Genomic DNA, 69,248 nt, shown 5'->3' with positions numbered 1-69,248 from the left:
TAATCACTGTATTAGTAAATTATTGATTTAACCTTAATTCAACTAGTAGTATTATATTACTAGTAGAGAGAGCTGGAGAATCGCTCTATAGTATATTATACAATGCAAATAGGTGAGTGAAGAAGTTAGTATGAAGGCTAGCTAGTTCGTTGGAGTATGTATGTATTTTATTGGACACATTATAGTGCGCCACCTTTTTTTTTTTGTTAGGGGCCACTCAAGATGCACGCGAACTATCTATCACGCGTACAAATTAAAGGCGACAGAGGTGATATCAGTCTCAACCTAGGAAGCACAGATTCTCCATCTATATGGTCTCTTTTCTTCTCTTTCTTTCTTTCTTTTTTTCTCCAGGTATATGGCCACTTCTTTGTACTGTCAAACCATAAAATGCCACGATCGGAGTAGCCAGACTAGGAGCTACTACTTCATACTCATGAAGTTTAGGATAATACTTAAGTCAAACCTTGGGAATATAAATCATAAATAATTTTTAAGTTGTTGAATTTAAAAATGTAAAAAATATATGCATAGATTTGTCTTGAAAAATACTTTTATAAAAATATACATATCACTTTTCAATAATTATTTTTATAAAAATAAGAAGTTAAAATTGTGTTTTGGAGACCGTGTCGCTGTCCTAAACGACTTTTTTACGAGTATAGGGGAGTATAAGTGAGAGATCGCTAGCCCTACCTAATAATTTCACTCCGATGAGACCGGAGGTATATGACACGTGTTAATTAAGGACATATGGATCAACATTCATGGATTGTTTGGTCGGAGAAAAAGTGAAATATTCATGTGTGTTTTTTTTTCTAATAATTTCGCTCCGACAAGGAAGGAGGCATGGACACGTCCAAGAATCGATCGAGCATGGATTCTTTGGTCGGAAAATAAAGTAAAATATATTCGTCCATCAAATCAAATATCGATAGCTTCGAATAGGTTTTGTGGTCCTTCAACGTTTGCATGCATGAGAGGGCTGCATTAATTTCGAATGGTTTTTGTGAGACACTAAGGAAGAACGTTTTAACAATACCTGTTAGAGTTTGTGTTAAATATATACGTTATCGGTTACAGTTTAAAATTTGGAATTGTACTAAGTGTTAGAAATAGAGTAAGGTACTACCACAGAACAGCACATCAGTGCCCCCATCATCAGTGCCGGTTCAAGAAAACCCGACACTGATGATAGTTTGTCCAAAAGTAAGCTTGCACTATGCATATCTTTCACTGGGCATTGATGAGGAGACATCAGTGCGGTCTTATAACCAACTGATACGGATTGTTTTGCAATAATTAGTGTTGGGTCTTACCAGTTGAAGCGAGATGACTACACTTTTGGTGGGAAAAGACATCAGTGCCAGGTATTCTTAATACATCAGTGTCGAACTTTCATCAGTGTCGGGTTTTTAGAATACCCGACACGGGTGACCTTAATCATACTAATACTTATTTTAGATACATGAACTTAACTTTTTCATACGAACTTGGATTGTGACAAAGTTTACATAGAAATTGTAGCTCTCGACGAGATCTACGGTTTTGTAGTTGAAAATTTTTTTATTTGAATTTTTCAAATAGTCAAATACATGATTCAAATCTCGGTTAGGATGGCTCAAAGGAAAAATATCCATTTGCTGATAGGATTGATGTGTATGTAAGTTGGTAAAAATAGGTGCATGTGAGGAGAGATTGTGGGTTCAAATCTCCATCGTGACAAAATTACATTTGATTTGAAAAAAAATATAAAATAGTGGTTGCATTTTCCTATATACACACCTAAGGATGGTAGGAGTATAAATTTTTATGTAGGCCAAATTTTAAATTTGGATCCGTATCATCAATGCCGGTTGTAGCCATGAACCGGCACTGATCAGTCCTCATCAATGCCGGCAGGGGCGGATCTATCCATTAGGCAGGGTGAGTCGACCGTCCCAGCTACGACCCGTGTCGCCCTACACCCCTAAGACCCTCCCTACTCTCTTATAATAGTCATAGGCCATTAAATTTAGGTATAACAAGGTGTGAACGTCCAACAGATTAGTCTCTTTCTTCACAACGCATGCACGTCGCAAAGAATGATCGAGACAGTTATGCGATTGAACTATAAATATGATATGTGTTGTGTTTGATTGCTCTTATCGAGTAAACATCTTCTTTCTCTGCCCCATCTATATTTAAAGCTGTATCCATCACTGAACGCCGGTCCTTAACCCGGCACTGATGACCCCCCTTCCCCCTCCCTCATCAGTGTCAAAAGTTTAGTGCCGGTTTGATTTTTTGCACTGATGAGGGGTTACGACCTGACACTGAAGCTATTATCTGTAGTAGTGAGGGTCAGACTCTATTCTAAACTCTCTCCTAATAAAGGGGGCGGACATATTGTAATCGCATAATGACTTAGCATAGGCGAGAGATAGTAGCTACATACGACATCTAGCTGAGGACCGTTGTAACTCTGATATATTGTAATTATACTAGATCGGGAACGAGCGACTGTAATCAGTTCTCCGGAAATATAGGCTTCGGCTAAACTCCATTATCATATATTATCTCAGTGGCTCCAACAATTTTGGATCTCCTATAACGCTTTTCCGCATTTGGTTACTGATGGTAATTTCGGACTGGTTTTATAACAAGTAGTATCAGAGTCAGATTTGGAACCCGAAACTATTTCCATGGGTCACATGGTGGAGAGACACGGTAAACAACTCTTCGGGGTTACATGGGTTAATGTGACGGGGAAGATTGATGGGTCTGATGTGACGAGGGAGATTGTTGGGTTTAGTGTCATATCGGCACGACTTAAAAGATAGGTGTAGTCCTCACTCATCAGATTATTTTTTTGGGTTGCGTAGGTTTTTTTCTGAACGACTGGTTGCGTAGGTTCAAGATATAAAATTATGATTCTGGTTAGACCTGTGGTAGAGAAGACTCCATACAACTTGAATGACCCACGATTGATGAGCCGCACTAAGCACTCTAACCATAATGTTAATAACAATATACCATAGCATTTTGAACTGATTCACGGTTTGTCAAGTAGCATTGTACTGGCTGCTCTTGCCATCTGTGCTACGTACTGTCAAAAATATGGCAGTTTAGTGTTAATGGTGTTAAAAGGAAACATTAATATATTCCTTCCTAGCGTTTTGAACTAGAAGAAATATTGAGCATGCCAACCAGAGTCCAAAGCAGACTGTCGAGTAGCACGACTTGGATATGCCTAGTATTTGAGAACCACCCATTATGGGCCTCCATACTAGTAAAGAAAATCGTTTAGGATAATGTTTAAGTTAAACCTTGAAAATATAGATCATGAATAACTCTCAAGTTATTAAGTTTAAAAATGTTAAAATTATATAAATAGATTTGTCTTAAAAATACTTTCATATATATATATATATATATATATATATATATATATATATATATATATATATATATATATATATATATATATATATATATATATATATATATATATATATATATATATATATATATATATCACTTTGTTTACACCCAAATTTGGCACCTATGGACGAAATAGAGGAAAATTGCCAAAGTTTGGAAAGTGACGGGTTTTCTTCACAGGGCCGGTCAGACCACAGGTGTGTGGGCAGTCTGACCGGCTTGTAGGGCCGGTCTGACCGCAGGTATGTGGACAGTCAGACCGTCAGGGTCCGAGTCCGAGTCTGTTTTCGTCGGGTCTCAGGTTTCCTTGCTCAGGAAGGCAGGTTTCGTGTTTCCTTTGGTTTCTATCCCGAGTTAGACGTGGAGAAGGGCCTATATAGGGCAAGACCAACCCATATTTAATGGATAAGGCCGGTTCATTGTAAAACCCCTGAATACAACCTACTTGTATCGTTTTTTTACCGTGTTTTCTATTTTACCCTAGTTTAGTCCATCTTTGTCGGTTTGCGCCGTAAACTGTCCGCCGCCGCTGCGAGAATGCGACACCTCTTTGTAGGTTTGTCCTGAAAATCTTCCGTTTTGCCCACGAGACGGGTAGTTATCCTCATATCGATCTAAATCGGCTCCGCTAGCCGGTTTAGCTAGTTTTATACAAAACCCATTTTGATTTGGCATTTTGGCTAGATCGAGGTGGTTGGCGACTTCATATCACTGCAAGGCGTTTAGGTGTTGCGATTGTGCTTGTCGACTTGTCACAAAAAGTTGCCAACACGATTTTTGGCGACTCCACTGGGAACGATCTAATCGGCCATATCCTCGTTTAATCTAGTAATTACTGTTCATTAAATCAGGAGTTTCGGCTAAATAGCCGAAATCAATCTACACTGTAATTGCTATCGCTACGCACTGGTTTCATCGCCGGATTAATCTGTTCGGCGGCGAAGTTAATTATCTGGTCGTCACTGAATCCATCTGAATACTTGCCGTTCAGCACGCCGCGTATACCGAGGATCATCGTCAGGAGGCAGAGGCCGGCTCGACGGCCTCGTTTCTTTTTGTTTCATACGGCAAACAGAGAAAAGATCAGGCTACTAGAGCCGATCTACCGGCAGACAAGCAGCAGGAGCTTTGTTTCTTTTTATTACTGTGCACGTGCTAAAACAAAGATCAGGCTATCCAAGCCGATCTACTTCTGTTCACATAAAAAAAAAACAACAAAGCCGATTCCTACTGTATCGGTTATTTCTGTGAAGCTTCAATTTCTCCAATTTTTTGCTAGGAACAGTAACATAAGAAGAAACATTAAGACCGTATATTAATCTATTCGGTCAACGATTTTGGCTATAAGCTATATGGCCGGATTTAATCAAGAAATTTCTTCATCAACTATAACAAGCGGGAACGGATTCAACAATATTACTGCACAATATATTAGGACCGATCAAGGCGTCGTGAGAGTAAACATCCCGCTACCTCAAGTTGTAGTTTCACCAAAGGTAACCTCCGATTCGCCCAACCCATACTTTACTAATCAAAAGGTTAATGATCGTTGTGTAGATGCATATACTATTTCTAGTTTTACTCCTATACAATATGCTTATAGTGCTATGGGGGGATCAACGGGTGTTTATACAGGCGATTACACAGGAATCGGCTATATGCAAAACCTAGCTAACGGTATGACTGGTCGTGACACTAGTCTAACCGCACCCTAGGCCGGTCAAACCGTGCCTACTATTTTGGCCAGATCGGGCCTCTTGTGGCCGGTCTGACCGCACCACTTACCACCGGTCAGACCGGGTCATCGGTCGGTAAGACCGGGTGCTTGGCCGGTCAAACCGGGCTATCTATAGCCGGTCAGACCGGTTCCCTGAGAATTTCTCTAGGTTTCCATACCACGACTAGCAGTACTGATTTTAAATATTATTCATCACCTGTTAATACTGTTAGTCATGCTATTCCACATGTCCCTAATGCCTACAATAGGGATATCCTCCCGATACTAGGTATGGCTAATATAATTATATTGCGCCGCAACAACCACCTCTTAGGCCACCAAATACACCACCAGATCCACATAGACCTAAAAATATGGAGGAGTTAATTAGTACCATTATTAGGAATACATTTGGGATTGAAGCGGAGGATCGTGCTAGGGAGTACCAAAAGCCGTATCCAGATTTTTATGACATGATCCCACATCCTCGTGGTTATAGAATTCCTGAATTTACCAAGTTTAGTGGTGTGGATAGTAGGACCACATGGGAGCATGTAGATCAATTCTTAGCGCAATGTGGTGAGACTAGTAATATGGATACATGTAAATTGCGCTTGTTTCCTTTATCTTTGTCTAGTGCTGCTTTTACATGGTTTACTTCTTTACCGGCAAATTATATTTTTACCTGGGCTCATTTAGAACAAAAATTTCATGATTATTTCCACACTAGTGAAACTGAGCTTAGATTGGATGATTTAACATCGGTTAGGCATAAATACAATGAATCTGTTGCTGATTATATTGAAAGGCTTAGAGATGTTAAAAACCGATGTTTCAATTTGAAAATAACTGACAAATATTTGGCCGACATTGCATATGATGGATTACTTGATTCTATTAAAGAGAGGTTGAATGGCCAAATATTTCTTAATGTTGATCATGTGTTGCATGAAGCTCTAGCTCAGGAAAGCCGAGTGGATGACAATAGCTTACATGCCAATTTAGATGATAGTGCAATATCATGTATAGCCGAACCAAGCGATGGTTCGGGTTGTGCTAATAATTTGTGCAATGATGTCGTGACAAGTATAGCCGAATCAAATGTTGGTTCGGATTATCTTACTAGCTTGGATGATAATACAACAACCATTATAGCCGAACCAAGTGTTGGTTAGGATTGTGTTACTAGTTTAAACGATGATAGAATAGCTGAATCAAGTAGTGGTTCGGATTGTGTTGCTAGTTTAGACAATGACATCATTGAAAATATAGCCGAACTAAGTGACGGTTTGGATTATATCACAAGTGAAAGTGAAATAGCATTGTCACCTAAGACCGAATCAAAAATCGGTCATGTGGATGTTGGAAAAAATAATGATAATGTCTTGCGGGATAGTATGTGAGATAGAATCTAAAATAGTTATGCATACATATCAAAGGCTGTATCCTGAACATGTAGATTCGGTCCCATACCCGCAAGGTTTTGAGGTGCCCAACTTCACAAAATTCACAGGTGAGGATGCTAGAACAACAATGGAGCATATCGGCCAATTTATTGATCAATGAGGTAAGGCCGGTAGTAATGATTTGCATCTATATGGTTTAGTTCGCTTGCTCCTAATTCAATTTCTACATGGTCACAAATGGAGCATGAGTTTCATGGTTATTTCAAAGATGCAAGCTTGATGGAGCAAAGACCGATTGATACTTCATCGGTCACTTGTGAAACTATTTCGGTTACATCTATCCCTAAGACCGGAATTGTTAGTGATCTTGTCCCTGTTAGTTCTATTGATGTTGGCAAAAAGAAAGGGAAAAGTGTTATTATTGGGGATCCTCCGCCCAAGAATAGGATCAAAAATGCGAAGGCCGAAGATCATAAAGTTGCAAAGAATGAGTCATCTAGTTCCCAAAAGACCAAAAAGCCGAAGCTCACTTTTGAGATGCTTATGGCTAAGTACAAGAAAGGATTAGCCGGTCAACGATTTGATAATCAAACTAGTGATTCAAAAAGACCAAGATCATCTCGTAGGGAGAGATTTGATCAAACACCAAAGAAATCGGAGCCATCAACTATACCAACTCCATACAAACCTCCGGTTGTGATGCCATGGTATTCACATCCAATGTCGCCATTTGGTTATCCTTTTATGTATTACATGCCATGGATGCCTCAACCACCTATGCCGTGTCATCAAGCATGGAAGCAATCACCTAGGATAGTACCAAGTCATTCTAACTTAAGACAAGACCGTTTCCCACAAAAGAATCGGTCTGGTGGATCAAAGGTGAAAAAGGTGAAGAAGGTGTGGGTGAGGAAAGAAGCCAAAGCTCCGGAGGTCGTTACTATCAATGAGGAATCTCAAGATGTTCATGTACCTACTGGAGATGTGTTGAAAACTATACAAGCGGAGAAGACTGAGGCCGATGCTGTTGCTGTCGACATCGGCTGTCTGACCGAGATAGCTGTCCGGTCTAACCGCCAGACTACGGCCGGTCTGACCGACCCTCCTGGCCGGTCTGACCGACGGCTTGCGGCCGGTCAGACCAGGTCTAGAGACCGGTCGGACCGGGGGGCATTAGAGAAGAGTGGGAAAATTGAGAACAACATAGGAGCTTCCACTTCGACCAAAAATATCAAGAATCATTGCTTAGCTCCTGGAAAACAACCATAGCCGAAGTGGATACCTTCTGGCTTATCTCGCTCTCAAAATAGGAGGCTACAACATCTTCGGGCCATAGGTAAAAAAGAAAAGAAGGCCGAAGATGTGGAGAACAAAACATCTAATAATTTAGAGCCTCAAACAACACCTAAGCGAGTGTGGAGACCTAAAGTAGTAAAAGTTAAGAGATCGGTGATTTCCCATAGAAGTAACAAATCCAATTTGATGAGAGAAGAATCATCGGTCATTAGAGATAAGTCTCCTCCACATGATGCTATGGGGATTAGTGCGGTATCCATCTTGCCTTCGAAATCATGCAATCTAGAAAGCCGATTTTGCTTGGGGGGCAAGACATTAATATGCTCATAAAGGAATCAAGAGAGATGAACAGCGATGGATACGACATCAGATCTTTGAGCCGCCGTTCGTTGGATGCTAAGGCAAGGTATGAGTTTATTGTGTTTACTGTTATATGCCTATGCCATGTTAAGAACATTGCTTGCTATCTAGCACATGTGTGTTTTTGCTTATCAAATTGATATTATACATACATGTTGCAAATGCCAGTTCTAAGTAGTGGAATTGGTAAGTTGGCATATATTTTATTTGAAGTATGATTTGGCTCATGAGTCTTTAATATTTCTTAAAAGCCAAATCATACATGTTTTTATGGATCACCATATAATATATAGATTTCATGTTTATCGCGTCATGAAAATTTTTCTTATTAGTAATTCGGCTAATGTCAATGGTCAATGTGATGATTTGTTCTAGAGTTGTTTTATTTAGGAACATTGGCATTGTTAATATTTTGCATACATGCTCAAGCCGATTACTTACATTTGTAGTTTATTGGAATCTATGTATGTGACACATATGACTTTGGTGATTCATTATTGATCATACTTCAATTGGCTAAGTGTTTTAATGCCATGATGATTATTGTTTCAAAAGCCACTTGAATTAGTATTCATCTAAACATGTTAGTTGGATATTATAATTATTTATATGTCTAGAGAAGGAATTTTGGTCCAATAATTTGATACACCAAGCATCTGGCTATAATTAATGTGAAGGAAAAATTATATACTAAAGGCCGATGTTTAACTTCAAATGTTTGGACGAAATTGGCGAAGTCACAGACCAGGGGCGGTCTGACCGGCATTGCACGGCCGGTCTGACCAGTGGTGGACTTGTGGTCTGACCGGCTCTGCTTGGCCGGTCTGACCAGGTAGACAGGGCGGTCTGACCGGCATTGCATGGCCGGTCTGACCGATCCCGGGCAGAGAGTTGGGTGCACGTTACAATTGATTAAAATGCCGAATTAATTGTGAATTCGGATATTTGTGCCCATGAGTTAGAAATAGCTTGGAGAATTCCTTTGATTAGATATTTGAAAGATACTACACTTAAGATTGATCGGAAGATTCGGCGGCAAGCGCTCAAATATTATATCGCCGAAAAATAGATGGAGTATTACTTAGATATCTAAAGTTGCTAGGAGAGTAGTGCATGAAGGGATTTGTGAGATTCATCAATCGGCCCGTAAGATAAATTAGTTGCTTAGGAGAGTGGGGTTTCATTGACCGAAAATAATTGATGATTGTTTCAAATGCTATAGAGGGAGTGAAGCTTGTTAACGGACCGGCAATGTTCAATTAGCACCTACCGCTGTGTTGGATCCTATCATTAAACTATAGCCGTTCTGAGGTTGGGCTTTGGATTTCATTGGTCAAATTTATCCTTCGTCATCAAAAGGGCATTGGTCCGTGCTAGTTGCAATGGATTACTTAACTAAGTGGGCCGAAGCCGTGCCGCTCGAGAATATTACTTGTACGGAGATAATTGACTTTATTTTTAAGCATATTGTTCATAGATTCGGTTTTCCTCAGACGTTAAAGGAGCTTCTTTTATGTCTAAGGAAGTGAGAAGTTTTGCCGAATCTTATGATATTAAGTTGTTGAGTTCTTCTCCTTACTACGCTCAGGCTAATGGATAAGCCGAGTCGAGTAATAAAACATTGTTGAAATTGCCGTTTTGCCAATTGAGGTAAATCTTGGCTCTCTTCGGTATTTCAAGCAAGACGACTTGTCAGTTGAAGATTACAAGACCTTGATGGGAAGCAATTTTGAAGACGTCATCGACAAGTGTTTGAAGAATTTGAAGGAGATGAAGACACTTCAAGACGGTGTTTCCAGAGAGCAATTAATGGGAAATACTTGAAGAAATACTTCCCGAGCATTTGGCAAGATGCTTAGGAAGTCCTATGACCAATAATTGGATTATCGCGCTGAGATAACATGTTCTATGCTTTTACGTTCACGTATGTTCACTAAAAAGGCAGGGGGGCATGTGTTTACACCCAAATTTGGCACCTATGGACGAAATAAGGGAAAATTGCCAAAGTTTGGAAAGTGACGGGTTTCCTTCACATGGCCGGTCAGACCACAGGTGTGTGGGCGGTCTGACCGGCTAGTAGGGCCGGTCTGACTGCAGGTATGTGGGCGGTCAGACTGTCAGGGTCCGAGTTCAAGTCTGTTTTCGTCGGGTCTCAGATTTCCTTGCTCGGGAAGGTAGGTTTCGTGTTTCCTTTGGTTTCTATCCCGAGTTGGACGCGGAGAAGGGCCTGTAGAGGGCAAGACCAACCCCTATTTAAGGGACAAGGCTAGTTCATTGTAAAACCCCTGAATACAATCTACTTGAATCGTTCTTTTACCGTGTTTTCTATTTTACCCTAGTTTAGTCCATCTTTGTCGGTTTGCGTCGTAAACCGTCCGCCGCTGCTGCGAGAGTGCGACACCTCTTTGTAGGTTTGTCCTGAAAACCTTCCGTTTTGCCCACGAGACGGGTAGTTATCCTCGTATCGATCTAAATCGGCCTAGAGGCTGATTTTGATCTCCAAATCGGCTCCGCTAGCCCATTTAGCTATTTTTCTACAAAACCCATCTTGATTTGGCCTTTTGGCTAGATCGAGGTGGTTGGCAACTTCATATCACCGTATGACATTTAGGTGTTGTGATCGTGCTTATCGACTTGTCACAAAAAGTTGCCAACACACTTTTCAATATATATTTTTATAGAAACAAGAAGTCAAAGTTGTGTTTTGGAGATCATTCGCTGTACAAAATGATTTTCTTTACGAGTACATCGGAGGGAATACTAAAATTGTCCCTAAATATATAAACACTAAACACTTCTGGAAAAAGTACGAATTACCCCCTGAACTATCGCGGTCGACCGAATTACCTCCCCTAGACCACAAAACCTGACATTCTTCACCCCCAACTATGCAAACCAGACGAATTACCCCCCTCGACCAAATCCGTGGTGGTTTTGGTCTACGTGGCGTACACGTGGCAGTCCAGTCAACATTCTATTTATTAAAAAGTATGGGACCCACTTATCATACTCCTCTTCCATTCTTCCTCTCTCTCACTCTTCCTCTCTCTCTTCTCTCTCTCTCACTCTCGATGATCCCGTCGAGGTTGTCGTTGATATCAATGGCGGTGGTGGCGCCGCCGTTGCGTTAGCAGCACGAGGACAACACAACGATCTCCCTGATGATGACCACCGCCTGGAGCCTCCTCTGCAGGTCGTCGTGCTTGGCGACGTTGGCGAGCAGCGCCACCGACGCGGTCGATGAGCCGATGGCCATGATGGCCTTCTCGTCGAGCGGCATGACGAGCACCAGCGACGCCTGGACGTCGTTGAGCAGGACCGACGACGCTGACGAGTCACTCACTGCGGCGAACGATGCGACCGCCGCGGCGAGTGCGCTGGCGGCGCCAGATGACGCGAGGCACCACCGGTCCCTATCGGACTCCCGCGCGAGGCGGCCGACCTCGCGCACCGCCGCGCCGCACCTCGCCGCGTCGCCCGCCCGCGCGGCGGCCTCGACCTCGCCCAAGCTCAACACCTCGCCCGCCTGTGCCAGCGTGACAGGCACCCGCGGCGTGGGGATCCGCTCGACGCCACGGCAGTGGTTGGCGACGCACCACGCCTGGATGATGCAGCGGAGGGCGTGGTTGGGGATGAGGTCGTCGACGCGGAGGTCACCTTTGGTAACCGGGCACATCGACGACGCCGTCGCTGCCGTCTTCCCCGCTCCGGCGGCGAGCAGCCACGCCTCAATGCCGGCCTGGGCTTCATGCGCATGCGCGTTGGGAGAGAGATAGAGAGAGAGCCCTCATGCGCGTGCGGGCACGCCGTCGGGCGTTGGGACAGAGAGTCTCGCCGACCTGGGCTTCATGTGCGTGCGCGTCGTCGGGCCGCTGGCGCCGTAGCCCGACGCGTCCGGCAACCACGGCGATGAGACCGCCGTGGCCGCGTCAGATCTCTGTGCCTGGCTCGACCAGTTCGCTGACGGTGCCGCTATGCCAGCTCTCCTGACGGCGCCAGAGAGAGAGAGAGAGAGAGGGGGGGAGGGGGAAGCCACGCCGAGGGGGCGGCTGCTCGTCGTGGCCGCAGCCGCCGCCGCCTCCTCCTTATCCCCTGCTGCCACTACTTCCGCGTCACCCCACGCCGCCGCTGCTGCCGCCGCTCTGTGTTCCCCGCCCGCAGCCGCAGAGAGGAAGAGTGAGACAGAGAGTGAGAAGGAGAGGAAGAATGGAAGAGGAATATGATAGGTGGGTCCCACATTTTTTAATAAATAGAATGCTGACTGGACTGCCACGTGTATGCTATATAGACTAAAACTACCGCGATTTGGTCGAGGGGGGTAATTTATCCGGTTTGCATAGTTGGGGGTGAAGAATGTCCGATTTTGTGGTTCAGGGGGGTAATTCGGTCGACCGCGATAGTTCGGGGGGGTAATTCGTACTTTTTCCTGTATAATACTCCTCAAGTTGTTAAGTTTAAAAATGTAAAAATTATATCAATAGATTTATCTTAAAAATACTTTCTTAAAAGTATACATATGTCACTTTTCAATATATATTTTTGTAGAAACAAGAAGTCAAAGTTGTATTTTGAAGACCGTGTCGCTGTATAAAACGACTTTCTTGATGAGTACGAAGGGAGTACTAAAATTGTCCCTAAATATATAAACACTAAACACTTCTGGACTTTAACGGGGATTAATTAACAAGAGAGGTGAAACCAAATTAGAAATAATAATTTGTCCACGATATGATATTTTCAATTGTTGACAAAATGCTACTTCCACTTTTTATTAATAAAACTCAATATTATTTTTACAATTTTGTACGACTAGGATTCATTACACATTGTTTGCTAATACTATTTTTTATTTAACAGTGTTGTCAAATATAAGAACGAATTATTGGTCTGACAGTGCATCGCCACCATCTTACGATTGTCGATTCTCCCGGTTAATTAATTTATACGAACTTGGAGCTATCTGAGCTAGATACTGATGAACGGTGGTGATTTGGCTGTGTACATCCGTTTAGATGTAGAGGCCGGTTTAATCCATTATCTTAAAAAAAAAACTGATGAACGGTGACATCATGATCCACAAATACCCTGAGGAACAAAATCGAATTCTTCCAAAGATGGTAACACCAGAGCAAAACACATTTAGGGTGTGTTCGCCAGAACCGGTTACCAGCTGGTACAGTAAATACGGAAAACGGAGCGATCCATTAACGCGTGATTAATTAATTATTAGTTATTTTTTTTCAAAAATAGATTAATTTGATTTTTTAAAGCAACTTTCATATAGAAACTTTTTGCAAAAAATGTACCATTTAGCAGTTTAGTAAGTGTTGTTGACGAGACACGTATGGCTCAAACATTTAGTAGCTAGCTAGCTAGATTAATTAAGAAGAATAAACAATTCATACTAAATTCATCATGGCAAAATGATGACGCCAATGAACCAGATTTCTCTATCATGGATATCAGTATCAAGTTTGATCAGTTTAGCACAATAATGCACCTCTGATTATTAGCGGCATGCAATATATGCTTTTTTAATAATTCTAACAATGTCTGCGATTAAAAATTTGTTGCCAGCTTTGTGACGCATATATACCAGGGCAGCAAAATCCTTCTTTCGGGATCGGTAAATAAAAAATGGCAAAAATTTTTGACGTGGAATGTATATATAAACCTATCTTTGTAAGACTACACTCTAGTTTGGTGGTACGTAATTTGCTGAAAAACATTATGACCATTATTTTATTCAATTGGATGGATAAAATTTATAGGAATGAACATTTTTACCCTGTGACAAGTTGATGTTAGAATATGTGTCGAATATACTAGTCCTATTTGATTACGATTGAACTTGGAGTTGTAATAGTTGGTAGGGATGGAGTTAGAGTCAGACTCTATAACCCGGCATCTCTTTTAAATAGAGAGGGGGGCACCACAATGTAACCATAGTGACTACAATGCAACGTAGACACGCATAGAGATGATGGCGGCGAAGCCATAGTCTCGTAGCGGCTAGGAGCTATATTGGTTGCGGAGGAGCACTCATAATCAGAGCCCCGGGGTTGTAGGATTCGGCTGAACCTCGTTAACAAATATCGTGTGTTCATGTGTCGTTATTTGACGTGTCTTGGGTAATCAATGGCTTAAGCGATCAAGAAGGATAGTCGTCGTTCCGCTGTATTAACTAACTTTTATAACAAGTGGTACAAGAGCAGAAGGTTTTAGTATTGGATCAAGAAGACATGTGGAGGAGGAAACATGAGGTGGTGATAGCGCATCGACAGGAGATCGTCAGTAGTGGCGATGAGATCGATGGCGACAACGAGGACGTTGCGGAGGCGACGATCTCGCTCACGATCAGACCGGTGATGGCGGAACGTGACCGGAAGACGAGGCCGGGCATGGCCGAAGGCGTTCAGAGAGATAGGAGGGGTAGCGCCACGGACTGCACGCCCGACGCACGCGGCGATCATGGATCCGTGGCGGCAGGGAGGCTAGTGTCGGAAGGGCAAAGCCGGCGAGCGTTCGAACAAATATTATTACACTATAAGTTTTGTGTGTTCTCATTTATAGAGATACTTGCCTTGGTAAAGGGAAAATATATGGATGACCAAAGAAGTTGATTGGGGACCAAAGCAAGACTTTCCCCAAGTCTACTCCAACATTACCACATCATTTTTGATCCATAGAAGGCAAGAGATGAAGTTCTGTACGTTTTGGATTCGTATTCGTTCAGACCTCCTAACAGCATCAACTTCAAACAAATATAGCCACTGATCCAGAAGGACTCTCGGGGCCCATGAGTACTTGTTGGAAAGCTTATGGAGTCTACTTTGATATGGTTCTAGTCCTACATCAAAATTCTTTCCAAGGAGTTAGGAAACTACAAAACAAGCTATATACCTTATCCAGTCGGAGTCTGATTTGGGCTTTGGGCTTTGTAATTGTTTCGTGGGCTAAACCCTATCCCTAATCATATTTATTCAGTAGTCGTCATAGTTCAGAGTGAGGTTTTGCTTAGATTATCTTATCTAATGTAGTTTCGCTACTAGTTCGGTTTGTGGAACCCAAAATTCAAGTGCTAAATCATTCATATGTAATTGAGTTGTAATCTACCTTGTTTTTGGTTCTGTTCTTCAATTCACATGTTTGGATTAGCCTTGTCAGTGAGGTCAATCGGACCGCGCACTGTTGATAAAAGGAGACATGGTGCTGTGGTTGCAGGTTCGAATCGTGTTTATTGGAAACTGGATTGTGTGTGTCAAGTTTCCACCAAATCGAGAGTTGTCAGTACCTATCGGAATATGATTTTAGGTTTATTTTTAATGTAGTATTTACAGTGCTATATAATATATAAAATAATATTTACAACTTGTTTCAATTGTAACTTTGATTGTAATTTCTATCTTTATTAAGTGCAAATATTTGAAATTTGTTTGTTTTCCTTCATAATGTAATATATTTTTTTGGTGAAGTCATATATATGCTTTTTCTGATTAAGTGACATCCCACAAACTTTCTTCGGCATATATGTAGAATGAAGGAGCCTTTAAAACAAATAGTTTTTATTGGATACAAACTTTGTAATTCTTTATAAGCTCCTTTTTTTCTTCCTGTAACTTTGTACATATTCTGTTTTAATAAAAATACACTGCTAGGCAAAGCCCTGGTAGTTTTTCGGTAAAAAAAAAAATGACATCCCACAAATGTTCCATGAAAAAGATAGACAAATAAATGAAAATTTTGATTGGCCCATTAAGGAATTGACGTGGGCTCCGTCATGACCCTTACAACAGGCAGGCCCATTAAAGGCCGAAACAACTCAGCAAACCTATATGAGTGGCATACATCTGTTGTTGGAATAAGTTCACATGAGTCCCTCAATTTGTCACCGAGTTCAAGATTCGTCCCTTGAGCGCAAAACCAGGTACAACGCATCCCCCAACTTACAAAACCACGCAAATAAGGTCCGAGAGAAAGAAATAGAAACTAATCCTATCCTACCCTAACAAAACGGATACAATACGATCTTATCCACATACTCTAATAGTCCTTGGCGGGCCTCGCCTCGGGGCTCCCCGTCTCCCCAGCATGATGTACGTCAGGCACCCTGCCAGCGCCGTGATCGACGACCCACAGTCCGACGATGGCCCGGAGCTCCGGCCGCCGCTCCCTCCTCTCCCGTCTCCCGTCTGTCGCGGCGCACAGCTCCTCTGTTATCAGCTACCACACGCCACTCCTCAACCGCCTCTCCGCCCAATGGCTGTCGCCCCCTGCGCTTCTCCCGCCGACCGGCCTCCCCGCTCGATTGTTGTCGTGCCCTGCCCTTCTCCCCGCCGACCGGCAGCCGCCACCCTTCTCCCTCTCGGCGTGCCTGGAGAGAGGAGAGGGGAGAGAAAGGAAGAGAGGGGAGATGGGGGAGAGGGGAGGAAGAAGAGGATGGGTGAGAATGACATGTGGGGCCCCATCATTTTTTATTAATTTGTGTGTGAAACTGACATGTGGGTTCCATGGGGTTTATTATTTTTTCCCGGATCAAATTGCCACGTAAGCGTCACGTCAATGCCACGTCAAATGAAGACTGAGTCAAATTAACCACGTAGGCGCCACGTCAGCCAAAACCGCCGTCCAAACCGCTGAGAGACCTCATCTGCACTGGTTTTGACAATTGAGGGACCCATTGTATCTGGTTTTCTGGTTGAAGGACGAAAATCAGATTCGTAACAAATTAAGGGACCTCAGATGAACTTATTCATATGTTGTTTTACTACTTAATCTAACGGTGCAAATATTTGGGTGATTTTACGTTGAAAATCTGTCGACACATATGTAGCCCCTCCCAATTGTTAAGTTACAAATTTGATATATTTTAGCAGAAACGAAATATGCAGAATGCGAGTTTTCCATTTTTGAGATATTTTAATTTGTATCTGCATTTTCATTTGAGTACCTGTAATATTCACATTTATATTTTAGTCCCTAATCAGGTCAGTAGTCGGTTCCCGTTGAAAAAAGTAAGACAGAAAGGTGCTGAAAAAAGAAAAAGAAAATCAGTGATCCTTTTGATATGTTTTGAAAGTGTAGAATTATGTTTTGAATTGTGGCTTTGTTCGTTACTGGAGGTTCCCATTCAGAACAGTGCGCATGGAAAACGGAACGGTCCATTAGCGCGTGATTAATTAAGTATTAGCTAATTTCTTTTTCAAAAATAGATCAATATGATTTTCTTAAGCAACTTTCGTATATAAACTTTTTTGCAAAAAAAACACACCGTTTAGCAGTTTGGGAAGCGTGCACATGGAAAATGAGGCAGATGGAGCTGGGAACTTGATTCGAACACACTAGCGAAGGGTGGCCCGATCTTCACGACAGTAGGTAGAAACCAATGATAACTTGCTGTAGAAACAGTGGGTAACTAGCTTTATACCTGCCAAGGTTGGATGCGACCAAGCGACGGGGAGAGAGACACCGAAACCGTGAGGACTTCGACTCGATCTCCGAACGACCGCAAAACCACAATCCGGTACTAATCCTCACAATACGGTGCAGCTGAACTGGAAGCCGTAGAGCACGAACTAGGGGACCTCAAAGAGATCTTCCTCACAAGTCCAAGAAGAACTCGCAAGAACAAAGGGGTGTAAGATACTCAAGCAGCTCGGCTGCAAAAACCATTCAGGTTATCAAATCATCAAAAGCTGTTTTCTGGAAGCACATAGGAGATATTTCTACTAGGAACAACCCTCCTAGATAGGTATGAAACGTCCTGAAAGTTTGAAGGACATAGGCTAGCCCAAAGGTCTCAACAAGCGAATTCCCGAGAATACTCGCGCGTCTGTTTGGATAGTGAGCAGCCTTCAGTAAAAATGTCATTACTCCTTATTGGGAAGTCCAAATGACATGGGGTAGGTTGCGTTGGAAAGCTAACTTAATAAGATTTCACACCATGTGCATAATGCACTGCGAAATATTGTAGATTGATACAGTTTTGCATGGAAAGTTGGAAGTCTTGGCAAACTGTTGGCCTTCAAAGCAGTGTCCACTAATATGGCCATAACTCTTTAGTGGGAAATCCAATGGACGAGCGGTTTGTTGGGTGTGAAAATAGACTCAATAAGCTTTCCAGAAAGTGCTCATTCACCTTCATAGCTTTTGAGAATCAAAAGTTATGACGATTTCTTGAACTAGTCCGTTTTGAAGCTGAACTGGTCCGTTTTTACTGGTCCTTTTTCACCGTCCGATTCAGCTTCCTCTTGTTGCATATTCATAAGCACAACCAAAGTAGAACGTTTAGGTAGTATAACATTCTCATCTATAGATGCATCTAATCAGTCCTTCCATTACTTGATCACGTGTAGCAGTAGTTGAACTTGGTATAGTCATAACTGGGATGTCCTCAACAGAACTACTCCCTCCGTCCCAAAAATACTCCCTCCGTCCCAAAAATACTCAACCTAGTATTAGATAAAGTTTTCTAGTACAACGAATCTGGACATACTCTTATCTATGTTCATTAAACTTTTTTGGACGAAGGGAGTAGAACTATAGAAACACAGCCTTAGTGTGGTTAGGTGTTTGCTTAATCCGTTTCCGAGTCGTTTGCGTCCCTAATTATAAATATATGTCAATTGAGATGTTAGGTGAATAATGATACAAATCTATATACCTCAATAAAAGATAACAGTGATAGTTATGCTACCTGCATTCGCATGTTTTATAAATTAGTTCCCAGTATGTCCTCCATTATGCAATAGTCTAATATATGTTTAAATATGAAAAACATATATTCAAATAAATGTGTACTTTAACATAGCAAAACATGGATATTTTGCTAGTGGACAGTAAAACCTACTATTTTTCCCCCTTTCTGCGCGAGCACCCTACACCTTGCGACTACCAATCTGTAGTTTTGCATAGGGGATGGCATTGTTCATGCATAACAATATATATAGATAACACAAGCATGCCACTGTTATATCTTGTACAGCGGCAGCAAACTTGTTAGCCTGGTTAGGTCCAGGCAACAAGAATAAAAGGACATGTCAGGAAATAGAACGAGCTTAAAAAGAAATGCTTGGAACTGCAAATGTGTTACACCCAAAAGCTACGATAAGCTACAAAGTGGGTATGGCAAAATTGTTCATTCTGCACACCTTTGGTCCCTGGTGTGCAAAAATTTCCCCCAAACGCAGCACAACTTAAGCCCTTGAAACCTTTTTCTTAACAGCCTTTGATTTCCTGCTTTTCTTCTGCTTCTTGTATTCCTTGTACAAGTTGATGGATGACAACGTGTGGTTCAGCTCAGCTCTCAATCTCTCATTCTCTGAGATACCTCTTAGTACCGCAAAATGATTTTTTAACTTCTCTTTGAGTTCATCTCCACCCGCAACGCAATCTGATCCCTCGAGCGCTGCAGGGCTTAGGGCAACAAACTCCTTACCACGCCTCTTCTTTCTGCAGTTTAGTGGCAACAATTTATTCGCTGGTTTAGACAATTTCCGTTCCATTGACAAGTCTCTATATGCTTCTAGAGGGCTTGCATTTGAAATTGGAACAGGATTCTGTGTAGGATTCAAATTGGCCATGCTCAAGATATTTGAGGCCATTGAGGAAACAGAGGAATCGTAATGCTTCTGCAGAAGGCTAAGCTCCCATAGGACTGAGGCAAGTGCCCCACTCAGATAAGGATCTTTAGCTTCTGGGTCATATTTCTGCACAAATGAAAGGTAGCATTATTAGGTAAACACAAGCTGTAATTGATGTTGATGAATTGCACAACACAAGGGTAGACAAATACCGCAACTAAGCAAGACAGGGAGCCACCACCAGAATCATTTTCCAACATGTTTCTGCACTTGCTATTCTTTTGAAGAAGATGCTTCAGTGTGATTAATGCTGAAATATTGTTCAAATATGTCAGCAATTATGTCAAAGGAAATGAAACAGATGTTTGTACTTAATACATATTATGTACTGTCCAGGAAGGAAAAACAAACGTACCCCAATGGATCTAATATTTGGACTACAATCAAGGTAGAAAGACTGGGAAAGTGCAAGGCAAAACAAACACAAACCTGCCATGGCTTCTGCAGAACCAAAGGACAAAGCAAAGGTTGCTAGGCGTTTAATGAAAGCAGCTGCTCTTATCATATCCTGCTGTTTGCCTTCCCAGAGAAGTGTCTTCAGAGCATCAGCTAATACCTCACCACGATCTCTGGATAGAGACAGAAATCAGGTTGTGTTCTTAAGTTACTTGAAAACTTTGCAACAGCTATCTTAGACATAACCACCATTCGATTTACCAAAAAATGACAACACGAAAACATTCTGAAAGTGTATTGTTGATGGAAGACACAAAGTGGACCGCCATAAGCCATGAATTAAACATGTTGGTCACTGCTGCCTCCACATTAATAAAATGGTGCTTACCATATGCAAGACTGTATAATGTTCTTCTATTATACATTATAATCGGCATTGGAGTACATGATAAAATGCATTGTCAGTAATCAGCATGGTTATGTGGTATAGCTGTACATAACTACTTCCTCCGTTTCACAATGTAAGTCATTCTAGCATTGAACATCAATATGAATGTGGGAAATGCTAGAATGACTTACATTGTGAAACGGAGGGAGTAGTTATTTATGAGTAATAATAAGCATTTCAATGGTGAAACACTGACCAACAATAAGTAATGTAAGCAAAAAATAACGGAAGAAAAATTTGCTATGATGCTACCTATCCATGAATCTGTGTTTTAGAAAGGACAAGAGTATATATATTTCTTCCCCATCACCAGCACCAAAATAAATAGAATTCAAACCTGTCAGGCCGATACTCCAGAATGAGGTTAAAAAGCTGCACAAAGAAGTCTTGCAGGTCTACATTCAGAGCTTCAAGGTTGCTCCTCCAGACTTTAAATGCAACTATGCAGCACTGCAGACGTTCTGATACAGACAGTGTATTGTCATGTACTGTGCCAGAGTGATGGTCGGTATACCCAGAAAGCTTCTTGAGGCACGCGACAAGTTCACCCATGAAATCCAAATCAATTAAGTGTGAGAATTTTCCTAAACCCTCCAAACATGGAGCAAGTAGTGGGTGTGAGCCATCTGGGGAGACATTAATGACCTTGCCCCTGATGATGATATAATGACTGTCAGCATAGTAACTTTATTCCAAAGTAAGTGAAAGTTTATCATATTGGATAAACTCGAATGGTACAATGCCAGTAATGAAATTGTTATGGCAAAAACTAGTGTGACAACATTAAAGTGCACATACCTGGAATTTGAAATACTCATGCTATGCTTCAAAATCCGAAAGTAAGTCTCAAAAAGAGCAGAGAGTGCTTCTTTCTGTATCCTTCTCCTTTCCTTTGGATCAAGAGTAAAGGAAACAGATCTAAGTTCAGCATCAACCTGCAAAAATAGTAATAATAATAAATAAGTGAATTTCTTATACAGTTTGAGCTATACCTATCAAATTATGCAACAAATGTTACCTCTTCTCTAGCCTTTGAGATCAATTCCTGTTTGGCTTTCTTATTATCACTCACTGGCAATTGCTTTGGGACTTCCTGGTTTTGTCGTCGTTTGTTCTTCTTTGGTTTTCCCTTTTCTTCCTCTGTGTCATCTTTTCCAAGATCATCATCAAATCTCAAAGATAGGAAGACCTTACAGAAAAAAGTGGCCACGATTAGCACATGGAGTTGATTTTCAGCTATGTTGGATGAAATGGGGCAGTGGTCAGCAGCTAGGAATGAGCTGCTGCCCATAGGGCCCAAGCTGGTGAAGTAAGTCCATTAACATATTAATTGCATGGTGAAGATGCGACAAGACAAATAATAACCACATATCACATGTAATAAATACAAATATTGGCACATACCTCAATGCTATCAGGATGAAGCTGGCAATCGTTTAGCTTCACATGATCAGCAATCAATCTCACAGCTTCAACAGTTGCCTCACCACGATGCTTTCCTTCATCTACAAATAGAGACCTTATCGTTTCACAACACATTTTCCTACAAAGAATTGGGGGAAATGCAAGAATGTGAGGACAACATTAAATGGAACAGTTGGCTAAAAAGGTAACCCAGTGTTTCCCATCATTTTAAGTAGACAATTTAGACCATCAGATGATCAAAAATTAAATAAATAAAAAACAGATGATCCACAAATCAAACTACACAAGACATTATTCAAGGAAATCAGTTGCACAGCTAAATCAACATCTAACAGGAAACAATGATTTTGATATAAATTAATACAGGTTACGTAGTCAACCTCACTGCATCATCTGGAGAACTTAAATTTCTTGCCACGCTGGCAAGTATACTTTCACGGAAGTTGAAATGTGGAGCAGTATCTAGTAAAGTACACATGCAACGAACAGCCAGAGCGGAAAAATTTGGTTGCTTCTCCAAGGAGATTAACTTTTGCAGGTATGCCTGAAAAAGCATAGAAGAGCAAAGGAAAATCAAACCCAAGAAATATAACTTCTGAAACTAACTTCCGAATGCAAGGAAAATGTAACTGCATTCGGCTATAGTGCATGGCATGATATATGCACGTTATACACATTATGTGTACCTTTTCAACAAGACAATAATCCTCTTACATGGGGAGTTGGGAGGCAAACAAAAAATATGGGGAACAGGCAAAGGTTGAGAATTTTTGTAGCTCAATGTTTTTGTACCATATTCATCCCCATGCAAATCAATTTCAAACAACAAAATAAATGATGGAACCATTCAAACATAATTCATATGAGAGAATTACAGAATAAAGGATAATGTCTGTCACTAATTAAAAAGCAAGGAGGTGGAATGAAACCTTGTAGGAGCGAAGAAGTGTGTATTCATAATATCTCATCTTTTTTACATCTTTTGAAACCTCTACCGTAAGCTCTTTTTCTGTCAACTGCCTAATGCGGTAACTGCAGCAAACAGAGAATGAGGCATGAGAAAGACACCTTAATATGTAATCAAAATACAAAATGAAAATCAACCATCACATACCTAGGAATAATGTCCCTGAACACAGCAAGCAAGGACATCAGACTAAGTTTAACAACCTTCTGGTCTTTGTCATTGCATATGTTTAACATATCATTTAGAGATCTAATATGTGATTCAGGATCTTCAAGCATAGACATCCCTATTTCAGCCAGCTGGGCCTTCTTTTTCTCAAATAATTCCTCAGCTGAAAGTTCCTCCTTCACCTCCTCCTGTCAATCGGAGCAAGTACAAGACATATGTGAAAAAAAAAGCATTAACTAACAAATAGCAACATGGTGATTTTAAGATCTTGAAGGGTTGAAATTGTGGGCCCATCATTTGTTTTAATATTGACCCAACATTTTACAAACATGCTTTTTTCTCCATGGTTATTCTTGCACTGCATTCTATAGGCTGTATGATTAATAGTTTAATACCCAGAACTCATATACATACTGTGATGTTCACAGTTCCGTACCATCTGACCTAGCGTTTTCTCGAAAAATCTTAGCGTTTCATGTCAACAACGAATAAGCCAGAGAGCACTAAACTAATACAGGTATGACAGTCAAATTATATATGTGGATGTATGTTGATCAACAATGATGCATAGGATACTTCCATACTGACAAAGTTGCAATCAAGCAAGGCCAAATCATATATTTTTTGTGCTACCGTTATGAAGAAGGCATATATATAGTACATAGCATATGGTTTTTCCAACAACCAAAGCAAGGAGGTCGAGACAGCTTGTCTTCCTAACAGGCATTAAAATTATGTATCATAAGCAAAAGGCTTGTTGAAAAATGAATCTCTGTGATGCAAAAAAAGAACAAGGTAATACCAGCACTTTTGATTGTAATTTTCCATTTGAAGCTTCAGTTTGAGCTTGCACATTTTGCAATTTACCATCTCCCTTTTTGCTTTTGGATTTTTCCTTCCGTTCTCCCTTTTGAATAGTTTGTTTGGAATTTCCTACTTTGTCTTCAGATTTAGATTCAACATTATTAGAACTGTCATCAAATCTCGCTTTCTTGGCTGCACGGCAATACAAATATGTTAACTAAGTAGAATAGCACCAAGTAGCATAGGCATATGACAAAGGCATCTTTAAGCTTCAAAAGGCATCATTCAGTAACACATAGAAACTGATGCATATAGCTTCTTCTGTGCTTAATCAAAATTAATATCCACAGAACAATATTTGTGCCTTTTCTCTCACTATTTGGAGAAGGTCTTGCCGTGATCTTTCAGTTACACTGAACATCTAATTTATTTAAGGAAGCAAAGATCATTATAGCCAGTTCCATACAAACTAGTATGCGTTAGTCCTTTAAAACAATGGATACATGACCATACATGCATAACAGCATAAGCGCCAAAATTTAGCTCTTTCATAGAAAAAGAATGGTGGATTCTATGTACTTGCCAGCTGAAATCCAATGTCCAATTCATTCAACCTGGTACACAGGACTGCATGATTTGCGAATGAAAAGGCCGAAAGACCTAGGCTCAATGTACCGAGTGAATTTGTTCAGTACCCTTGGACATGTCAACTAGTTTTTATAGCTAGATCGGTCAGTCTTTCTTCCACTTGTATAGTTTATTCCAATCATTTACATTCCCAGGGGACCATTCCAAATACAAACATTTGTGATTAGGCATTGGCAATGCATAGACAAATTTCGCTTTGCAGTTCAACATTTTCTCCTCAGTACTGCAACTGTGACAACGAGAGTAGTGGATTTGGAAGTAACGAGTTTGCCACACCCTTTTACTATTCAATAATATCGAAATGTCCTACCCAATTACTCAATCCGTCCCAAAATAAACAAACCTAGTACAGGATGCCCTGTCCAAATTCGTAGTACTAGGATGTGTTACATCGATTGTTTATTTTGGGATGGAGGGAGTATGTATCTATAGGAAGAGATGTGCAATTCTTACATTGCATAAGGACTATGAATTAGAGTGAGAATTGAATTCTTGCATTCGAATAAGGACTTGAATTATAGTGAGAATTGAATCGATTTAGTAGTGTGTCGCGGCAGCAGAACAACAAATAAGATTAAAATAAAAGTATAGTACCGTTGTTGTAGACCAGCTCCCCTTGCAGGGTCTTGACGGGGAGGGCGTCGACGCGGTCGACCTCGAAGTCGTCGTCGTCGTGGTTCTTGGGCCTGAGGGCCTCGACCGCCTTCCTCCTGCGCTCGCGCTCCTCGTAGAGGCGCTCGACCTCGTCCTCGTCGTGGTGGGCGACCCTGGTGACGTAGCTGTCGATGGACTTCCTGTCGAGCGTGGCGAGCGCGCGGGCGTGGCCCTCGTTGCCCCTGAAGAACTCGACGTCCTCGTCAGAGACCACCACGTCGTCGTCGTCCACCTCCGGCGGCAGCTGCGGGGGCAGGATCACCTTGTCCTTCTTCTTCTTGCTGCTGCTCTTCCCCATCGCTGCCGGTCCTTGGCGAGGCCGCGCGGCTCGGTGAGAGGGAGAGGGAGAGGGAGAGGAGGGTTTTAGCTAGGGTTTCGTCCGCGGCGGCGAGAGGCGGCGCGCGGAGAGGTGAGAGAGGAAATGAGGAGGAGGATGGCACGGCAGCCTGCGGGGCCAGCGTGGAGGAGGCCTTTTTGGCGCCGATGACCGGCCCAGTCGGGTGGGCTGCCGCTGACGAGTGGGCCGTAGGGGCGGCCTCGCTGGATTGCGCCGACCCAGGAATTTTTTATGGAAAAAAGTTCATTTTAACAAAATAACTATAGGTTGTCTTTCTAACTAAATGTCCAACACAGTTCCAATTTCCAAAATATAAAGCAACATATGAACTCAAGCAAAATTATTTGTTGGATTAGTAGATAGACGAGCACCTAAGAACAATTCACGGATACATTAGTAGTTGTTGGACTAACAGTTCGATGGAGTTGGATTTACGTGCGCACATCCAGAATTAGAATTAGAGGTATGCATGTGTTTAGATGAAAAAAATATCAGCTTAGCCCCGCATGCCGCCCATGCCACCTACTCATGCAGATAAACCTGCGACCTCCTTCCCCCTGCTAATGCGCGTGGGTATCTGGTCTCTGAACAAAAACGGAGGGAGTAAAACTTATCTCTAGATCGACGCCTGCGAAATCGGCATGGTTTGTTAGTTGTTACAGCCGCCAATCCACACCCGAGTGGAGTCTCGACCTAGTACCACCCACGCACCGCACGCCACACTGCCATTATATATGTTGCGCTGCCGCCACCCTAGTACCATCTCGACATGCTTGTGCTGCTCGATCTCGATATGTATCAGATCGATCGATCGGAACGAGAAAAAGGGGAACAAATTATGGAGGAAATCGTAGGCCGAATTTTTTTTCATCTAAACACATGTGGCTCCCTAATTCTAGATGTGAGCACCTAAGGTTGGGAATTCTGTTTCTAAGCAACATGCATATGTGACCATATCAATCAGGTTGAGCTGATGGCCAGATGCCCAACAAAATAACTAGGTTGTCTATTTAACTAACGTCTACGTCTGATACACTTCCAATTTCCAAAATAAAAAGCAACATCATTAGTAGATAGATGAGCAACAAAAGATAATTTACCGGTGCATTAGTGGTTTGTTGGACTAAAGTTCGATGGAACAATCAGTACACACGTGAGCATATGTCTACAATTTTAAATACTGGATTTACGTGCTCACATCTAGAATTAAAGGGATGCATGTGTTTAGATGAAAAAAATATCGTCTAGCCCCGCATGCTGCCCGAGCCGCCTGCTCGTGCGGATGGAGCCGCGACCTCCTCCGCCCTGCTAATGCACATGGGAGGGAGTAAAACTTACCTCCAGATCGAGGCATGCGAAATCGGCATGATTTGTTAGTTGTTACAGCCGCCAATCCACACTTAAGTGGAGTCTCGACCTGCTACCGGCCACGCACCGCACGCCGTGCTTCCACTATACACGATGTGCCGCCGCCACTTTAGCACCATCTCAACTTCCTAGTGCTGCTCGATCTCGATATCTATCAGATTGATCGAGCGAAACAAGAAAAAAGAGGAGCAGATTATGAAGGAGAACTTAGGACAAAATTTTTTCATCTAAACATATGCGGCTCCCTAACTCCGGTTGTGAGCACCTAAGGTTGGGAATTCTGTTTCTAAGTAACATGCACATGTTACCATGTCAATCAAGTTGAGCTGATGGCCAGATGCCCAACAAAATAACTAGGTTGTCTATTTAACTAACGTATGATACACTTCCAATTTCCAAAATAAAAGGCAACATCTGAACTCAAGCAAAATTGTTTGCTAGATTAGTAGATAGATGAGCAACAAAGGACAATTAACCGGTTCATTAGTGGTTTGTTGGACTAACAGTTTGATGGAACAATCAATACACACATTAGCATATTCCTACAGATTTAAATGCTGGATTTACGTGCTCACATCTAGAATTAGAGGGATGCATGTGTTTAGATGAAAAAATATCGGCTAGCCCCGCATGCCGCCCATGCCGCCTGCTCATGCGGATGCAGCCGTGACCTCCTCCGCCCTGCTAATGTGCGTGGGTATCTGGTCTCTGAACAAAAATGGAGGGAATAAAACTTATATCTAGATCGAGGCCTGCAAAATCGGCATGGTTTTTTAGTTGTTACAGCCGCCAATCCACACCCGAGTGTAGTCTCGACCTATTACTGCCCACGCACCGCACGCCGCGCTGGCACTATATATGCTGCTGCCGCCACCTTTACACCATCTCGACTTGCTTGTGCTGCTCGATCTCGATATCTATCAGATTGATCAATCGGAACAAGAAAAAGGGGAGCAGATTATGGAGGAGAACTAACCGAAATTTTTTCATCTAAACACATGCGGCTCCCTAATTCTAGACATGAGCACCTAAGATTGGGAATTCTGTTTCTAAGCAACATGCACATGTGACCATGTCAATCAGGTTGAGATGATGACCTGATGCCCAACAAAATAACTAGGTTTTCTATTTAACTAAATGTCCGATACAGTTCCAATTTCCAAAATATAAAGCAACATCTGAACTCAAGCAAAAATGTTTGCTGGATTAGTAGATAGACGAGCAACTAAGGACAATTCACCAATGCATTAGTAGTTTATTGGACTAATGGAACAATCAGTACACACGTGAGTATATGCCTACAAATTTAAATGTTGGATTTGCGTGCGCACATCTAGAATTAGAGGGATACGTGTGTTTAGATGAAAAAAATATCAGCTAGCCCCGCATGCCGCCTGCTCATGCGGATGGACCTGCGACCTCCTTCCCCCTGCTAATGCGCGTCGGTATCATCTGGTCTCTGAACAAAAATGGAGAGAGTAAAACTTATCTCTAGATTGAGGCCTGCGAAATCAGCATGGTTTGTTAGTTGTTACGGCCGCCAATCCACACTTGAGTGGAGTCTCGACCTGCTACCGCCCACGCACCGCACGTCGCGCTGCCACTATATATGCTGCGCTGCCGCCACCCTAGCATCATCTCAATTTGCTTGTGCTGCTCGATCTTGATATCTATCAAATCGATCGATCGGAACGAGAAAAAGGGGAGCAGATTATGGAGGAGAACTAACCAAAATTTTGTCATGTAAACACATGCGGCTCCCTTAATAAATTCTGTTTCTAAGCAACATGCACAAGTGACCATGTCAATCTGGTTGAGCTGATGGCCTGATGCCCAACAAAATAACTAGGTTGTCTATTTAACTAAATGTCCGATACAGTTCCAATTTCCAAAATAAAAAAAAACACCATCTGAACTCAAGCAAAATTGTTTGCTGCATTAGTAGAGAGATGAGCAAGAAAGGACAATTCACCAGGGATTTAGTAGTTTGTTGGACGAACAGTTTGATGTGATGGAACAATCAGTACACATGTAAGAATATGCCTACAAATTTAAATGCTGGATTTGCATGCATACATCTCGAATTAGATGAATGCATGTGTTTAGATAAAAAAATATTGGTATAAAAAATCTCCAATGGAGCAATGGATATGGAACTAATAAATAGCAGGGTTCAAAATTCCGGGATGAAATTTACGACATTTTGGTTCTATCAGACCCCGATATGATATTATTACATCCGAAATTTTTATTTTTTTCAATTTTTTTTGTAAATTTGGCAATATTTTGTTCAAATTTTGTTCAAAAATTTAAATAATTTTAGTACATTGGTACCCTGATAAATAGTGCCTCAAACAGTTTGAATGACAGTGTATGCTTCGTTAGAAACTCGAACAACTATTGGTACCTGTATCTTCTGCACTAATTAGTGTTGGAATTAATGGTTGGGTCTTAGCCCATTCAAAAATTAATTCTTTAGAAAATCATAAAGGTCCACCTTATAAGATGGCATGTACCGGGAGACCTTCATATATGATCAGAAATGTTGATGCTACGTACCTATGTATTTGTTCTCGTCCTCAAAGAGTGCATGGCTTCTCACAGGCCCATTACAAACAACTGTACCCTTTTCCAGTGAAACCTCTCCCAAAGCCTCTGCCACTAGCATCACCGTTCCTTGAACTATTAATTCCTCATCAATACCTTGTATGCCTCATTCAGCAGTAGGGTGTAGTCATGCATGACCCTGAAAATTCAAGTGCGAATTTCACGTTTAAACTCCACAAGAAAGAACAAAATAAGCTTGATATCGATAAAGGTATAACATTTCTATCCGGGCTTCCAAGAAACTAAAAACTGAACCCTGTAGCTAGCAACACCAAAATCGAAGTAGATGCGGATGCGGATGGACGACACACCTTGTAGCCAGCAATATCAGGATATGGTGTCGTTTCTGGAGCTTCCTGTAAGCCTCCTTGATCTCCTGAGGCGTTGAATTAACCGTCACTCCCAGCACTTGGTAGTAGTCCTCCCTGGCTTTTCCCCTTTAGAGCTGCAGCACCTGATGATGCTCTTTGGTCTGTACTTAATTGGTCTAATCAGTTCATACTGAACTGATCCATTCCTGAGCTGCATGCGATAATATTGAGTGGAAGTACAGAGGCTGAAGAATCCCACCATTTGTGTCTTTCAGTATTTGGTTACAGTCGACTGGGGATAGCTCTCTTCAAATATTTGCTTCAGATATCTCCATGTAGCTGTCCATTTCAGAGAACATATATTTATAAGAACTTTCTGATACTTTTCAACTTCTTGGCTTTATTTAAAGGGATAGGACCAAAAGCAAGCAGACCACTGATATTTACATTATCATTGCAGAAGCAAAATCCAGTTGATCAAAATAACCTTTAATGGTTTTCAGTAGCCTAGGAGGCTTATTTATGATCATAGTCAGATTACACTTATTGGCGATAAAATAAGCCCTATAAATTAGTGTATTGTGAGTATGAAAGCAAATAATAAAAAAAAGGGCGTAACGTGTTATACATGTCCCACGGCCCGTATATCTTACTCTACAACATTGCCTGATTGACTTGGCTATAAAATATACATATAGATTACATCTGTGGTCTTGTCTGTACTACGTATAGCTTCCCTTCCTTCACTGCACCCTCAACATCCTGTGGGGACCCATAAAGCTCCTCAATGGCATGACCAGCCCGTGCAATGCTCGAGAGGATAGATTTTTGGAATCCCTGATCTGTAATGAGGGGGTCGGTGGTGTAGTCGAGTATGACTTCATCTTCCTCATCCATAGGGACACTGAAACAAGCAGTCAGCTTAGTTGTAATGCCAAATAAATTCTTGAGCGAACTACAAAAATTATGATGGACTTTCACTAACCTATCATACAGTCCTGCTCCAGCATACCCTTCTAAATCCTCACCGTTGGAATCTGAACGAAAGATGATTGATCTCTTTATGAAGAGACCAATTGGCTTGCTTGGGAAACCCAGTACCTATCAAATGGAATGCATTTAGCTCAGGTAGACCTTAACATACAATTTCAAGTGGTAATAAGAAATCTTTTACCTTGGGAGAGTCAAGGTCGTTTTTCTTACATACAAAGCTCATGGCGCGACCAGGATAGGCTCCTACAAGTGTTTCTCCAAGCCCTTTCACCACTTCAGCATATATCTCAGACGAATCTCCCGATGATGGGTTAGTAGTATGAATGACAAAGGCATAGTCTGCATTGACAATTTCTTGTACAAGTACAGCCATGGAAAGGTAGTCATGATCAAGCTTCACCTTACGAGTGCTAAAATATGCTCTTTCATTCCATTTTGACGCCCAAACCTAAATACAATAAAGTTAGATATCTGATGACCACTTTTAGAAAGGGCTTCTTTAACATTCGTATTTTACGATTAATAACTCTCCCTACCCATAACAAATCCAGGTGCCATTTGTGGTGTCAAATGATCCCATGAATATATTATGAGAAAATGTACTCTATGCAAAGAAGCTAAAGTTATATGCAAAGAAGTCCAATTCCAGTATTTAAACTGGTAAAACGTATTCTAAAGAGCTAAAAGAAAGAAATAAGAGAGATATATGTCTGGATCTATCTCCGGTATGAATGGTAGGACAGCAGACCTTTTTAATTGCCATCCATGCTTGCTCCCAACGTTGGTCACCTTCATCTCCAGGCCAGGGCATTCCAGAGCCTAGCATCTTCTCCTTCAGTTCCTTGATCTGGTAAACAAAAGAAATAAGCCTTGTTCTTCCAAACAGAAAATTTAAACAAAGTAAAGATTTAGGTTTTTGATTGGAACAAATGCAAACAAGAGTTTATGTTCTATTTTTTCTATTGAAATATGCGGAGATGGAGAATACTTAATCAGCTTTATGTTGCGCTATAATATCTTACCAGTTGAGTAGGAGCAGTTAAATTGAGAACAGTTTTCCGTATTTCGCCTAGAGCACTAAAATCATCTTGAGCAAGTTTTCCCTTCAGCATTTGTATGGTTTGCGCGACTTCCTGCCAATAAAGAAAAAACAATCAACTGTCTCAAAAATCATTACATATTCAACGTGTCATTGTAAACCAGCTAATTTAGTTGATGTAATGCAATGAGCTAGACCTACCGGCTTCTGAAGATGCTACTAAAGGATCAATAAATAATTGCCTGCTAGAAACTTATCTGGGTTTTGCATACAAAAGAGACCTGTGGAATGCAGAAAATGTCGTTTGATAGAAACATAAAAAGAACTTTGGTTGAGAATATCAAACTGTACATTTGTTTTTTATTTTTGTAAGTATATGTTGATCTTGAAGAATAAACAGGCTCATCACACAATCACAAGCTCCTGTCAGTATTTAATGTTCACAAAAAAATTGCCAACCTTATTGATTTCATCAGACAAAACCTTCTCAAAGGTCCCAAATGGAATCGCAACTGATGTAGGGACACCAACCCATGAGGGTACTTTTCCTTTGAGGTATGCTACGTTGCGAGACTTGGCCCCAACCTGACAATGAATAGTGAAGCTAGCTCAAGGTCAAAGGTAATGGGAAAAAGAATAACAACAGCTAATGCGGCAAAGTCTTAATTCAAAAAGAAGTCGATTAATATAACGGAGTATAATTGTTTTATTTACCATTTCCTCAGAGAATTCTTCTGCTGATATTGCATATTTTCCAAGAAACTTCTTCTTGACTAATGACACAGATGGCACTGCCTGGCCAGCTTCTGCATTTAGAGAACCTGATTGCAGTTCACTCTCTGGAATCTCCCTATCAAATGGTAGATACTAGAATGTAAACATTTGATGGACAATTAAGCAAAGCTGTGCATTATCAAGAAAAAAACACTAAAAAACTAAGCTATTAAAAACTGGTTGACTTGACTAACTGAAATCACCACATGGTGATAGTAAAGGGACTTAAGCTGCTGGTTATCTATGGGCCTGTTTGGGGGAGCTTAAGATTCGGAGAAGTAGTTGGTTGGTAGCCAGCTTCTGAGAATCTGGAAAAGCTAGGTTTTCCAGCTTCTGGCTTCTAGTTCATTTTCTGGATTCTACAACTACAGCTTCTCAGAATCTGGACCAAAAGCTAGACTGTTTAGGGGAGCTGCTGATTCTGGGAGAAGCTGCAGAAGCTAAAAGCTCACCCAAACAGGCCCTATATAACCGAAGATTTTATTAACCCTGTAAACCAAATCTTACTGGCCATTGTTATGGTATTGAAACTGTCCTTCAAAAAACAACTACCAGTAGTTCCCAAGAGATTTAATTATCCTCACCCTAACCGGAACTTAAGGTATTAAATAAAAACGATCTAGTCTCATAGAAGAAACCTCTGAAAAAAATAAGTTACTAGCATGATGAAATCCGTAGCATAGCTCACACATCATCAGATATATCATATATGTAATTCACAGAACAATAACAAGAATTACCTATAGGTGATATCTGCAGAAGTAGGTTTGAAGGAAAACACTTTCCCATCATGTCCTTGGAGTTCAGACAAGGTGTTAGGATCAAAGCATGTTGCAAATAAAACCTTCAAAAAGAAAAGATAGTCAATGTTACATCAATAAAAAAGACGAATCTTATTAAAGATTGCACATAACTGTGAACTGGGAAAACCTTGCAATTCCTTGCTCGGACTGATACATGGGAGAGAACATCTGGCATATCAGGTGTAATAACACCAACAACTCCATCTGGTATTTCTTCCTCTCCCTTGACACTCTTTGCCACAAGGATAGTTGGTTTATCATAGGATTTGTTTTGAACAGCAAGCAATTCATCAACCACTACAATGTAACCTGATACTTCAACTGGGCTTATAACCTGCCAACTGTTAGGCAATAAATGTCAGGCACAAGGTAAAGAATACAATGATAATCAAGAATTTGCAGTTTACCTTCCAAGCTGTGCAACATTCCTAAGAACAGGATCAATCCGATTCAGAAGAGCAGACAGGGTAGCAGCTGATCCACCACGAATAATTTCTTCTGTAAAGATATTAACCTGCCAAAAATGATACTTAAGACTAGTTCCTAAGTGTCTGGATAGAAAAATAGCTGAAGTTCCTAAGCACTTACTGCCCATTGGTCAATGTTAAGTAACGAGCCAAGATATTCAGCTGAGGGCTGCATCAAATTATAGTATTGTTCTCCCTTGCTTGCAAGGGCAAGTCTGGTTCTGTCCAGAAATGCTTTAGCATAGAGAGCCCATTGGTTGTTTTTCTGTTTAGCCATTTCCAAGGCTTGATTCCATCCCTTCATGACACATACTAGGTTAGTTTGCATTTTAAAAGTTTGTAATGCATAAATCACAAATAGTTCAAATAAAAAAGTTTCTTTTAAAAAACTAGTTATAATCACTCCAGTCCATAAAGAAAGACACTTTTGCATTATATGCCACTCAACCATAGGCATCTTTGTAATGCGAAGATTGGCTACATGAAAATGCTACAACTTCAGCTCCTTTTAACTTTGTCATTTCAGACAGCCACCATTACCAACAAGCACCTTTAACAATTATTTGTTTGATTGTATAACTTAATAAAATTATTAAACATACAACGACATTAATGTTTTTTATGGCAAATCTAGTAGTATCATCCACATGACAAATCCAAATAATTTTGTGCGAAAAAGAGATTAGAAAATTAAACTGATGACTGCATACATTCCAGTAAAACATCTAAAACAAGAACGTCGGTACCATATCCATACTTCCATAGTATCATTAACAGTGACTTTCATAATATTATTTTAAAAAATGTTTCTAATTATAAACCAAAACTGATGGTCAAAGTTATATACTGAAGACAGTCGATTCATTCTTTTTTTTTAATTATTTCAGGAAAAAAGAAAACTCAGGACAACAGCCAAACTAATTGCTACATGGAAAAAAGGATAACAAGCACAGATGAACAGCAATATGACAAATATTCTCAGCAGCTGTCTGATATACATAAATAGTTATGTTGTGCTCTGCCACTATTCGTATCTTTTATTAGGAAAATGGAACAACTAAGGTAAATTTCTCTAAACAATTGTGTACATAACATGGAAAAAAACAGAACAGTTGTACCTTTAAGCAATATAGGATATCTTCATTGTCGTCGGTGGATAAAGCAAGATTTTCAAGGACAAGACTGATGAAGTACATAATTTTCTGGATTAGATAAAACAGGAACATGACTTAATACATTTGAATCGTCAAAAAGACAAGATACAATGTGAGACAAACACATGCCATAATGTAACCTATAGCAACATCCTGTGTTAACCAACCTCTGGTTCTACATTATTGAGCTCCTCATATGATCTTTCAACTGCTGTCCTGAAAGTAGAATCAAGAGCAATGTCTAAAAAGATAAGATCCTTCATGCGTTCAGGAGAGCCAAGGAGCAAAGGGTGTAGTTCAGCTCGAGCCTCCAATAACCCCTGCAAGGTAGCATTTCAACATTGGCAACAAAGGATGCATATGGAAGTTGCAAAGACCAGATGGATTAGGCAGGTCAGCTATCAGTCATTTATAAGAAATCTAAGTATTGTCTTGTAATTTTGTTTTTCTTTATTTTTTTAGATAATGGAACGGAGGTAAACCCGTGGACATGGCACCAAATATTGCAAACATGCCTGGGTTTAGTATTGCTCACCTCAAGAAGTGGTTCTGCTGATTTATCCTCAACATGGTCAAGTACAAATTCAAGCAATTTCTGTTGAAGTAATGAATATTATGAGCTTTTAATTATGATAAATGTGTTTTTTTTAAAAAAAAGAAGGCAAGGATGTTTTACAGGAAATCCAGATGGCAAACCCTTCACTGGATTAATCTGAACACCAACCATGAAACCTTCACCCTGTATCCCAAAGAAACAATTACATCATATATAACCAAATGAAACTTTCACAGTATAACAGACATGAGAATGGTACCTCTGATTTGTATCCCATGCAAGTTGCTATAGCAGATTCAAGATCAGCACCAGAATGCACTGCCTAAGAAAACAGAAGTAGAAATGTACAATACTATTGAATCAAAGTATAATTATGAAAATGACAAATTTTCTAATTAGAAGACCAAGACAATATACTTGCAATACAGATCTAGCGGCACCATTTAATTGTTGGTCAAAACATACAAATGAATCTTGCAATCTTAGAATGAAATACAAATCTAGTGGTACCTTTTTATATCACTAAATGTATATATAATTAGCCTAATTATTGGTCAAACTTACAAAGTTTGAATCTTGGAATGTGTACGCCTGGTAAATTTGGTTGGATGGAGTAGTTTGATGTTAACACTTGCCTTTTATTAACAATGCTAGTAATAGGGGTGCTGGATAATGGAGACGATTCAAGAGAATGATTGGTAAACTATATGAAACGTAGAAACTATAGTGTGATATTTTTGTTTCATTTCCTTAAGATTCCCATACATGAAGGCAAAGAGATAAATTTCTATTCCTGCCGCAATTCCCTAAAATAATAATAGAAATGGGATTTCACTGGAGATGTCAATTATGCAGATTTTACTCTTAAGGAGCATGTTACCATTCGCAGTGATTGTATCAGGGTACCCTCCATCTAAAACGGACCAAAGCGAAACATTATCAATTAAGCAAAAAAGAAACATAAAGTTAGGTTTAGCTTGACCAGAGTCTCTTAATATCAGGACAAGCTCAGTACCAACGAGAGCAATCTAGCCTTTATCCTAATCTTTCGACCCTTATTCAGCACATATGGGACATAATAACATGTACTGTTACCAGAGAATGCCACCTTTCAGCATATGTGATTAGCAGTATATTGTTTAGGGTAGATCTTGTAATATTTCTTAACTACAAAGCAAAATAAGGCCTTTGCAAAAGCAAAAATTTACGTAAAATCGTAAAGATACTGCATAGATATCTCAATTATCTACGCCAGATGTTTGACATACCTTGAGGCTTCTCATATAATTGCCCAAGTCACGGAGTAAGCCATCTTTCTGTTCACTCCTGAAATTTGGCTCTGAATGAATCGGTCGATCATAGCTCAATAGACGCTCTTTTGTTATACCATCTTTTTTCAAGGTGTCCCAGTAAACACCAATATCAAAATCACTCTTGATATAATCAAGTAGGGCCTACCCATGAAGAGACACAAGTCCATAAATATCAAAACCCCAATGCTGAAATCTGTATGGCATTAAATATCTGCATGTCAATTACCTGGCAGATCACTACATCATCTGGGCTTGTATTGTTGTGCAGTTTCTGGTGCCACTCCTCCATCATTCCACCTTTGCAGTCATTATTTCTCTACAATACCAACCAACTAGTATTTATTGTTGTATAGTTCAAGTTGATCAACAAACAAGTTGATATTCACCTAGGAACATTAATTTACCTGGATTACTAATATCTCATCACGAATGCGTTGACCAACATCACCTTCACCTCCCCGACCAACAGCAGACATTATCATTCTTAAGATCTCCTGATATTGTGGGTAAGTTCTGTACATATTCTCAAGATCATCTGTAAACCTATCTTGTGCTTTGCTTATCTCACTGCATAGTTGTAGATCATTATGGATGTTAAAGAAGATGCAACAAAGTCATGTTTGTGTGATATGCAAATAGAATAGGTTCAGTCTGCTAAACAGCATTCTATTTTTTTTCCTGTTATGCTTTATTAGGACTAGAAGGTTTTTATTCCCATCACAAGAAAAAAGTACTTATGTAGTTAATTTGATTTCTTTTTGCACAGAGAGAAAATTCACTGAAGAATATGAAACAAGTATCTACCGTGGCTTCACATTGTAGTTCTTGTTCCATATTAGTTGCCTTGTAGCCATGAACCTAATCCAAACAAAAATTCCAATAATACCCAATAATCCATTATCTCTTGCTTGGTCAACTAGATCTGCTGCAATATTGAATCTGTAGAGGAATAAAGGTAGTTCAGGGATTTTTTTAACACACAGAACAAGTCATACAAGTAATAGATATTGTGTCACCTGACCTGTGCATAAGAGATCGTTGGGCATCTTCCTCTAGATCTGCTATTCTTTCAAGCAAGGCCTTAGCAGTGCCTTTACCAGCATCACCAGTATCCTTTAATTACGAATATATTCAACAGTTTATTAGTAAGTGATTTTTACCACAATTATTTAGATATTCTTATTTGACATTGAAAATTTTTAAGGCCTTGTTTGGTTACATCTGGATTCAATCCGGGCCGGGAATGAGAAGTATAGTAACAAATTTATGATAGATGTAATAAGAGACCGGGATTTATTCCAGATCGGGAACCAATTTACTCATGATAGGGACAACAAAACATTCAGATTAGTTCTACACCTCTTGACTAGTGGATTGATTCCCGGTCTCTTATTGTCCATATCATGAGTAAATTAGTTCCCAGCCTGGAATAAATCCCGGTCTCTCATTGTATCTATATAAATTTCTTATTATACTTGTCATTCCCGGTCCGGATTGAATCCGGGCATAACCGAACAAGGCCTAAGTCATCTCTTACATGCCGCTAATTGACACATATCAGTGAGGAAATGAGTGGAAAATAAGGGATATAGCAAATATTCAGTGGCATATGAGGAATTTATCCTTAAAACATGTCGTAAAAAAAGTTATCCTTAAAACAAAGGGAAAAAAGTTTCATGGTTGCTATGCAAAAAGTGGACAGAAGCAATTGCCTTTGTATTTTTTGCAACTTTGGTGCTGAAATCCAAGTAAAAGTCAGAGCCATTATTTTTCATCCATGTTTCACCAGACCGGAGAACAAAGGGCATCCGCTTGTATCCACCATCGTCAAGCTCGATCTCAACAACCTGGAAATGGGGAAGTACTTAGATGACAGGAAATGTAAAAGACAATGGAAAATAATAGGCTGATAAAATTATCCATACCTGACAATGCAGACCATTCAATTCATATTCACTGAATGAAGTTTCACATGCCTTGTCTAGCAATGATGAACCAGATGGCAATATGCTTGAGGGAGGTGCCTTCACAGTTACAAAGCACCCCATCAGTACAGGCCCACATTGTCTATTTCAGATGATGAGTTCATAGCTTTAGGAGTTGCAAACATGTTTGTTTTTACCTGCCACTCTCCATTCTCTTTTGACAACGCCCAGTGAAGTATAAGTGGCTCCATATAGTTTGTTGCCAAGTGAACTTTGGTTTTTCCTAGAGCAACGGTGGTAATTCCCTTAAAAACAGTTAAGCCAGATTAGATTGGTGGATGCAAGGTTTGTGAATATGAAATGTCAGTCAAGAATCCTAACCAGTATCTCCTTGTCACCGAACTTGAAAAGCTTTCTGCTTAGAACCTCACAGTTATCCTGCTCCTGTAATGACTTTGTGAAGAGATCCAGAACAGTGGGTTGTTTAGGAGTCTCTACTTGCGCTTCCATAACAGTAGGCTTGTGTTTTTTAAGTAGTTGCACAATATCTCGTTTTTTCCGCTGAATTCTTTCCACAGAAAAGTATTTTTTGTCCTTCAGCTGCTTGGAAACTTTTGTCTCAATGTTCCCTTTCAAAATTTTGTTCCTCAACTGCTCAACTGAGGTCCCCTTATCCAACTCAGACTGCAGTTCCTTCCTTGCTTCCTCAAACTCGACCTAGCGAAAACAAAATATAAATCTTCATAAAGAGTCACCTTAGCAAAAGCTTGTTGAGCTGATAATTTAGAGTAGTACCAATTGCTTCTCTGGGGCATAATTTGGCTTGCCTGCTTTCTCCCACCTTATGTAAGCCTGGACTTGTACAAGTTCCTCTGGGACTTTAGTAGTCACAGTGCTTTCAGATGCAGGAGCATTACTATCAGTTGCCTCAGGTGTCTTTGTCAGTTTCGCTCGTAGCTTCTCCAAAGAAACACCCTTGTTTAATTCCTCTATCAACTCAGTTCGTGCTGCTTCATACTCCTCCTAGAGAAAACCACATAAATAATGAGTTAGTCCATTGAGTTGTATAAGGCAAACCAAAACTAGTACTATCTCCGTTTTTCAATATATGACGCCATTGAATTTTTACATCATGTTTGACCATTCATCTTATTTAAAAAATTGAAGTAAATATCTTTTTTTTTGTTGTGGCTTGATTTATCACTAAGAAACCTTAAGCAATATTTATATTTTTAAGATTTGCACAAAACTTTTGAATAAAACGAATGGTCAAAGTTTATAATAAAAGTCAACGTGACATATATTAAAAAACAGGACATGCCTTCTCTTGCTCAGGTGTATATGACTGCTTTCCCTTTCTTTCCCACCGAAGATATGATTGTATCTGCACAAGATCCTCTGGAACCACAGTAGAAGAAGTAGCAGTAGATGTACCCTGCCCTTGATATTGGCTCGCTTGTAGCTGAATTTGGAAATTCTGGCCATTGTTTTTGTACCTGTCCAAAGTAGAGTGTTGTTATTTGATATCTTCTGCATTCCAAGAAACAGGGTAGGATGGGTAACCCAAAAAGAACTGACCAATTATTCCGTGCCTCATCAAATATGAGGAACTCAATGGCTTGCACTGCAGGATCATCTATCTCAATTTTCAGCGTGGAGTTATCACCTGACTGAAATTCGAGACAGGAATAGAAATTACTAACCATGTGCACTTACATTGCAAGACAGATCCGTCATGCAAGACTGACCTTTATAAAAGGCGTCCTAAGAGCCCTGTTCTTGTACACTGTCGTGCCATCTGGTTTCCGGGATGGTAGGAGCCATTCTCTAAGTACAGTCAAAAAGCTTTGTTAGGGATTACCAAGCCTTAAATCGAAAATATACAAAACATGTAACACAGAAGCATATATTGATATTGGGCATGCACGCACGCACTAGTCATCAACAGGGACAGAAGATAAGTCTCACCCTCTATCCGGGCGAAGGGCGCCCCAATGCAGTATCAGGGAGCCGCTGGTGTTAGTTGCCTCTAGATTGATCTCCACCACCGAACCCTGCGGTGCTGGGTTCAATGTCACCTGTGTTTGCAAAAATTTATGCAGCATATGCTCCATTAGAACGAACAAAAATCACATCAAATTGGTCGATCCAGGTGAACCCGCCCCCCACAAAATGCATGGTAGATCAGCAGCACCTTAAGCTCGGAGTTGGCATCCAGGGTGAACCTTCCGACAAGCTGCAAACAAACAGAAGCATAGAGAGAGAGTGAGTCACACCGTCGAACACGTGGCGGGCACGATAGAGCGAGAAAAAGCGCGTACGCCCGGGGAGGCGCGGCCGGTGGAAGCGGCGATGGCGCGAGGGGCGAGGAGGCTCCGACGGGAGACGGCGAGGGTGGTGGTGGCCGCGGGGAGGCGGCGGCCGCGGCGGAGAGCCGCCGGCGGGAGCAGCGCCGGCGAGGGCGAGGCGGGGCGCGCGTGGACGCCGAGGCCGAGCGCGCACCGCTCGGCCGCAGCAGCTGCCGCGGAGAATCCGCTCATCTGCACGAATATCAAACAGCTCGATCGTAAGGGCAGTATGGGATGGATGGATGGATGGATTCGGCTTCCGGGATCCGGATGGATATCTCTCCTTCCTATATCGAAAATAAACAAAAACGAAAACGCTTAAAAAAACGAAAACGTCCGGTGCACCGAGAAATATCGGACGCTCCATCTCATATAGTGGGTCCACCTTTTTCTCTTCACCGGTCAATCTATCATCGCTCTCTCAGCCATTCATTTTCCCCTCTTCTCTCCCTGTAACCGCGCTAGGGTGTGTTTGGTTGTGAGCAGCTTTTAAGTAGGGATTAATAATTTAGAGGGATAAAACTATTAAATATTTTGTTTGGTTAGTACGAAATATTGGCTCTTTTGAAAAACTTATTTATAAATTAGCCCGCGTAAAAAACTTAAACTAAAAATAAGCCGTGTGCTCAATGCTAGAGTGTTTGGCGCTAACACCTGCCAGGGAGGCGGCCCAGCCTTCCCCTGGCCTACGTGGCAAGGACCTCAGCTCCAAATGACTTGGCGTTGGAATGGCAGACCTTAGCGCCATTTTTTCTGGCACTAGGTTCAGCACTTAGCAACTTACACCTGGACTACTTTGGATCCGCGATCTCAGCGTCAGCCGTAATGACGTTGAGCTTAGCTATCTCAACGCCATTTACACTAGCACTGAGGTTCGGCACTCCGCTCGAAGCTTTGCTTCCCTGGCTCCTCGATCTCAGCGCTAGCCATAATGGCGCTGAGCTTAGGCATCTCAGCACAATTTACGCTAGCGCTGATATGGCCCCCCAGGGCAACTCTCACCTGCACTCCCCCCTAATTTCAATATCCATCAACCGAACGAACCCTAGTCGGGAGTAGGAAAAAGAGGAGCAGGGCTGGGCCGGGGTGGCTTGGCCAGGAAATTCCTCCTTTACATTACCTAAACAAATCTAAGCCATCTGATTTCATTTAAGATCTAGTCTTCAACTAAACTCCCTGTTAATTCCCACCGCCTTTATAAAATAAGAAAATGGGACTAAAAACCAAATTCTCATGTTATTCTCACCATCAATTTCTTGATCTAAACTTCCAATCATCTTTCCTTAAGTTGCCAAACAAGTTGTGAGGCAAATCGCGACGGCAAGCATGAGAAGTGCATCTCGCTCTCTGCCGTGCCGTCGGGATGCATTAGGTCGGTCTCCATCATCGTCGGCGCCTCGCCGTTGTCATATTTCGCTTGACTTCAACCATGCCAAGCTTAGGGACGCCGCATCCGAGGGGCACTAACCATGATGAGATCGGAGCAACTCGGCCTTTGCTTCCTCGACAGTGCCGCGGTGAGCTTGGCCTCCTCAATCTTCATCAACAACGACAGCAGGAAGGATGGTGTATGCAGCGTGGATGCTTCATGGTGTGCAGGTAAGCAAAAAGTTGCCAGCGCGGCATCTCGGCGCTAAAATGTTGTAACATACTAGCATTATGCTAGTATTTTAAAATATAATAAGTACTCCCTCCATCCTAAAATAACTTAGGGCCTGTTTGGGGAGCTTTAGATTCTGAGAAGCAGCTGTTTGGTAGCCAGCTTCTGAGAATCTGGAAAAGCTCTGAAACCTAGCTTCTCTAGCTTCTGACTTCTTAGTTCAATTTTCAGAATCTGTAACTGCAGATTCTCAGAAGCTGTGGACCGTTTAGGGCAGCTTCTAGCAGAAGCAGCTTTTGGGAAAAGCTACAACTGGGTGAAGCTCCCCCAAACAGGGCTTTAATTTAGGATGGGATGTGAGGGTAGATTTCAGGTGATGTTTGGATCCAGGGACTTAACTTTAGTCTCTGTATTTAGACACTAATTTAGAATATTAAATATAGACCACTTACAAAACTAATTACATAAATGAAAGCTAATTCACGAGACAATTTTTTAAGCCTAATTAATCCATAATTGGAGAATGTTTACTGTAGCATTACATAGACTAATCATGGATTAATTAGGCTTAATAGATCCGTCTCGTGAATTAGTCTAAGATTATGAATGGGTTTTATTAATAGTCTACGTTTAATATTTATAATTAGTGTCCAAACATTCGATGTGATAGGGATTTAAAAGTTTTAGTCTGGTGATCTAAGTTATTTTATTTTGATACAGAGGGAGTAGTTGAACATTACTCATTTTAAGGCGAACAGAAGGCAAAACAAAAGTGTCACGAGATCCAAGCGGCTGAGGCTGAGGTGTCCTGATTGGGATCTTGAGCGCGAATGAGAGGACAGCGCGTTGATTCCATCATGTGACTGACAGTGAGATGGAGTACAGGCTAACACTGCTGCTTATGGGTGCATGGAGAGGAGAGTATTAGAGCGACACGTGCCGAGCGCGTGGAACCGTTAAAGGCTGCATTTGTACTACTACTAGCTAATTCTATCAGGTTTATTGTTCTCAGAAGAAATTAGGAGTATACATGTGAAAATCATGTCAACTTTCTTGTTTTCAAAAACAAATTACAGTCAAAATGGTTATCAAATGAGCAAGCGTGTGCAATCTGAAACTTGGAAGACCCATCATCTTAACAAAGTAAATGTTTTTTTTTTGAAACAAACAGAGCAAATGTTTACTCTTTTGTTCTGTAAAATAAAAGTCGATCTACTCACAAATACTACTGCACTAGCTGGGGCAGGTTGGGACAGCCAAACGTGTAGCGGTGGATCCAATTTTGGAAGCCCATATAAAAATGGGTAAATTGGAACCATGCCATTAGAATTTTGTAAAGTTTAAGATATGCTATCGGTATCTCAATGACATGTAGAACCCACATGAGTCAATGACATATAGGTCAGGATGGCATATCTTAAATTTTAGAAAATTATAATGACATGGTTCCAATTTTCTCTATAAAAATAGCTACAGTGAGCGCGGCTTCCCTCATTCATATGATAAACAAACAAAATTGATGGACCGTTCACGTCTGCCCGTTGGGGTCATCATTTGCGGTCGATGTTCCCGATGCGTACTAAAATGACAAAACATAGTACTAGAATAACAGAGAAAAAATGACGAAAATATCACCTGCTGATGTGCAAAATAACCTTCATGGCTGCAATATAAGTAGGATTAAATGGTTTTGGGAGAAAACTTTTTTCCCATTGAGAGGGACTGATATTGCAGTGAATCATTTTTAAAGAAAATAGCCATACACGTGCGTCCTCCATCCTAAAATATAGTAAACTAGTACTGAATTATACACCCTTAACCTAAGTCAGGTTCATAATACTAGGTTGTCCTGAATAATTGCTACTCCTTCCGTCTCAAAATATAACAAATTTTAGCATTTAGGATTTGTCTCAAAATATGACAACTTCTCCATCAACATTCCCTTCCCAACCCTCCACCATTCAATTTTTCCACCTACCTCCACTTCTTAACCAATTACAACATCTACCTATTTAATTTTACCTATATTTTTAATAACCGTGTCCAGCTCTAAAACTTTTTATATTTTAGGACAAACGTTGTATATCTGTAGATAGAGGGAGTTCTGGCGTACCTGATCAATTATTGCTACTGAAGCAGTACTGGGACTTGTATGCTGAATATGCAGACTCAGAATTCTCTTCAGCTCAGATAATTTTGAGCATAGCATCTAAGAGCCTGAAATATACATATATATATATATGTGAAATTTCGGCCATATCCGTATGTGGAGTAGTACTGATCTCTTTGTCACGATTCAATCTACTGGTAAGATCGACTACCCAATTCCTTGTGGAGCAATCAATTAAGTGTGAAGGATTAGTGTACACGGTTGCCAACTGATGTAAAGGCACTTTATTAGAGTTCAGAGTGTGATTGACTTGAAGAGTTACGTTGAAGAGACAAATATATAAAGCCAGAAAGACAGCAAGGCATCCACATTCTTATCCCGTCCTAAAGAAGAAAAGAACGGAGAGATGGTGAAGATTTGAGCATGAAAACCGTGATAATAAACAGTTCACTCTGAACAAATATATCGCTCAGACCGTCAGACGTTCCTACTCTACTAACCAAGGGTCGTCTAAATCCTATGCTGAGGCTGTGTTGAGGCTGTGTTTAGTTCACATTAAAATTTAAAATTGAAAGTTTGGTTAAAATTGGAACGATGTGATGAAAAATTTGAAAGTTTGAAGAATTATTTTGGAACTAAACACGGCCTGATCCAAGTATCCATCACAGGCAACACTCGCACACCTTCTTTAGCAAATGTGTCGATATACGCATACGCTTAAATGCTCTGGCAAATTAACCAGACTGATCCAAGTATCCAACACAGGCAACGCTCACACACCTTTAGCAACAAATGTGTCGATATACGCATACGCATAAATGCTCTGGCAAATTAACCAGATGTGCTACTGGTTCTTGGCATATGCTAAGAACACATTCTGGTTTAATTTGCTACTTATAATCGAAGACGTGATCGACTTAACAAATTATGTAACTTCGTAACGTCAAGGCAGATCACAGCAAATATACATAGACTTAATTCTACCGCAAGTTTTAAAAAATACGTTTTAATAGGATGTGTTTGTTGGAGTTATCTTAGGCTTTAGTCTACAAACAATCACCTCTTACTTATGCGGAAAAATAATTGATGTACTGATCTATGTTTGAAGCCATTGCTGTTCTTCTTTCTTCTTCTAGAGATGCCTCACGAACCCCTTCAAGTGTCTAGATCGATCGGGCGATTAATTTAGGGTTTGAGATTAGAGAGAGAGAGTTCGGTCGTCATCTGCCTCCTTCCTTCTCTTTCTTTATATAGGCGACACTGGTGGGGCTCGGGGGTTATCTCAAATAGTTTAGAATTCGTTTTCAGTACCGATCACACAAAAAACGAATTTATCTTTTACTTTGTTTCTTGTTAGGATAAGGAAACCGGTGGTTTAGATCCTCTCCTAACCCTTATCGACACAAGTCGATAAAATCAACCAACATTCTCCCCTTGATTTTTGAGACTTACTTACGAGTCTATTAAATAAAATAGCTACCCAAGGCAATGTGTCTTCAACAACATTATGCGTCACTGAGACAACAAGACCTATAGCTCACTATAGTACTTAAATAAACTCAAGCTTAACTTAGTGGGTGTTGATTGAAAAAAAATTAGTCCCCCTCATCCAGGATCTTAGTAAGGCTCTAGTTTACATATGTACTGGCCATAACATAATCTTAATTAATCTTAATTTTATGAGCCTTTAGAGTATGGATCCATTAGCAAATACTTAGCTTAATAATTCGATCCTGGGACATATCTTTCACAACCATATCAATATGTTAGGCAGAAAACACACAACATGTTGCTATTAGAATAGAAAACTGTGTTTAATTAGTGCACAACTCATAACACAATATATTTTGGGTGGTTTACACCTTTTGAGTGGTTTATGAGCGCTATTCACCACTCTTAGTTCTGGGAAATATTCTTAACATTAATCATAACATGCTTTAAAATCTAACTGCATCGTCGACTATATAGTAAGAGATTATTTTGGAGCTTTTCCATGGTTATTGCTCCCCTATGTGTGGACATAGCTTAATCTTAGTTAACTTAATAATCTTTATAAATATCCACACATGTCACAAAATAATTGTTCAAATGTCTCTAAACTTATGAGATCATTGGACTTTAGAAATATGAGCATGTTACTTAAAATTGTTTTGCAGATAATACAAAACATTCTTAATACCAGTGGTCTAGTCTGGATTTAATTAAATACTGCCAAGATTCCCAGTAAAATATATGCCAAATCTGTATGCATCCAGATTTGAGCTAATCTCAAGCTTTTGTCAGCTGAGTCCAACTTTAAAATTTAATCTCAGCTTGACTAACTTTAACTGAATTCTCTCAAATTATTTCTTTAATTTATATCAATGTATGACTTACTAATATAAACCCAAGTACTCCTTCACACCAAAATAATTCATGGAAAAATTTCCTTAGTTTCTAACAGCAATATGGATTGCTTGACAATAAAATGTCATTAGTATAGAGTACCGGTGAATGAAATTCCCACCTTTAATTTTCATGCAGCTGTCCACCTCACTTGAATTGTTCGAAATTTCCATTAGAGCCAGGCTTAATTTTATTAACCCACTTAAATGGCCTATTTTTTGACTCATTTAGAAACTTCTACTAAATTCTTTATTACATGGTTCGAAAAACCATTTAGACAAACACATTAATGTCTTATTTTGTTCATCAATCTCAATTTATGGTTCGAAAACCATTTGGATAAACGCTTATTTTAATGTATTCATCGGGTGAACAAGCTTTATTTAGTGTTTACCACCATAATCCGATCTCATAACTTCATTTGATTTCAGCATCAGTATCTTAAATTTCTTTAAGGAAATCGGAGGTTGCTTATGAGTAAACATAGCCTTATGGGTAAACATAGCCAAAAGTAATTTATTGGCTAAAATCTTAACTTAGTGAATCTTCCCTTAAAGCTTAAATAACATCACTAAAATCAATCCAAGGGAAAGAATATCTCCAACTTATGAGACGTTCTAACCTCCCCTAGAAATGTGACATCAATTACAATGTCACAATTTCAATGACGTCTCATCTTTTATCCTTACAGGCAATTATTATAATAGTCACATGATCATCCAAAAGAACAAATATGACTGTCGTGCACAAGGACAAGACCAATCACTTTATTATCACACTTAATATATCATGTTCTATTTGGAAAAATAACGGACATGACCCGTTTCTCACATGACTTTAAATAATTAAACTAGTAAAGTTTCTCTTAATAGAGTGAACAAATGAGACATTATTGCAACTGCTGGAGAAACTAAGTGTGAGGTCTCCAACAACCCTTCACTTTCATCTTCACTCCATCAGTTACTCTGAGTGTTCACTCCCTTCTTTGCTACCGTTTGGACGGTGCGAGTTTCCTGTAATGAGTTAGAAACATGCACAGCGGCATTGAGTCAAACTCACTAAGTATTAAGGGAAAAATCATCACAAGGGATTTATTTAATTTCATTTATACCTTTCTTGACTAACCACGCTGTGAAGCGTGTGCAATTTCTCTGCCAATGTCCATATGATGCACAGAAGTGGCAGTAGGGACTTGTACTTAAAGGAACAGCTAAAGTGGAGGCCTTGATCCCTTCTTGCTTCTGCTCACCCTCTGGCTCGCTATTCTTATTAGAGGATTCCCCTTGATAGACCTTTTTTGCCTTTATCAAAGGCATTAGTGAGGTTGAGCCGGTCTTTAATCTTCTGCTTTTCAGCTTTCTGGCGCTCTTCCTCTTCCACAGAGTGTAAGATCAATTCTTGTATGGTCCACTCCTCTTTTTGAGTGTTATATTTTATTTTGAATGGATCATAGTTAGGACCAAGAGATCTCATGATGATGTGCACTAAAAATCCATCAGATATTTTCATATCCATGGATCTGAGTTGATTTGCCATATGAGTCATCTCAAGGATGTGCTTCCTTATACCACTTTTGCCATCGTAATGACTAGTGATCATCTCATTTACAAGCGTATTGGCATAAGTCTCAGGTGCAAATTCAAAACTTTCTTCAATGTTTGCCAGATACGTTTTAATGTCATTAGAGTCAATGATTCCTCCAATAACTTCTGGAGAGATGGCACCCTTGACATAAGTTAAGCACATTCTGTTGGACTTCTCCCAGTTGGCTAACTTCTTATTGTAGGCCCATATGAGATTATCATATTCTTCCCCAATTATATTGAGTTCTTCAGCCGGTTGAGGTTCCTCGGGAGGATCCTCTCTTATGGCTAAGTCATAATCCAACATGGCTAAGTTAATAAGCACATTATTTCTCCATTCAACATAATTTGATCCATCAAGAAGCTGAATAGCCTTAAGCTGTCCTAATGCTGAAAAATTAATTATTAATTAAACATTAGTAATGCATGCAATTAATTTCCATTGTCTTAATTAATCACATACAAATGAATCTTAATTTTCATAATCAAACACCATAGGGTAGAAAGGATTATGAAATGGCAGAGAATAATGAATTACTGAAAATTAATATCCTAAATCAAATTACCAAAAGTAGGTAAATATGATATAAGGCATAATGCCATTAGTAAATGACATGAAATTAAAATCCTTAGCCATATCACCGTTGGGCAGAAATGGTAAAGGAATTAAGCTTAGTAAAAAATTAGAGATCATTGATCATATCACCGTAAGGCATGAGTGACAGAGGAATTAATGCACTAATGGCATAAGTAAAATTCTAAGTCATATCACCGTAAAGGCCAAAATGACAAAGAAAATGAAAATAATGATTGACGATACTTAGATGTTTCCTTAATTACATCACCGTTCGGCAGAAATAATTAAGGAAATAATAATCTTAATGAAATCATCTTTCTAGATAAACTTCCTGTTGGTTCCATTAATCTAGAATTAAATTACCTAGTATTGCAACTGATCTTAAATAATAAGCATTGCCAATTGCATAAAGTTAATTTACATTGGCTTCATATGCAAAATAAACTTAGAATTTCATAGTCAAAGCACCATTGGTCATAAATAATTATGAATAATCTTAAAATTAATTCCTCAATTATATCACCGTTTGGTAGAAAATAACTAAGGAATAAAAAATTATAATTGACACGCAATTATAATAAAGTGGGTTGAATATAACTTCACATCTTAATGCTTTCTAGTCGAATTTCTCGTTGGTTCCATTCGACTATAAATAATTAATATACTAAGGAAATGACCATCATAATGATGTTGACATGAAATCATAAATACTTTCTAGTTAAATTTCCATTCAACTAGAAATAAATTAAATGGCTTAAGGAAATAATAATCTTAATAAATATTGACATGAAATTATATTAACGTTGGTCAAATATAATATCATATCATTAATTTCTTTCTAGCCAAATTTCCCGTTGGTTCCATTTAGCTAGAAATAATTTTCTAAGTGATCAAATAATTGACCATAATTTTCCAGAAATTTTAAAATAGCTAAGAAAGCTCATAAATGAATTTCTGGAAATAAATAAAACATTAAATGGTGGGCTTAAATATAATAATGCGGCCCATCACTTCCTAAGCCGGCCCATAAAAAACGGGCTAAATAAATTCTGAGAAAATTAACTTCACAGGCTCAATAATAAATTAAAATAAAAGGCCCACTCTTATTGAAAGGCCGGTCCATTTTTATGTGCGCGCGCGGCGCTTAGGCGTACGTGGCCCAGATCGGCGCGGCCCATGACGGCGACGGCCCGACGCGGGGCCGATCTCAGCCATCCGATCTGATAGACGGTTTGGATCGGTCCCGTGCCGATCAAACAGCTAGGCGGCGTGGGGGAAAAGGGTTTTTAAACCCTAACCCTAATCTCTTCCCTCTCTTTGACGACTCTCTCACCCGGGCGAGTGAGCGAGCAGCGGCGATGGCGATGACGGTCCGGCGAGGTGGCACGCGCGTGCGGCGGCGAGCGCCGCAGCGGCTCCATCTCGGCCGGCTGGGGGGCGCGCTCGAGGGCGGCGCCAGGCCGTGTGCCACGGCGTCGGCGGTCCGGCGAGGCGGCGCGCAGGCGACGGCGAACGTCGACGCGGCCAGAGCTCGTCGGCGCGGGGGGGGGGGGGGAGGGGGGAGGGGTGGAGCCCGAAGGCAGCCGCCAAGCTGGAGCTTCCCGTCCCCAGCGAGGGACGGTGGAGGTACACTCCAAGACGGCGCGCGTACGGGAAGACCGACGCGGCCGCAAGGATGTGAAGTGGCAGCGACGCTGCTTCCGGTTTAGGGGGCTTCAAAATCCGGCAAGTCACCGAACCCGAGCCTAATTTTCTTCTTGGATTTAATTCAGACTTTGTGACTTAGGGTTCTTAGAACCGAAATTAGGGTTCTTCGAATTTTGGGGATTTCTTCGAATTAGGGTTTCTGAGGTGTGGATTTTGGGAATTTCAATCTTGTTTATCCCAAACTCCTCTTTTCTGAGCTAAATAGTTGGGGAAAAATTTGGGAGTTTCAATCTAGTTTATCCCGTCTTCCCAATTTTCTTCTTAATCCACTGCTAGCCGAAGCTTATTCATGATGAAAAACTTAATCATGCAAGAACAGTAGATTAATTAACCTTGCAATAGGCCGAGTAGATTAAAATAGTTAATTGGGGATTTTCGTTCTGACTTGACCTATCCTCCCCTCTAATATCTGGCCGAAACCATAGCTTCGGTCTGGGAATTCTTAGTGTGAGAATTTGGGAATTTCAATCTCGTTTATCCCAATCCTCATTCTTCTCTTAAATTCTACTGCTAAGCAACGAAATTAAATTCTTCAATAACTTTGCTTCTTCTACTGTTGGTCGAGACCAATCAGTATAACATGGCTTAATATGCAACCAAGACTTAAAGAAATTAATCTAATCTAATTCAAAATTGTTCATGCCGAACCAATCTTGAACTTTTTAAGGATGGCTTCTAATCATAGGGATGATGTGATTATTAGGGATTGAGTGGACTAAAGATCAGCTCTGATACCACAATATTGGAGTTCTAATTACAGGATCTTAGGCTTTAGTCTACAAACAATCACCTCTTACTTATGCGGAAAAATAATTGATGTACTGACCTGTGTTTGAAGCCATTGCTGTTCTTCTTTCTTCTTCTAGAGATGCCTCACGAACCCCTTCCAGTGTCTAGATCGATCGGGCGATTAATTTAGGGTTTGAGATTAGAGAGAGAGAGTTCGGTCGTCATCTGCCTCCTTCCTTCTCTTTATTTATATAGGCGACACTGGTGGGGCTCGGGGGTTATCTCAAATAGTTTAGAATTCGTTTTCTGTACCGATCACATAAAAAAACGAATTTATCTTTTAGTTTGTTTCTTGTTAGGATAAGGAAACCGGTGGTTTAGATCCCCTTCTAACCCTTATCGGCACAAGTCGATAAAATCAACCAACAGTGTTATATCAGTACAAGAGTAGGTTTTTATAAGACGAAGTATACCTCTATATATTCTCTCCCCTCAGAAAAATATGTTTCAGAGAAACTTTCTTCAGCATTGTTGGGACCACTTGTTCCAAGCTACCTGTTCTGTTTATCTCCCAAATATTTTAATTTATAACTGATAAAATAGATAATCCTCGACCCTACGGCGATAGCTCTTTTTTTTTTCCAGAGACAACAATCCAGCAATTTAGCTAGAAGTCCTGGGAAAAGAACAAACAAACATGTATTTTGGCTGAGCTTTCCGTTTGGAATTTTCCGTCGTTGCGTTCGCTTCTTGATAGCGAGTTGTCTACTCTGGGCCGTTCTTTCACATGGCTCACTTTTATATATATGGACGGCCAGTTATTTTCCCTACAAGAAAAGGAAAAGAAAAAGAAAAATTTCAATGGCACATAACATCACGCAAACATTGCGTAACCGGCGCAACTAAATTCAAGATTTGCAGAGTGGGACGTGCCTGTCACACTACGCTAAACTATCTATACATAATACACTACATCAGCCAGCCATGAACAGAGCCGTGAGGTGACCATCGCCGTCCAGAAATCGTCACGTTTCTGGTGGTAATTGAGATGCAAAAAAAATATCTCAGGTTCTCAGTACAAAAGTCCTTGTCTTTTGCATGCATGTTCCATGCATCTTCTTCAGTTAGGAGATTTTGTTTAGGTTTTATTTCCCCTATCTTCAGTGCTAACTGAAATTAAGGTCTTCTTACTGAGCTCACTCAGCTGAACCCACTACAAAAGTGACGATATCATATACTTTGGTCGATTACATTAGCCTTCAACTAGTATTCGTCGAGAACTAATAGGACGACTTGTCGACTTGGAGTCGAAGGTTAACTGTAGGCTTGCTCATGGTTGATCTTCGATGTGCCTCGTGGCTATCGCTTGCTATCTGATGCCCTCCCCTCTTGCGGGATGTTGTATTTATACAGTTAGGCAACATGTTCTCCAAGTAGAAATTAGTGAGTCTATGTGGGATACGGGAAGATAAATCCTTGTAGTACCCGGGTCGGAGTCCAACAACTTTACTTACAGGGAATGGAGTTTGCATCTTTAATTATATGCACTATGCCATATTTGAGTACACCTTTCCATATAAAACTAGGTATACAGTATTATCGGCAGCCACAAATCTAAGTATAGAAGGTATAGCTAGAGTGCCCAGAAGGCTTGGTGATGTTATATGCACTAGATATTGTATGGTTGTCATGCCCTGAAGTTTCCCCTCTCTTACTTTAAAACTTGTTTAATAAATCGCCTGAAGAAATTGTTTAAATTAAATTAACCTAGAGCTAATCTCTATTTAATAAATGCAATTCATAATTGGAATCGGTGTGGTGGAATTTTCTTAAGTTCCCCATGCTCTAATGCATTAACAGGATTTTTAGTGGAATTTTCAGAGCCCTATAAATAATTTTAACCAAATAAAATCGATTAACCGCAATATATAAATCCCAGGAAATCAATTTCCTTTTTTCTTCTTTTTCATTTCCTCCTTTTTCCCTCTTCTTGGGCCGTCGGCCCACCTTGCTCCCGCGCAGCCCTCTCGGCTGGGCCGACCCGCCCCCTCCCTCCTCTCTCCGGGTCACCGACAGGTGGGCCCACCTGTCAGCTCCGTCTTCCTCCTCTAGCCGGCGGCAGCCACCGTTGCCGCCTTTCCCGCTCCTCCCGCGCCCGCACCCACGTTGCCGCTCATGCCCCCGCCTTCCCGCCCCACGCACGCGCCCGTGAGGGGCGAGATTCAATTTGAATCCCCCTCTCTCTCCCCCAACCCCCCCCACGTCATTGGCGGTAAAATAGGCCGCCTCCCCCTCGCCTATAAAAACACTTCCCCGATCCTCCTCCATCCTTTTCCCCACTCGCGCGCACCGTCCCATGCTCTCTACCGATGTTGACGGTCGTTATCGACCAATTTCGACCGTCAATATTACCTAATTAATTAATGAAGACTAGCTATGCTTGCAATGCATCATTTTCAAATAAAATATCTACTTCTACTATATACTATCATACTAACATCTATGCAGGAGAAGCATATATAAATGGAGGAGAATCGGCAGCAAAACACTTGAATGATCTATCAGACGCTGCCGAGAATTAGACATGGATAGATGGGCTGAAGCCACTGAATTGACACGAGTAAATAAGCCCAAAATTCATACTTCTGAAATGAGGAACAGAAGAGGAGAAAGCCTGCTGAAAATGGGCCGGTTTGAGCCAGCCTATGGTTCGGCCGAACCCTCCTCAGCGCCGATGGATGTGGGGTTTCGGGTGGACGGCTCAAATGGATTCCCAATGATGGTTGGAGGGTATTACTGACCTTTCCAACTGTCATAACCGTCATACTCAGCCTATAAAAGGAGCTCTCCTCACTCCCTACAACACACACTCACTCAAGAAGAAGAGCTCTCTCCCTCTCACAAGTTTAGTTGTACACTAGTGCTAGTGGAGTAGGAATTAGAATAACAATCTTGGTCCTCGAGTCTTCAGGAGAATTCGGGTATGGCTATAGTAGCTTTTTTCTCTTCTTTTGTAAGGCTTATTGAGTTAATAGAATATTCTTCTTTATATATCTTCGGTATTTTATTCCATTTATATTGTCTGAGTACCGATTTTACTTTATACTTGTGCCGATATAGTTGTGTAACTAGCTTACCAGAGAGGTGTAATGGTATGGGTTTAATGTCCAAGTATTCGGTTACTCTATGTCGGATGCATGGATGTAGAGTAGAATTTAATAATGTAGACTTGGTGTCTAGATTATTAAGTATCATTAATTGGGGTTATATGTTGCGGATACGTCGGGGTGGGCCGCTGATGGTGACAGCTCAGTACGGGTATTCCTCCGCGCGTGTATATAATCCTAAGTGCAATTTCCTGGGGAGGGTACTCTTCCGTATTTAGCCCCGGTTGGATGGCCATGACAGGTTGTCGTAAGGAACTCGGCAACCAGGGGTGGTCTCTCAAAACAGAGGAAACTGGGTACGGGGTATTGGTTACATGACTGTATATTAGCTAGTATAGACTAAAGATGTATGTATACTAGAAGTATAGAAATGATACTTTTCTTATTCTTTCACCACTTAGCCTAGACTATTTTAGTGAGAGTATCTTAGGTTTTTCTTCTGTGTGTCACTCTAACTGAATTAACCCTTACATAGACTTTGATGTATACAAGTGATATATAAACTATTAGTGTAGTACTCTCTTATCATATCTTCCCTTGGGATAAAATAAATACGATACCTTGGAATACTCCCAGGAGAAATGCTACAATGGTATATCCGTGTGCTTGCGGATCACATCTGTAACCATAATATACCAGGATTATTTCTAGTGCTATTACTGTGAATTATATTTCCAGTAGTGTCGCTAAGAAATACCAACAACCGCCGCCGCGCCGCTCCCCCCGAGCTCCGCAACCGCCGCTGAACTCCGGCCGTGTGCCGTTGCTGCTAGAGCCACCGCCACGCCGTGCATTCACCGCCGTTATCTCCGCCGCCGCGTAAGCCATCTCGGCCACCGCCTCGTGTTGTCGGACTCCCACTGGAGCCCCATTACCCTCGCTCACCGGTGAGTTTCGCAATTTCCCCGCCTCCGGCCAACTGCGTTTGCCGCCGTGGTCACTCCCTCTACTCCTAACCCCTCTCAAATCTCTCCTTAGGTGTCACCGCCGCCCGTCCGCCCCTCCATGTCGTCGGGCCGCCGCCGCCGCCTTCATCCTCCGCTCCAGCCTCCGAGCTCGCCGGTGAGGACCCCCTTCCCTCCCCTTTCCCTCCTCTCTCGTGCGCGCCGCCGCTAACCGCATGCACGCCGTCGCGCCACGGCGCCGCCCGCCACCGTGCGCCATGCTCGGGTCGGCCTTGGTGCCGCCCGTCCCTAGCCGCCTGATCTACTCCTCGGCAGATCGTGGCCGTCCATCCGTGGCCCGCGTGGCCGGCCGCATGGTGCCACGTCGGCGCCACGTGGCACACCACCCTCGGTCCCATAAACTTGGTCCACTATGGACCGACTCCCCCTTGATCCGCTGACCTGTGGGGCCCGCTTGCCGGCGCCGCCCCTCCCCTTGGTGACGTCAGCCCTGGGTTATATTGTGCAATAAATCATTAAGGCTTTTCTTTTTATAGTGAAAACCCAGAAAATCTTCTAAAATTTATAGAAAATTCATCTGAGCTCTGTTTAAGTCTATTCAAGTCTCATTAAATTCATAAAAATCCCTAAAATCCATTAAAAATGGTTTTGTTTCCTGTTTCAGTAGACTTATAGCATGTTTTGCTTGTGTACTTTGTTTGTCGCGTAGTTTTCGGCCGTATTGTCGCTCCGTGGTGCGTTGAAGATGTTGCAGAGGTCTCAACAACGCAAGAGCAAGGAAAGTCATGCATTACAATTGATCATATTGTACCCAATTTACAAATGTCCCGCTTTCTATTAAGTGTTGTATTATTTTACAATGCCATGTGGGATGCGTCCTATTACTCAGCCATTGAGAACTTGGGTATTAATCTGACTATATGTTGGTTTAGGAAATGTTTAGCCATGCTTAGATCCACTAGCTCACATAATGGGATAATTACATTATTAGACATTTAGTTTCATGACAAGCTGCGAGCTCGAGACATCTGGCCATGTTTCATTGGTCATAATTATCCAATTAAATGCGACTGAATGGTGGGCTGTGGGTGCATGGTTTTGCTCGTCGCATCCATGACAATTAAGGACCAGTTCACGGGAAACCCTTGAAGACTTACCATGCTTACCACAGGCGGGAATGGGTAACTGCTTGACTTGTAGTATAACTTGACCCTTTCCTAGGCACTGGTGGCGAGGGTGGGCGTGATGGAGTTGGGTCGGCCGGGGTGTCCGGTTGTCTAGCTGCCGGATTCACCACGGCGCATGAGGGTACTGCCCACTCTGGGTTAGGAGTGGGGGTGAAACATTAGAGTGGTGTGGATGGTTAGGGGAGGGTTATGCGAAGGGTCTTGTCATGATTTCCCCCTTTGCAGTACCATGGTGGTACTTCGGGGCATGGCAACATATGTGGAATCGTGTCTTGTGGGTACAGTTGTACATCTCTGGCCAAAGTAAAACTATTCGAATAGCCATGCCTGCGGTTATGAGCGATCAACCATATTCACCGTGATTAATCCCATCCTTAATAATTGGTTTAATGAACTAGTGTAGTTCAGGTGGTTGGTTGGGCCTATTGCAACATGGTGTAGCGTTGGACAGTGATGATTAATATTGCTTAATTTACCTCAACTGTTTTACTTCTTTCAACTTATGTTCTTAAATGCCTGCTTTATGCAAATGAACCTTTAGCCTCCTTTGGTTATATCTTACATCATACCTCCTCTTCCGGTATGACTTGTTGAGTACAATGGATAGCAGTCTTGCTCTCTCTTCCCCACACTAGAGCTGAAGTTCTTGCCAGTTGGAGCTTTCTCGGAGAAGTTGGTTTCGTCGCTGCCGTCAAGGATGCCTGTGGAGTGAAGTCGCCCCGCTGCAGGAGTCAAGCTTTCAAGTTGAGCTCGTCTTTATTTTTTTCGCTGCATTTGTAATCTTTTATATTTTTGTAAGACGTGGATCTGTATGTCAACAATTGTCGTTTGTGTACCTTGGCTGATCCTGGACAGGGGTTTTAATGCACATTCAGCTTAGAAATTCTGGTTCGTGAATTTCTGGGCTCAACAATGGTGCCCCATCCCAAAAATTACCTTTGAATTATACTAGGTTATTTAAAAACTAAACTTTCTATATAAAAGTTTCTTTTATAAACAAATAAATCTATTTTTCAAGTTAATAGCTAATACTTAATTAATCACACGCTAATGACTCATCTCGTTTTCATGCCGGTGATAATCTTCAGCCTGCAGCACATTCAAATGGAGCCTTACTCTAACATTATTCCTTCATGATATATTATTATCATAAGTACACGGGAGCCCTCGAAACCAAAATCACATAGGTTGGAACCCCAAATTATCGTGTGATTATTTCCTGTTTGCAATTTCATATTACTTCTCATATTATACTTGTTTATTCTTCTATTGGTTGCAGGGATTATGGTTGACTAGAAACATGTTTGAGTGGATATATCAATCAGGTAAGGCGCAACATGATGTCTCGTTCATTTGTAGTTTGATTGTTAACATATTCTCGACCAAATCGTAGTTATCTTTTGTCACCGAAAGATCAGGATCCCAAGACACATCCAAATCTAGATTGATGGATGGTCTACTTCGCCAAGTATTAGGAATGCTTGGTTAAAGGGGTGTTTTGCTTCATATCCATAATTTGTAGATTCATATTTTTTAACTCCATAGAGCATCCTCTCTGCCATTGTAAACATGACAAATGTTTAAGTTAATCTCCTTACTTCTAAGCAAAACCTAATTTCCTTTGCTTGTTGCTAACAACCAAGGAATTAATATATATCTATATGCCATATCATCTGTCTATCCTTTGTAAAGTCACTTGCCCTTGCATTACTTACAACTTGCTTCACGAAAAAATAGCAGTGTGAAAGTGCACAATAGTTTTATAGGATACGCATGAGTTTCATAGCATTCACTTTGCATGCCCAAACTGGTAAGCAAACAAATGCCACATGTCTGTATCATCTACCTTTCTCATACAAATCATTATCTTGTAGCATGGAAGAAAATCTGTTTGTTTCAAAGCACACATGCATTTTGTCATATTTCCTTTTGTGCACTTATCCAAACAAATGAAACAAAGGAACCACGTATACAAACTTTTTCATACTTATCTGAACTTATCGAACAAAGGATCCACGCAAGCCTGGCTAGATGGCATATGACCTATTGATCGCGTGCGTAACAATCAGTTCACTTTGTGCATCGTTATACTTATCGGTATCCCTATAAATAGGCAGGCTATGTTGCACATAAAGAACACAATTCAATTATACAGCAAATAATTCACAATTATTAGAATTGTAGCGAAGATGTCCCATTGGGGCCATAGACCAGCAAGGGCCAAGCACCATAGAGTTCCATCTCTAATTCCGGAGGACTTCGCTGTTGTAGACTTCAAGGAGGAGACTATAGTGTCCCGTGGAGAAAACACAACGGGAAGACAACCACTTAGGGAGGAACCACAGAAGATGACAGTGATGGAGGAATCACACAATATTCACAATCAGGCCAAGCATCAGTGCTCTAAGGAGCTAAGCGATGAAGAGGACTCTGAGAAGGGTGAAAGTAGTGGTCAAAAGAATGGTGATGATAAAAAGGATTCCAAAAAGCATGGTAGCAATGGTGAAAAACGAGTATGATAATTGAAGGTATATATGCAGTGAAGATGTATGGATCCTATGAAACTAGCAATAAATGGAATAAGCATGCATGGCTTGCTTAATAGTAATTATAACCATATGTGGAAATGGATATTTGAATTCCAGTAGTTATTGTAAGTATTTTTAGTTTCTTCTATGAAAGTTATGTATTATAATTTTATTAATACCTACTCCCTTCATTCCAAAATAAACCAACCTACTAAGCATGTGACACATCCTAGTACCAGGTTGGTTTATTTTGGGACGGAGGGAATACCAATCTTGCTATCTCGTCATATCATCAGTGGCTTTATTGTCTATACATTTGAGTCAAGCATAATGCTTAGCAAATGGTTAATTTGGATAATATATACATATATAATGACTAGCATGGTGCCCGTGCGTTGCAATGGAAAAAAAAACTATGGCATGTTAACACCTTCGGAATCCCAAATCAGTGAAATCGAGTCTAATTTGATGGGTTACCAAATCGATAGGAGTTGAGTCTAATTTGATATATTACAATGGGATTTGATGGTTTTAGTCGTATGGTTCTTCAGTTTGGGGATTAGACTTTTCGAGGCTTCCAACCTAAGATTTTATGCGACACCCTTTGAATATGCAAGTGCGTCTCATCTGGTTAGTTCTAATCAACCAAAATTATACTGCCATTGAACATACGGCTAGAATTGCAGTCTAGCCAAATGATTAATCCTATATGTACATGCGGGATGAAGAAACACGTGGACGAATACAAAACTCATAATTTCAACATTCGGCAGAAGAACAACTTGAGTTAATGAAGTTAAAATATTGATCATCTAATCAATAATTTTAGGCAATATAAAATCAGATGACACATTGATCAAATCCATAAATATATATAGCAATAGAGGAAAGGAAACCAAACAAACGTGCTACAATATCAAAGCTGAATTCCTTTTTGGTGTGACGTGCACATATGCTCGGTCTCGAAGCCCATTAGGCACAATACGTGGGCGGGCCAGACAACACTATAGGCCCAGTAGAAGGAGATGAGCAAGTTGGCTGCAGACGTGGCTCTTTGATCGCATTGCACTACTGAGATCCACCCCTCTGAATACAAAAATGCCAACACCCCTACTCCTTAACCCTAGCCTAGACCATTCCCCACCACTCTGAGTGAGCGAGCCGTGTGTCCATTCACACTGCAAGACACTCCTAAGCAATGTCTTTTGGCTCTATCTATGATTTTTATAACATACTTAGGTAAAGACTGTAATGGGCATTGGGCCGGAAGACAGAGGTCCATAGGCAGCCCATATCAATTAAGTTAGAGATAAGATTATTAGTTAGTTAGAGATAAGATAAGATAAGATTAAGTTCTTACTTAGGGGTCAAGTTGTACCATCTATATAAGGATGGTATTGTGTTTATTATCAATTAAGCAATGAATATCAATTAGTCTAATCTCTCCCTCCCAACAATGTTCTTCTCCTTAGCTTAAATCTACATCCCTTCTTCAGGAGCTGACGCCGCCCGGCTATCTTCCCGGTGGTGTTTATCCCGTCATGGCCTTGGGTCATGACAACTTGGTATCAGAGCCACTCACCATGGCTTCCGATGCCGATAGAGTTCTCCGTATCACAGTGAGCCATCTAGTATATCCGGTGGATGAGTATCTACTTCACCAATTGTTTGATGGCTATAGAGCGGAAAGGAAGATTGAAGTACGCCAGATGGGAACACATGTGGAGGCCTCCGTTCCGTTTCAAACTCGAGCAGCTGCTGAGCATGCTTGGAACCTCAACGGTCGTGCCATCTATGACGGCTGTTGTTGGTTGGACATACAGTGGGAGCAGCAGTCCAACAACTCCATGACACCGGTGACATATCTCTCCACAATCATCACTGTAACACCCCAGGTAACCACGTACCTAGAGTGCCACACCAAAATACACTCAAACCACTAACTCCCAAAATTATTAGAAATTTGGGCAGAATCTCCCCTGTAAATATGGACATCCACGACAGGCAATTATAAGTTAAACTAATAACAATATCATTCCCACAATACGATCCATCCTAATAATCCATGGGGAAGAAACTATTAGAAATCTAAAAGATTATTACAAGACCGAACCATGATAGAGTTTAAGTATCATTATGGACCTAGGCAATATAGTTTGATAGTGTGCAGATAAATGTGTATATAAGGGTGCTACTTTCCTCCCATGCATGTCGGTCTCAATATGTACCTAAAACCAAATAAAACACAAGAGTGAGTATAAAAATACTCAGCAAGTACAATATGGAACTAGAAAACACATATACACATCATTGGCAATAAAGCATGAACAAAAGGCTTTCTTTCTTTAATAAGAAACACGTTTTCAAACACCAAGTCAAAGAAGATAGTAGTTCCCATCCCGGGCAGGCATAAATTGAAATAGTAGCTTCCATCCCGGACAATAGTGAATACATCCTATCATTTGCCAGCAAAGCCAAGTAAGCGTGATCAACGCTTACCCACAGGAACTTGAATAAAGAACCAAATTGCACTCCCATGACTACGCATGGTACTTGAATAATTGAAACCGGAATCAAAGAACCAAATTGAAACCATATTGCACATCCATGGCAAGCAGGAAACTTGAATTATTTAAGCAGAATCAGAATCCAGAATATTAAAACAAGAATAACATCGTACACATAAGATCAACTTGAAATCTAAATGGCGTGAACAATAATATGAACATAAGCAGTTACCTATCACGTAGAAATATACCAGATATAAATAGATAGAGTAAACAATCCATAAATCACACAATTAGTTCGTCATGCACTTGCCTCCAACGAAGGATTGGTATCATGCACGATCTGATGGACCACCACCTAATCACAAACAAAACCTCAGCAAACACATTCAAACATGCGTATAAAACAATGAAAAAGGTGAACCTACTGCCCCATCCCATCAAAACTCAATAACAAGGAATGCCGCTTAGACTATACACAAGACTGCTGCTTCAAACCTTTATATCTTGAAATATGAAAAGGCTATGACTAAAAATATATATTTTTTGAAATTCTAAAGAACAATACCTACAACTTTGATGTAGAAAGCATATTTTTCTTCTGCCATAAAAATGGTCTAATTTGTGCTTGAAAGCAGGCTTCAGAATCTATCCAGAATTTTAGACTGTCCACACTACCAAAACCATAACTGGAGTTCTACTCACCCAATCAGGGTGTACTTTTCCAATATGGAAAGCTAAGAAAAACCTTTACAACTTTGTCTATAGGCAGCCTAGCTGATTCCACTGTTTAACCTCTCCAAAAACAGTTCAATCTACTACTATCCAAATTATGACACAAAAACAATAGTCATACTAAAAAAATTATATCTCCTAAACCACTTGAGATAAAATCTCATCCTTTGGTCAGAGATAGATCCAAACATTATCTACAACTTCCTAGTTATACACTTTTGCAGAAAATAACATTTAGAGCCCCGAAACATCGAAACACTGAAGCACTGCAAATCTGCCCACATGCAGAACTGCAACAAACTGAACCGCAACTACCCAAACTCCTTCTCTAGCCTTCCCTAACCACGAATTAAAGCACTAAAGCCATGCTAGAACAACTGATACAACAAGGGAATAAGCCTCACCTAGGGTTTCTTTAGAGAACTTGTGAGGAGACAATAGGGGAGACTCCGGTCTAACCCCTCCTTCTACTCCTCTCCTCCTCCTCGTTCCGTTTTCTACTTCGCTTCTTGATCCAAGCTATGAAGGTGGAGATCTAGAGAGAGCAATTTGCTGTAGAGGCGAGAGATGCGAACACAGGAGGAGGGGAGGAAGGAGGCGCCGGCAAGGGAGAGGGGTGGCGGCACCATGAGGGGAGGTGGGATTCAGTTCCCCTCTCTCTAGGTTTTAGGGGAGAACTAATGGGCTGGGTTTATGGGCCTTCTCATGTTGGCCTACTTCAAAAGGTATTTTCTTTTATTTATTTTTGTTAACATCTTTATTTTAAACAAGTCAAACCAAACTACAAAACTAAGTATCTTTTAATATACGGGGTATTACAATCACGGAGTGGAAGGAAGACATCAAAGAGTTGAGGGCTATCATGCAGGACTTGGCAGCCTTGCTGCAGGAGCTGGCAAAGGAGAAGGAAGAAGAGGCGGCAACGGGACTAGCCATGATGCCGACGGTTGATATGCCTTCAATTCAGTTGATCCCGCCGGCAGCCTGCATGGTGGAGCACGAAGTGGCGGTGCAGCAAAAAAACATAGATGAGTATGACTAATACACTGCCGGCTGTGGCACCTCCACTTCGGCTCTCTCTGCGGGATGTTGGCTGCTGGAAGGAGCAGCAGGCAGCACCGCTAGCGGTGGCAGTTGGTGGACATGCGGCGGTAGTTGGTGGGGTGGAGGGGCGGCGCATTTTGCACAACAGCGTTTGTGGCTTGGGCGAGAAAGAAATGCCCAGGTTTGCATCCTCGTCTTTTGGTGGCGCTACGGAAGGGAGAAGCCAAGGATAGGGTTTTCCCTCTGCTTCAAATGGGCCAACACAACTTTTCATTTGGGCCAATCCAGTGGAGCGGGCTCCAAGTGCCGCAGCCCATGGCTTGGCTGTTGGGTTGGCCCGGTAGACCTTTGCTGCACACTAACGGACATGTCTACCTGTGGACTTGGATTGATTGGAACGATCTTCATCTATGCGTTGGTTGACGTTAGAATTCCTACTTAGTTGCATTGGGTCCAGGCTTGTGGCACGGCATGGCCTCGTCCTTTCTTTACGAGACATAGGATGGGGGTCCACCGACTGCTAGTAGAACATATTTCTTCGTATTGGCTTTATCTTCTATTCCAATTAATCTAATAAGTCGAGATGTAAAAGGCTTATGTTATCTTAGATTGGAGTCATTTGAGTTTAGAAGTCCATGTTGCAGCTCGAGGATGAGCTGCTCAAAAGGAGGGGTGTATTGTAATGGGCATTGGGCCGGAAGACAGAGGTCCATAGGCAGCCCATATCAATTAAGTTAGAGATAAGATTATTAGTTAGTCAGAGATAAGATAAGATAAGATAAGATTAAGTTCTTACTTAGGAGTCAAGTTGTACTATCTATATAAGGATGGGATTGTGTCTATTATCAATTAAGCAATGAATATCAATTAGTCTAATCTCTCCCTCCCAACAATGTTCTTCTCCTTAGCCTAAATCTACATCCCTTCTCCAGGAGCCGACGCCGCCCAGCTATCTTCCCGGCGGTGTTTATCCTGTCATGGCCTCGGGTCATGACAAAGACAAAGAGCACATGTAATAGGTGGGTAGTGATGAAAAGACAAAATTTACCAAAATTAATCTATCACTAATAAAAGATAAGTAGTTACTAAAGATAATCTTCTTTCAATTCTATCTGTCAAGGGAGCAAAATCAATGTTGTACCTAGTAGGAGACCAAGATAGGTGAAAGGCAAGGTCCCAATTGAACGTCCAAATAAACCAGCCAAGCTATGAGCTTCTTCCTCCTCCACATTTAGTGGGATCATATGACTTGTGATGGTTAACTTTCAATCCTGTGGAAGCGTGAAAGTATTTAATAGAGTTTTCAGACAGAATAGTTCTTTTCCAAAGGCTTTTACAAATAATACAATATCATCTGCATATTGTATTATTGGGAAATCATTATCAGTAGTAGGAACATCCATACTTAAAATACCTTTTTCTATAAGCTTCATTAATTAGAGATTTTAACAAGTCTGTTCCTAACACAAAGAGGACAGGTGATAAGGGATATACTTGTTGTTGGCAACTTTTTTGACAAGTCGACAAGCACGATCGCAACACCTAAACGCCTTGCGGTGATATGGAGGCGCCAACCACCTTAATCTAGCCAAACGGCTAAATCAAGATGGGTTTTGAGGAAAAACAACTAAACCGGCTAGGCCGATTTAGATCGATATGAGGATAACTACCCGTCTCGTAGGCAAAATGGAAGGTTTTCAGGACAAACCTACAAAGAGGTGTTGCACTCTCGCAGCAGCGGCGGACGGTTTACGGCGCAAACCGACAAAGATGGACTAAAACTAGGGTAAAATAGAAAACATAGTAAAAGAACGATTCAAGTAGATTGTATTCGGGGGGTTTACAATGAATCGGCCTTGTCCCTTAAATAGGGGTTGGTCTTGCCCTCTACAGGCCCTTCTCGACGTCCAACTCGGGATAGAAACCAAAGGAAACACGAAACCTGCCTTCCCGAGTAAGGAAACCCGAGACCCGACGAAAACAGACTCGGACTCGGACCCTGACGGTCTGACCGCCCACATACCTGTGGTCTGACCGGCCCTATGAAGGAAACCCGTCACTTTTCAAACTTTGGCAATTTTCCCCTATTTCGTCCATAGGTGCCAAATTTGGGTGTAAACACATGCCCCCCTGCCTTTTTGGTGAACATACGTGAACCTAAAAGCATAGAACATGTTATCTCAGGGCGATAATCCAATTACCGGCCATAGGACTTCCTAAGCATCTTGCCAAATGCTCGGGAAGTATTTCTTCAAGTATTTCCCATTAATTGATCTCTGAAAACGCCATCTTGAAGTGTCTTCATCTCCCTCAAAGTCTTCAAACGCTCGTCGATGACATCTTCAAAAATCGCTTCCCATCAAGGTCTTGTAATCTTCAACTGACAAGTCGTCTTGCTTGAAATACCGAAGAGAGCCAAGATTTACCTCAACTGGCAAAACGGCAATTTCAACAATGTTTTATTACTCGACTCAACTTATCCATTAGCCTGAGCGTAGTAAAGAGAAGAACTTAACAACTTAATATCATAAGATTCGGCAAAACTTCTCATTTCCTTGGACATAAAGAAGCTCCTTTAACGTTTGAGGAATACCGAATCTATGAACAATATGTTTCAAAATAAAGTCAATTACCTCCGCACAAGTAATATTCTCGAGCGGCATGGATTCGGTCCACTTAGTGAAGTAATCCATTGCAACTAGCACGATCCAATGCCCTTTTGATGACGAAGGATAAATTTGACCAATGAAATCCAAAGCCCAACCTCGGAACGGCTATGATTTGATAATATGATTCAATACAGCGATAGGCGCTAATTTGAATATTGCCAATCCGTTAACAAGCTTCACTCCCTCTACAGCATTTGAAACAATCATCAATTATTTTCGGCCAATGAAACTCCACTTTCCTAAGCAACTAATTTATCTTACGGGCCGATTGATGAATTCCACAAATCCCTTCATGTACTACTCTCCTAGCAACTTTAGATTGATCATTATCTAAGTAATACACCATCTATTTTTCGGTGATATAATATTTGAGCGCTTACCGCCGAATCTTCCGATCAACCTTAAGTGGAGGATCTTTCAAATATCTAATCAAAGGAATTCTCCAAGCTATTTCTAACTCATAGGCACAAATGTCCGAATTCACAATTAATTCGGCCTTTTAATCAATTATAACGTGCCCCCCAGCCTCCTGTCTGGGATCGGTCAGACCGGCCGTGCAATGCCGGTCAGACCACCCCTGGTCTATGGTTTTGCCAATTTCGTTCAAACTTTTGAAATCAAGCATCGGCCTTTAGTATATATTTTTTCCTCACATAATAGCCAGATGCTTGGTGTATCAAATTATTGGACCAAAATTCCTTCTCTCTAGACATATGAAAAACTATAACATCCAACTAACATGTCTAGATGAATACTAATTCAAATGGCTTTTGAAACAATAATCATCATGGCATCAAAACACTTAGCCAATTGAAGTATGATCAATAATGACTCACCAAAGTCATATGCCTCACACACATGAATTCCAATAAACCACAAATGTAAGTAATCGGCTTGAGCATGTATGCAAAATATTAACAATGCCAATGTTTCTAAAGAAAACAACTCTAGAATAAATCATCACATTGATCATTGACATTAGCCGAATTACTAATAAGCAAAACTTTCATGGTGCAATAATTATAAAATCTATATCTTATATGGTGATCCATAAAAACACATACAATTTGGCTTTAAATAAATATCAAAGACTCATGGGCCAAATCATACTTCAAACAAATTATATGCCAACCTACCAATTCCACTACTTAGAACTAGCATTTGCAACATGTATGTATAATATCAATTCGATAAGCAAAAACACACATGTGCTAGATAATAAGCAATGTTCTAACATGGCATAGGCATATAATATGATGATGAACACAATAAACGCATACCTTGCCTTAGCATCCAACAAACGGCGGCTCAAAGATGTGGTATTGTATCCATCGCCGTTCATCTTCTCTTGGTTCCCTGATGAGCATATTAATGTCTTGCCCCCCAAGCAAAATCGGCTTTCTTGATTGCATGATTTCGAAGGCAAGATGAATACCGTACTAACATCCATAGCATCATGTGAAGGAGACTTATCTCTAATGACCGATGATTCTTCTCTCATCAAATTGGATTTATCACTACTTTGGGAAATCACCGATCTCTTAACTTTTACTTCTTTAGGTCTCCACACTCGCTTAGGTGTCGTTCGAGGCTCTAAATTATTACATGTTTTGTTCTCTACATCTTCGGCCTCTTTTTCTTTTTGACCTATGGCTCGAAGACGCTGTAGCCTCCTCTTTTGAGAGCGAGATAAGCCATAAGGTATCCACTTCGGCTGTGGTTGTTTTCCAGGAGCTAACCAATGATTTTTCATATTTTTGGTCGAAGTGGAAGCTCCTGTGTTGCTCTCAATTTTCTCACTCTTCTCCAATGCCCCCCGTTCAGATCGGCCTCTGGGCCCGGTCAGACCAGCTGCAAGCCATCGGTCAGACCGGCCAGGAGGGTCGGTCATACCGGCCGTTGTCTGGCGGTTAGACCGGCCAGCTGGCTCGGTCAGACCGCCGATGTCGACAGCAACGACGTCGGCTTTAGTCTTCTCCGCTTGTATAGTTTTTGCTGCATCTCTAGTAGGTACATGAACATCTTGATATTCCTCATTGATAGCAACGACCTCCGGATCTTTGGCTTCTTTCCTTACCCACACCTTTTTCACATTTTTGACCTTTGATCCACCGGACCGATTCTTTTGTGGTAAACGGTCTTGTCTTGAGTTAGATGAATGACTTGATGCTGACCTAGGTGATTCCTTCCACTCTTGGTAATATGGCGTAGGTGGTTGATGCATCCAAGGCATGTAATACATAAAAGGATAACCATATAGTGACATTGGATATGGATACCATGGCATCACAACCGGAGGTTTATATGGAGTTGGTATGGTTGATGGCTCCGATTGCTTTGATGTTTGACCAAATCTCTTCCTACGAGATGATCTTGGTCTTTTCGAATCACTAGTTTGGTTATCAAATCATTGACCGGCTAATCCTTTCTTGTATTTAGCCATAAGCATCTCAAAAGTGAGCTTCG

General features: G+C 40.9%; 3 protein-coding genes and 1 long non-coding RNA gene across 5 annotated transcripts; all 4 read right to left on the bottom strand.

Annotated features, from left to right (window-relative positions):
* Positions 1-11,329: 11,329 nt before the first annotated feature.
* On the bottom strand, positions 11,330-11,878 carry LOC107275483 (U-box domain-containing protein 20). The gene has a single exon (XM_015786845.1). It carries the CDS (start codon positions 11,876-11,878, stop codon positions 11,330-11,332), a length of 549 nt encoding a protein of 182 aa, XP_015642331.1.
* Positions 11,879-19,093: 7,215 nt separating this feature from the next.
* On the bottom strand, positions 19,094-25,743 carry LOC4341106 (nucleolar complex-associated protein 3). Its single transcript, XM_015788747.3, has 12 exons — positions 25,295-25,743; positions 24,051-24,244; positions 23,228-23,436; positions 23,043-23,145; positions 22,494-22,657; positions 22,093-22,231; positions 21,707-21,877; positions 21,487-21,623; positions 21,026-21,340; positions 20,274-20,413; positions 19,997-20,094; positions 19,094-19,910 (listed from the first exon to the last, which is right to left on the bottom strand). The coding sequence occupies exons 1-12, from the start codon at positions 25,650-25,652 to the stop codon at positions 19,398-19,400; spliced, it is 2,541 nt and encodes an 846-aa protein (XP_015644233.1). The 5' UTR covers positions 25,653-25,743; the 3' UTR covers positions 19,094-19,397.
* Positions 25,744-30,450: 4,707 nt separating this feature from the next.
* LOC4341105 (alpha-glucan water dikinase, chloroplastic) lies at positions 30,451-41,547 on the bottom strand. 2 transcript variants are annotated; one of them, XR_010742184.1, is made up of 33 exons: positions 41,323-41,547; positions 41,196-41,237; positions 40,970-41,079; positions 40,750-40,828; positions 40,580-40,671; positions 40,323-40,497; positions 39,797-40,024; positions 39,383-39,718; positions 39,199-39,306; positions 39,002-39,100; positions 38,789-38,923; positions 38,098-38,189; positions 37,881-38,015; positions 37,481-37,643; positions 37,303-37,392; positions 37,032-37,217; positions 36,023-36,085; positions 35,884-35,946; positions 35,743-35,802; positions 35,375-35,527; positions 35,172-35,255; positions 34,175-34,351; positions 33,994-34,100; positions 33,714-33,927; positions 33,524-33,627; positions 32,724-32,859; positions 32,469-32,594; positions 32,211-32,290; positions 31,993-32,103; positions 31,719-31,817; positions 31,152-31,418; positions 30,963-31,078; positions 30,451-30,881 (listed from the first exon to the last, which is right to left on the bottom strand). XR_010742184.1 is itself a non-coding variant. In XM_015787980.3 (32 exons), exons 1-32 carry the CDS (start codon positions 41,539-41,541, stop codon positions 30,677-30,679), a joined length of 4,374 nt encoding a protein of 1,457 aa, XP_015643466.1. In that variant the 5' UTR covers positions 41,542-41,547; the 3' UTR covers positions 30,451-30,676. The 2 variants fall into 2 exon arrangements, 1 of the variants encoding a protein (XP_015643466.1); XM_015787980.3 differs by lacking the exon at positions 32,211-32,290.
* Positions 41,548-48,182: 6,635 nt separating this feature from the next.
* LOC107281359 (uncharacterized) lies at positions 48,183-52,256 on the bottom strand. Its single transcript, XR_010742139.1, has 3 exons — positions 52,138-52,256; positions 48,556-49,417; positions 48,183-48,457 (listed from the first exon to the last, which is right to left on the bottom strand). It is a non-coding gene; the product is annotated as an uncharacterized lncRNA (long non-coding RNA).
* Positions 52,257-69,248: the final 16,992 nt, after the last annotated feature.

This window comes from Oryza sativa, chromosome 6, assembly GCF_034140825.1.
Source record: "Oryza sativa Japonica Group chromosome 6, ASM3414082v1".
In the NCBI taxonomy this organism is placed as follows: domain Eukaryota; kingdom Viridiplantae; phylum Streptophyta; class Magnoliopsida; order Poales; family Poaceae; genus Oryza; species Oryza sativa.
Note: the sequence above shows the minus strand (reverse complement) of the source record. Positions and strands in the feature narration are given on the sequence as shown.

Excerpts from the sequence above, each read along its gene's own strand:
- LOC4341106 (XM_015788747.3), bottom strand. The coding sequence starts at position 25,652 with ATGGGGAAGAGCAGCAGCAAGAAGAAGAAGGACAAGGTGATCCTGCCC. Across the intron at positions 22,232-22,493 it reads TCTCCAGATGATGCAGTGAG|GAAAATGTGTTGTGAAACGA; the intron begins GTTGACTACGTA and ends AATTCTTTGTAG. Across the intron at positions 21,878-22,092 it reads TTCATCCTGATAGCATTGAG|GTCTTCCTATCTTTGAGATT; the intron begins GTATGTGCCAAT and ends TTTTTCTGTAAG.
- LOC4341105 (XM_015787980.3), bottom strand. The coding sequence starts at position 41,541 with ATGAGCGGATTCTCCGCGGCAGCTGCTGCGGCCGAGCGGTGCGCGCTC. Across the intron at positions 35,803-35,883 it reads GTTTGCCATCTGGATTTCCT|AAATTGCTTGAATTTGTACT; the intron begins GTAAAACATCCT and ends TTACTTCAACAG. Across the intron at positions 34,101-34,174 it reads TTAACATTGACCAATGGGCA|GTTAATATCTTTACAGAAGA; the intron begins GTAAGTGCTTAG and ends CATTTTTGGCAG.
- LOC107275483 (XM_015786845.1), bottom strand. The coding sequence starts at position 11,878 with ATGTGCCCGGTTACCAAAGGTGACCTCCGCGTCGACGACCTCATCCCC.